Source organism: Papaver somniferum, chromosome 4 (assembly GCF_003573695.1).
Source record: "Papaver somniferum cultivar HN1 chromosome 4, ASM357369v1, whole genome shotgun sequence".
NCBI classification, from domain to species: Eukaryota; Viridiplantae; Streptophyta; class Magnoliopsida; order Ranunculales; family Papaveraceae; genus Papaver; species Papaver somniferum.
Genome location: NC_039361.1, coordinates 60911019 through 60983107, shown reverse-complemented (window position 1 = coordinate 60983107; position 72089 = coordinate 60911019). Strand labels below are relative to the sequence as shown.

The window sequence follows — 72089 nt, the reverse complement described above, 5'->3', positions numbered from 1 at the left end:
TTTCTGTAACCTTCATACATATAATGAAAAACCCAAACCCGTAGACAGAGATCTGAGTGATGAATCATATAAGTTAATCGTTTCATCTATATTCATGCATTTACACTTTATATGTTCAATTCGATACTTATGGTGTATCATGTTCGTACATTTTATATTTCATCCACTATTTATCTTATTGTATGAGCCAAGAACAATGATTGTAGTTGATGAGACGAGGAAGAGTAATAGAACTCTGAGTCAAGGATTCGACATAACCTATCCATTCCCCTCAGACGCAGCTTATTTATTGTATTGTCATGAGTCTGCGCGCATTATTTGTGAATACTCAGATGACACCAGATCTTTGTGTTCACAATCTGGCGCTAGAAACAGGGATCTTCATCCCGGTAAAAGATTTATCTTCTCCTGTGGCTTGTTTCAGGCTTCGTTTTCTGAAAATAACGATGTATGGAACACTACGGTTTTTTCCGTTCATGATTTCAAAAACCAAAATTTTTAACAGATCTTTGAAAAAACTTCGAACAGATCTGCGGTCATCTACACAGATGGACGCCTTAAGTATTTTCAAGATTTTACACCTTTGAGGACTCAAACGCTAATAGATATCACGTGGGGCCCATTGTCTTCGTGATTTTTTCTCTCTCTTTTAGGAAAATATTAAAAGATGGAGAGAAGCAAAGATGTCGGGAAGGTTAAAGCTCCTTCAAAAGAGATGCCAAGGACAAACCCAGTGGTAACTAGGAGTAAGCAGAGAGGTGAAAAGCTAAAGGCAGCGGATAGGGCGCAGGATAATGCAGAAAGCATGGCCCCCATCAATGCCAACATCATCGCAGCAAACGCAGTAAATGCCGCGGCAGCCAAAGCAGGAGCTTCAAGAGCTGGCGGATCCAAAGTTGGAGCTCCCAGAGTAACCAATGCTCAACTACAGGAACATCAGGAAGTCGTGGCAGAGTCAGGAATACAACAACCCCTCTATGGGATGCCCTTAACCAACGAACAGAACATACCCTTCCAGCCAAGCAACCGCTTCTAATAGCAGGCCAACCCTCACAACAACCGTCGAGGTCCCAAGGTGCACAGTTAGACCCACCATAACCAGTAATACAGATCGTGGATGAGCAACAAACCATAGCCGTTGATGAGCAATTGCGGGCAGGAACACCAAATCAAGGGTCAAATCATTCCGCTCAGATGATGGCCGAGATGACAGAATTAAGGAAGAACCAGAAGGCATACGCAGATGTTGTGGCGATATTAGCACAAGAGAACCAAACACTAAAGGAAAAAATCATTCATAGCGCAGAGGTAGAAAACCAACGCGACGAAGCCAACTCCAAGGCTGTAGCACTTAATCAAGATAGAAGAATGGTGATCGCAAACAACCCACTTCCATTGAATCGAAGAGGAGCAAGGAGCAGTCAAAGATCAGACCCTGATTACAATCCCGAGAACTCGGACTACTACGACGGTACCACCTTACCACGAGCAAAATCTACCATTCATGAGGAACACCAGATCGCAATGGAAAGTCTGCGTGCTGAGATGCTGGCAGAAATCAAGGAGCTAAATACTAGGCAGGGAGGCGGAAGGCTAGAGCAAGTGATGAAGGAAGCAAACACTACCCCGCTGACACCACACTTGGATAGGTCTTCCATACCGCAGAAGTGTTCGGTTCCTGCTTTCGATTTTTATGACGGATCAACTGATCCTGCGGCTCATCTTCGATATTATAATCGAATGATGGCCCGTTGGGATAACGAAGACTCCATACTGTGCAGATACTTCCCATCAAGTTTAAAAGGGTCCGCGTTGTCATGGTTTGATAACTTCATCAAACTCCATCGACTCCTACGACCAACTCACAGAAAAATTTCTAGCAACATACATGTACAACAAGGTTGTCAATACCGGCATGGACAAACTATTCTCGCTGGAGATGAAATACAAAGAGACCATCAGAGAATATACTAATAGATGGCACAAGATTTGCCAAGCTATTGGCAACGTAGATCCCGTGGTTAGTATCAACTGCTACAAATGGGGGATGGACAGGATGAGTCCTTTATTTGTCGAGATCCACGGAACCATCCCTACCACCGAAGGAGATCTCCGGATAATCATAGAAAAGCATGCAAGGTTAGAAGAAATTCAGCGTGAAAATCCCAGAGCTCATACTCAACGTCCCACACGCACAAATTCCGTGGATCAAGCCAGCGGGTCCAAAAGAGGAATCACAGAAGAACGTCCCAACGAAGAAAGGAAAGAACGAAGGGATGATAGACGAAGAGGTGATCGAAAATTTGAAGATCAAATCTATACCAAGCTGAATACCAGTTATTCGCGCATCCTGAGAGAGATCAAAGGGAGGGAGAACTTCGATTGGCCATGGTCCAAGGGAAAGCAGCCTCCTAGATCAGAAAAATCCAAGGAATACTGTGAATACCACTGTTTCAACGGTCATCAAACAGAAAAGTGCAAAAATCTCAAGATAATGATTCAAAAACTAATCGACGCAGGAGACCTGAAGCAATATATACAGAAGATTGATAACGAAGATAGAACCAAGAGAGGCAAGCAGGTTCAATTACCAGAAGGCAACCGCACCCTCAACACGATTTCATGTTCAGAGATTCAAGGACCATCCCTAACCGCCCAGATTGGGAAGAGATTGAGAAAACAATTCGAAGATTATTGTGAGCTTTATAAGATCGATGGGAAAGAGGTAAACGAGCACGAACAATGGATGGACGCGCCCATGACTTTCGATGCAGACGATGTGGAAGAAGACATGGAAGACCATAATGATCCTCTAGTCCTCACACTCCCAATAGCAGGGTGCAATGTCAAGAAAATTCTCATCGATGGAGGAAGCTCAGTCAACGTCCTGTTCTATGACACGTTCAAACGTATGGAACTCAACGACGAGCAACTGCTGTCATCTTACTACACCATCTACGGATTCAACGGCGCAGCTACAAAGCCCCTAGGGGACATTGTCTTACAAGTAGACGCAGGGCCCATGAAAGTGGACACTCGATTCGTCGTCGTAGATGCACCTTCACCTTACAACGCCATCATCATGAAGAAGATGGGTTCACAAGCTCAAAGGAGTAGCGGCAACCTACCATCAATATCTCAGATTCCCAACACCCCAGGGAGTCATGGAAATTAAAGGAGACCAAGTAACTGCGCGGGAATGTCAGACCTTACAGAATCAGATCAATAATGAGCGGGAAGAAAAGCACCAGTCCCGAAGAGCCAAAAATAAGGAGATAACCATAGATACATATCTGGAAGAAATCTCCGGAAAAAGCCTTCTGAACGTAAGCACCACTGGCAGCGCAGAAGCAAGCACCTCCGCGACAAAAAGAAGACGGAGAGCCCACCAAATAGCAATCAAAGAATGTTCCTCTCTTGGGGGAACCAAAACCCACGTTTACACCTGTCGAAGCAGCTAAAGAAGTCAACATAGGTACTGAGGGAAACCCGAAGATTATCAGAATAGGCACCTTGATGGATGAAGAAAGAGAAGCCGCGCTAATCAAACTTCTAAAGGAATACGCGGACATCTTTGCTTGGAAATTGGGGGACATGCCGGGAATTGACCCAAAGTTAGTTCATCACGAACTTCGAATAAAACCAGGTACCCCCCCCCTTTTAGGCAGAAGGTGCGCAAAGTAGCTCCAGAATACCATCGAGCAGTTGAAGTGGAACTCCGCAAACTACTGGACGCAGGATTCATCAAAGAAGTTAAGTACCCAACATGGATCTCTAACATGGTCATCGTACCGAAGAAAAATGGCGGAGTAAGGATATGCATCGACTTCACCAACCTCAATAAGGCTTGCCCTAAAGATAGCTATCCACTGCCAAGCATTGACCAACTTGTCGAGGCAGTTGAAGGATACGAAGAAATGTCATTCATGGATGGATACTCTGGATACAATCAATTATTCCTAGCAGAAGAAGATCAAACATACAACATTCTATACACCACACGGCCTCTATTGCTATGTAAGAATGCCCTTTGGACTGCGAAACGCAGGGGAAACCTACCAAAGAATGGTGGATGCAATTTTCAAACCATGGATTGGAAGTACGCTGGAAGTATATGTGGATGATATGCTCGTTAAAAGCAAGCTGCGCAAAGATCATCACCAAGACCTAAAAGATATTTTCCAAGCAATGAGAGTGCACAACATGAAGGTAAACCCAGAGAAGTGCACTTTTGGTGTCACTTCCGGAAAGTTCCTCGGATATTTGGTGACGAAGAGGGGCATTGAAGTCGATCCCGCTAAAATTGAAGCCATCGTAAGAATGCCATCCCCAAAGAATTTAAAAGAGGTTCAGAAACTCAATGGTTCGCTGGCTGCGCTGGGGAGGTTCATATCCAGGTCCTCGGATAGATGTAAGCACTTTTTTAACATTCTCAAAAAAGGAAGCAAATTCGAATGGACGGCAGAGTGCGAGGAAGCTTTTCGAAATATCAAAGAATACCTGGCTGAGATCCCTATATTACAAAAACCAGACCCTGATGAAGTGTTGGCACTATACATAGCAGCAACAGAAGATGCAGTCAGCGCAGTATTGGTTAAAACCAACACGAAGATAGAGCAGCCCATCTATTACATCAGCAAGACTGAACGCAGCAGAAAGGAACTACACGAAGATCGAGCAGCTCATCTTGGCATTAGTATGGGCAACCCTGAAACTCAGAACTTACTTTTTGACTCACTACGTCCGCGTCCCATGCAAAGCTCCGCTAGAAGCAGTCCTTAAAAACGCAGGAAAAGTAGGCAGAATTGCAAAATGGAATACTCACCTAGATCAATTCAATATCATCCATGAGCTACAACACTCTCAGAAGTCACAAGTATTAGCAGATTTCCTAGCAGACTTACCATTGGATAACTGCGAAGAAGTCATCATCGAAGGACGAAAGGCAGCAGGACTACCAGAAATGGACGAAGGTAAAGACCCTATAGACATCTTGGAACCAAAAAATCCTAGGCAATGGGAAGTCTTCGTAGATGGGTCGAAAAATAAAGAAGGGGCGGGGATAGGCATCGTAATCACCCCAACAGGAGACAGGATCATACATGCTTTCAGGTTAGAATTCAAGGGGCATACCAACAACATAGTTGAATATGAAGCAGTGGTGCATGCCCTTCAGTTGATAATAGAAATGGGCATAACTGACGTGCGTCTGACAAGCGATTCACAGCTGGTCATCCGACAAATAGGGTTGCAATATAATGTTTATGACAGAACATTGTCAGCATACATGGAATTGGTGCAAACACTGGCATCACAAATCCCAAACATCAAATTCCGACACCTGGCAAGGAAGGAACTCAGGCACGCGGATGCCCTGGCCTACATATCATCGATGCTCAGAAACGAGGACGTCAAAGCAATCAAAGTAACCAGGATTTACGAGCCTTCAATTGATATTCAAGAACTCTGCGCTGCACAGCAGAGGAACCACGCAGAAGAAGATATTGCAGATGATGACGTGGGAGAATTCATCGCGGATGATTTCCAAGAAGACGACATCATGGCTAAGGCAGATCAAGATGAAGACTTCAGCAAAGAAGAAGATTGGAGATCTGAGATTCATCTTTTCCTAAAAGAAAGAATACTACCCTCGGATCTAAAGCAAGCCAGAAAAATACAGTCAAAGGCAGGAAGATATGATCTGAGAAAAGAAATTTTGTACAAAAAATCTTTTCTCGGACCATTATTACGTTGCCTATCCAGATCCGAAGGACATTTGATTTGTTGACATACATACACCGCGGCGACGCAGGCAATCACAGCGGAATGAGATCCCTAGCAGATAAGGCGAAAACTCAAGGATATTACTGGCCAACAATGATACGAGACGCTGCAAGAATGTCACGAAGATGCGAAGAATGCCAGCGTTTCGCCAAAAAAATCCACGCACCCGCAACAATGTTGAACCCAGTAGACAGCCCTTGGCCATTCTCAAAATGGGGCATAGACATCGTGGGTCCCCTAATCGAAGGATCAGGGAAGAGAAGATTTTTGATAGTGGCCACGGACTATTTCAGCAAATGGGTAGAGGCTAAAGCCCTGGCAAGGATCCGAGACGCAGATGTCTTCACATTCATTTTTCAAAACATCATTTGCAGGTTTGGCATACCAGCTGAGATTGTATCTGACAATGGCAAGCAATTCCAGGGAAAAAACATCGACTTACTCTTCGATACTTTCAAAATTCGAAAGAACAAGTCAACACCAATTTACCCTCAAAGCAATGGTCAGGCAGAAGCCACAAACAAAACCCTCGCACTCATCCTCAAAAAGCAGTTGGACGAATACAAGAAGCGTTGGTGTGAGCAACTACACAACGTTTTGTGGGCTTATAGGACAACTCGAAGATCAGCCACGGGAGAATCCCCATTCTTACTCACCTATGGAGCCGAAGCTATTATCCCAACAGAAATAATCATGCCAACTACGAAGACTGAAGCATGGGAGAAGAACCTCACAGCGGACATGATGTTGGAAAGGTTGGATGATCTAGAAGAGAGGAGGGAGGCAGCACTACAAAAAATGGAAAACTATCAAAGGAAACTAGCAAGGGAGTATAATAAGAGGGTTAAGCTTAGAAATTTCGTAGAAGGGCAGTATGTGCTGAGGACCATTCCCCAATACCAACGAGAAAAGAAGTGGGGAAAATTAGCACCAACATGGGGGGGACCCTTCGTCATACATGATGTTGCAGGAAATGGGTCTTATTATCTGCGCAACCTAAAAGGGGAGATCCTCAAACACCCATGGAATGCAAAATATCTCAAGCCATACTACCCGTAGAGGGCAACGCAGACCTGCATCTGCGTGAAGAGCGCCAGAAGAAGAAAACGACGCTTGCGATCGACATGTTTCTATCTCTGAGAGAGGAATAGCAAACCTCAACCTATCAATCAAGCAAACTTTTGGCAAAAAATAGTCACAATACATGGAGCAACATAGTAACAAGACGACTGCGTGTAAATATAACACCTCACGAGAACCCTACACCTGTAAATACAGCCTCCGCGTCAATACTTCATCCTCCTGTTTTTACTATTTACTACCTCAGAGGTTCCATCAATGGAATTCTTCTAAATGTAACTCAACAAACTGAATAGACACTTTAACCTCTTTCACCCGTGGACGTAGACACTCTGCTGTCGAACCACGTAAACACTGGTGTTAATTGTTGTTCTATTTTACTTGGGGAAAGTAGTCACCTACAATCTCTCGGGACTCCCCTATCAGCGTCTATAAGTGTAGGACCATGGGGAAGGCATCCAGCAGAAAGAGATACCCAACCAATCTTATGGCAGCGGGTTGACGGAATGAACGTACATTCCAAACAACTCATATCCTAGAACGCTGCCCCGACCCCCACCGTCTGGGAATCCTCTGGCCCAGGATTAGCCAGCGGGGTCAGGTCTCAAGACGTTCACGAAGATACACATATCTTCGGGTTCGCACTCAAACACTTCGCTATGCCTGATTACATTCAGTTATATTCCAAATTAACCACAACAATATTTAAAAAAAAATGATCAATTCATTAAAAGTTGATTACAGGCTTGGCAATGATACGCGGAAACAAGAAAATACAAAAGAAATCTCACGAAGCCTCATAATCAACAAAGATCAACTCTCTACAAAAATCTACTTGGATGGTTCAACCCCACCAGCAGGTTTAGCAATATTCCCCTTCTGTGTTGAAGGTACGCTCCCACCCGAGGACGGCCCTGAAGAACCAGATGTAGGGGGCGGGGGTTTCTCACGGCGCGGATAGCTCTTGATAAGGCCATGCTCGGTCTTAAGATCATACTCGATGCTATCCAGAATTTTGTTAGTCTCTTCCACTAGTTGACACCGAGCCTTGTACGCAATAACAGTATTCATCATCTCATCCTTTGACAACAACGAGGAAAGGTGACTCACTTCCTTCGAAGCGGCTTGGGCAGCCTCGTCCCTTGTTGTAGCTAAACCTTTGTGATAATTAATCTGGCTTTCCTGATGCACTAATTGAGATTGAGCCTCCGTAATCTCTTCATTTGCAGTGTGAAGCTGTCCTTGGATCTCTGCAAGGAAAATAAAAATGCAGATGGTTAGGTCCAGGAAATTACAGAATCACACTCGATAATATAAGCATATACCTTCGACTCTCGCCGAAGCTATTTCATATTCGTTAACAACAGCATCACGGACTTCATCAAGAAAATCATACTCATCTGACAACTTCTTATAATCCGCTTGAAGAGTTGAAAGGGCATACTGACTCACATCTAATTCTACCTGTTTCATTGAATCCAAGTGACGAAGATGGTTGACCTCATTGTTTAAACCCTCCAGACCCTTGTTGAGCCGATACATATTTACTTCAATATTTCTCTCAGACTCAGCTTTGCGTACCACATCAGCCCTAGACGCAGCTAAAGCTTTGCTAAGAGCACCAGCCTCAGCCCTAACGTCATCTCTCTCCCTAGCAAGACGCTGAATGTAATCTTTAACATCAGAAGAGTGAGAAGAACGAGCTTGACGCAATTCTTCTTCCAAGAGATTGATTTTAGCTTCCAATGATGAGACCTGTTCTCGGGATTCATGAAGATTATCACGCGTCCACAACAACGTTCCATTAAACAAACGACGATCATTGTTATATTTGTTCTGCATATCAATCATTTGGACTCGTCTGACCTGCCACTCCTCTGCCAGAGTATTATGTTCATCGGCACGAGCATTCCACTTATCAGCCTCGCTCTTTATCTTCTCTACCAACTCTGCGATGCGAGATTTCTGACGCTGCCGCTCTTTCTGAAGCCATACTAACTCAGGAACTCCACCCACTGAAGATAGGGTGGGGGAGGGAGACTCAGACAGAACACTAATTACAGTAAAGGACAACAGCAAGGAAGAGAACAGATAATCAAACCTGTAACAGCCGAAGAATTCTTCTTGGCCTCCTCCAACTCACTATGAGACATAGCAAGATCCAAGCGAAGCTTCTCCTCCTCCTTGCCTTGTTGCTCCTTAGCCTTGAGGAGACTCTTCAACTCACATATCTCCCTATCCCTATCAGCAATGACAGTCTCAGCCGCAGTAATCTCCTCTTCCCGAAGACGAAACTTAGCCTCCAACTTAAGGGATTTGGCCTTAAAAAACTAGTACAAAATGTGATTGCAATGGTCACTCCTCATCATTTGCGAATCAGAAGATTAGAACACCCTGACTCTAAAAATTGCTAAAAATTGATACAAGGCAAAATGATAAGAGAACTCACCTCTAACATCCGTTGTTGGGGAAATCCATACTGATACCCACCAGCCAACGCCATCATATCAGCAATAGTCGAGGGAGCATCGACTACTAGAGCAGCCTCCAAGGCCCGAAGATTCTTATCCCACGGTTCTGCAACCTGGTCCTCGGGAGACAATTGCATCATCTTACGGGTATAGGCATCAGATTTCTTCTCACCCTCCACCACAGGAGCTGGATTGGGTACGAACATCAAGTTCTTCTTTTTAAACCAAGCTAAGATGGCATCATCACCCTCAAGGATCAGTGACTGAGGAAAATCATCTCCAGAAGGCCCAACCGAGGCCTTACCCATGTCCGTGAATTTAACACCCGAAGAGTTCGAGGATACTCCCGTATCCAAATCTGGAAGGTCTCTAGCACCGCTCCCTTCTGGAACATCACTAGCATCCACGACTCCCTTTCCCTTTCCATTCGCCTTGCTAGAGTTACCAAGCACATCCCAATCATCGTTTGGGGAAAACAGGTTGTACTCAGAAGCCAGGCCCAGGGCAGCGTTTATGTCAAAAGTATCCTCCGCAGAATAAATCCGACCAAAGGAAAACTCCTGAGACATAGCAGGAATTTCACCACAAACACCCTCATCACCAAGGCCAGTGTTATCATCACCAGCATCACTGCAACCCGCAGGATTAGCTTCGGCACCAGCATCATGACAACCTGCGGGATTAATTTCACCACCAATACCGCTGCCACCAGCGGTAGTATTCCCTTCAACAAATTTTTCATCATCATGACCTGGAGGGGATGTATCAGTACGCTCTTCCATATCAGACATATCTTCATCCTCTCCAAGCTCAGTCACAGGACTATTAACTTCTTCATAAACCTCCGCCTCCTCGATTGTTGCGGTGGTGGACTGCTTGGGATTTATCCTCCTCTTCTCCGTCGCCTAAAAAGACAAGGCACAAGAATAAAAATCCCTGACTTTGAAAAGAATTAAAACTGCCTCAACTAAAGGACAAGGCATATGGAAATCTTACCTTGACAACCGCAGCATTCTTCGCCTGAAGATCAGCATCGGAACTCTCTTCGTCATCTCCATAAACAACATCGAGGGCATATTGGAAATTCATGCCCGCAAAATTCAAATGCCAAGGACGAAAATTCCCATAACGAGCAGGAGGAGCCGCACGTATATGGATATCTGTGGTAGGACGCCATCCTTGCGGACCTGGAACCCACCCCCAAGCCCAGGGACCAACAACCTCAATAACAGTTGCGTGCCATTCATAGTCATGATCACGCTTGATCTGCTCACGAGTAGGAAACACCAGTTTGTTAGTAGAATTATCTGTACCCGGGACGTACTTCACCTTAGCACCACTTACTTCACTCAGAAGGCGGATCTCACCACAAGGAGCGGCAATATTCCGAAGACTCACACTCCACGGTTTACGATTCCTACTGTTAACAGTCACCGAAAGACTTGTTAAAATTCTCAGGTGTATACCACTCCCTTTCCTCAGGATTGGGAACATAAAGAGTCATCATTGTCTCTCTTTTGCTCCGAACATAACACTCCCTCATTGCACGAATATAATTCCCATGAAGTTGGGAAATAGAGCGACAGTGTGTGTTCTTCGAAGAACCCTCTCGACCAGCCAGCACATCATAATAAAAAGAATCCCCAGACTTGTACAAAGGCAACATAAGACCCGCTTCAAAAGCCCCCACCGTGGTCAGCAGATGAAATTCATCAAACTTATATGTCGATATCATCTCATAAGTAGTATCATCATCAGCAGCGTAAAAACGAACATCGAACAGCTGAAGACCATGCTTTTCCTTGAAAACCTCCAGATCAATATGTTTGAAGGTCACTTTCTTCTCCCCAACAGCGACGCTACGTATTTCCTGAGAAATATCTTCCTCCTCCACGGGATCAGGCGCAGAACCCTTCGAAGGGTTTATCTCGGAAGCTTTCCTCTTAGGATGAACCTTAGATACATCAGTCTTCGAAACCACTTCTTTAGAAGACCTCCCCTTGGGTTGAGACACTGGAGGGGGAGGTAGAGGATGTTGATGAGACGCGGAAGGAGGCGCCACTGACCGAAGAGGTAAGACATTCCGCGTTCTCTTAGGATCATCACGCAGATTAACTAAGGGACGGAGAAACAGCATACCGGGAGCCAGGAGCCTCTTTTGGCCGGTCCCCCTTCTGTGTATTCCCTCTATGCGACTCACCCCTCTTAGAAGATAAGTTCATCTGACCAGAAGAAGACGAAACCCTATGAACGCGGGCATCACCTTGGGAAGATTTAGACGAACCTCCACCAGGCGGAGAAACATCAGGATCCCTACGCGGAGGAGATCTACGCGGACTAGGCGGTGGAGTTTGATAAGAAACCCGCGGACAGTCAGCCATGTCTGCGTAGTACACAAACAAGTTTCAGATTTCCGCGAAGATAAAACAGAAATCAAAAAACCCAATTTCATCCAGTTCTTCATAATCATGAACCAGATGGAATATAAGAACAAACCCTAAATAAAAGGGGAAATAACAAATAGGGGCAAGCATATACGAAGGAAGAAATCATTACTGTTTGTAATAACGAACAGGGGCAATCATACACACACTTATATATATGTTCTTCATCACAAACACATATAGCAACATTTCATCAAAAGATAATCAAGACACAGTAAAACCACCTACCTATAAACAAAAAATTAAGCATAAAGCCTCGACGAACAATAGCAACAGCAGAAAACCTCGACGAACAGCAGCAGCAGAAAACCTCGACGAACAACAGTAGCAACAGCAGCAGAAAACTTTGAGGAGCAACAGTAGCAGCAGCAGCAGTTAATAACAAGGATACAAAAGCAGAGAACAAAGAATGAAAATTCCGAGGAAAGAGAAGGAATGAAATTTATGATTAGAGAATTTTCACATTCCTTCTCATATATATATACAAAGAGAAATAAAAACCTCCCCACTACCCAAGAAGAAGTTATTACAAATAGTGGGGAACGTTCCCTAAAATCTAGGAAATAGTAAAGAGAAGATGAAGAGAGTAACACGTTTTTTCTTCCCACTTCGACTAACCGCCCAGTAGGAGGAAAAGGGGAAAATTGTAGGTACACATTTCATCTTCCGCCACGTTCCCACAAAGACACACGTGGAGGACATGCGGGTAAGGGCATCAAGATATGATATCACGCGTGGACAGCCAAGAGTCACTTTATCCTATCCCTAGAAAGATCTAAGATCTACGGATGGGGATAGTCAGACTGACGCAGACAAGATAGGGGCAGAGGACAACTGTCTACCGCGGACAGACATCTCAACTACCCGCATTAAATACCCTCAAACAGCATACGTGTCAGTCAGCCTGTATTGGAAGCGCAGATAATACTGCGTATCCAGATAGAACACGCAGATGCAGCCGAGAACACGAAGACTTCTGCGTGAGTGGCACAATACACAAGAGGATAAGGTTATAAAGGGCTTCAGAAGTGGACCCCACGTAACCTCCCTATAAATACCCCTCTCTCCCAAGTGAAGAGGGAGGACGAAAAACATTGAGAGGAGAATAGGAGAGAGACAAAGAGATAGAGAAAGTGTAAGTGAAGTTCCTCCTGCTACGCAGGCTTATATTGGTCTCAAAGTCATTCGACTATTTCTGTAACCTTCATACATATAATGAAAAACCCAAACCCGTAGACAGAGATCTGAGTGATGAATCATATAAGTTAATCATTTCATCTATATTCATGCATTTACACTTTATATGTTCAATTCGATACTTATGGTGTATCATGTTCGTACATTTTATATTTCATCCACTATTTATCTTATTGTATGAGCCAAGAACAATGATTGTAGTTGATGAGACGAGGAAGAGTATTAGAACTCTGAGTCAAGGATTCAATATAACCTATCCATTCCCCTCAGGCGCATCTTATTTACTGTATTGTCATGAGTCTGCGCGCATTATCTTTGAATACTCAGATGACACCAGATCTTTGTGTTCACAAGAACAGTGCATTGCCGCATTGTCAAAGCCTAATTTACCAAATTTTCTGTTTAAAAATCATGGAGTTAAGACTGATGGTGATGGATATAGTTATCTCCAGCAATAACCAGATCTGATCGTTTGACAATTGACATATTGAAGTTGATTTCAAAAATAATGACACAAATTTTCAAACTGCTAATAATTAAGAATCCTGATTTTGGGCATACCTAAATCTTTCCAGGCATACAAAAAAATAGTCCCATCTTGGATGTCCTTATAAGGGGTACCATATGGGTAGTTCACTTACCTGTATACCCTTAATACAAAAATCTAAAATCAGTTTTCTAAAAAATCAAAATCAGTTTCCCTTAACATTTCTTCTTCCTCCTCCTCTAGCCGAACTCTTCCTCCTCCTGCGAAAAAAGAATTCATCATAGTGATTAATTGTCGATTCGTAAAATTTGATCGTCGATTAAACTCAACCACATAATGACTCGTACAAAGAAAAGAAGGGACTAGGCAAACCAAATTGTCTTCTAATCCATCAATTGAAGATGAAGGTGTAGAAACTGAAAATCAACCACCAATTGAACCAGAAATTGAACCAATTGCATCCCCAACTCCGGAAATGAGGATAAGAAAGTAAGTTTTACAAATCCAATCTTCTATTTGCTGTTTTTCATCGATTAAATGACGGTTACAGTGTTGGGTTCGGCTCAAAATTGAGTTGTGTTTTTAGCCGAACTGTTCTTCACAAAAGCTTCCTGTAAGTGTATATGAACAATTCGGCATGAAATTTCAAGCCGAACCTAGTCACAGATAGAGATGCATAGGGGTTCGGCGTATTCGATAATCATAATATGTGCCGAACCTAGCACATTTACAAGGTTCGGCTATTACGATATTCTCAATATGTGCCGAACCAATAACAATATTTTAACCCAAAAAATAACAAATTGATGTTCGGCTCATACGATTTTCGAAATATAAGCCGAACCAGTAATTATTTTTTTTTCCGCGCTATTCAGGATGTTGTTCGGCTCATAGATGTGAGTCGAACCTCAACTTTTTTCGCCGAACCATGATCCAAAATATCATCTAAACAACCTTTATAATTCTGAAAATTATCTTAATCACTAAACAAAATATTTAATCACTAATCAATATTACTAACACTAATACGTAAAGGGCATTTTTGCCATTAAAAAAAATTGGGTTAAGGGACAATCTGATTTTGCTATTTCACAACCATTTTTTGTCTTTATGCAGTATGCATGGTAAGATTTGAGTATGTCCAAAATCAGGGTTCATAATTAAAGTCAAGCCCACAATGCCCAAAGTTTTATCTTTTATTGGCGAATTTTATTTCGGGTATAAAGTCTCATACCATCCTCATCATTTTTCCTCATCAACCATTTCAAAACCATGGCTAAAGACACCACAAGATTTGTACTCCATTTTCTAATACTCCTAGCTATAGCCTCGACATCAATCAAATCTCAGGTACTTAAATGATCCCTCTGTACAACTTTTTGTTCCTTTTATTTTCTTTAAAGAAATATGTTTGTATACTCATTATTAAACATGGTGATTACAGGCTACTGAACAGTGCGACTATGAAATGATAGCGAACACTGGCATAACCAGAGGACCATCTGCTTACAAACTCCGCGTAATACTATCACCTATCGGCGGCGGAGCCAACCTCAATACCACTAATTTGGTTAAGAATTGGGGCGCTATGGGTCGAGGGCACACGTATTTTCTACCCAACTCATCGGATAAATTTACAACCAAGTCGCCTTGTATGGAGGATAATTTCTGTTGGATTGGGATCAAAGGGAAGAAAGGAGAATTAAATCCTCACTGGTATATAGAAACCATCACTGTTAGCACAAAAGGTCCGGGTGTTATCAACCGTATGAAAACATTTCAATTTCTTGAAGAGATTGTAACCGTTTATCCCGATGCTAGTCATGGAGAATGTCCAAAACTTTGTAATTAAGTATCTGTCATATAACGATACTACGTACGGTGATTCTAGATAAGAACCACAATAAAAACCATCCTTCATGCGTACACCAATTTCTGTATGTGTACATGAATTACTGAATAACAATGAAAATGGAAAAAAGATTATATATGAAACTGAAACCGACTTAGGACATGATTTGAGTCTGAATTTATGAAGTTGAGCGGTGAGCCGTCGGCAAAAGCTTTAGGTAAAATCTGAGTCTGAATTTTTATATCGGCCTCCCACCAGAAAGCGGCCATCTAGATAAAATATGTGAAATCAACAGCCTTCAGAATGTTTGGAGATGCCTAGCTAATAGTCTTTTTGTTGTATATGCTTTAGAAAAAAACAAAAAAAAAAATTACCAATGTTGTTCAGAACTACACCACTCTTAGTAGCAGTAGAAGGGTCTTCTACCTTTCCTTTGGTTGGATGGCTAATTGGACACTTGAGATCCTTGAAATCCATACAAGGATGGATTCCAGAGAGTGGCATCTTAATTTCAAGTAAGATAAAGCGGTAAAACTTGTAATTTGAAACCCTTTAGAGTATATTCTATTGGTAGTCTCTTTCATATGAAAGACTGCTCGAGTGAAGCCACTATGAGTAAATAAGAGATAGACACTACATGGAAGAAAGTCTCCCGTTTATAAAAAAATAAATCGAAGTAGACGTGGGATAGTCCCCGTCCAAAAAAAATCAAAAATACTACTTTGACGGGATAGTCCCCGTCCAAACAACAAAAAAAATTACTACTTTGACGAGGATAGTCCCCTGTCCAAAAAATAAAAAGCAAAAAAAAAATACCTATTGTCCCCCATCTACTTCAAAAAGTTGTAAATTTTTTTGACGGGGGACAGTCCCCCGTCTAGTGTTACATTCCCAACCACTCGTTCATCTGAACGAGTTCTGGGGAAAAGTGGGGCAAAGACTACCCATAGCATCCTCTAATCTGCTCAAATTGGTAGTCCACATTTGAAAGAGTGACACTATCTTTGCTCTTAGTACCACAATGCTTGTTGAAGCATGAAATGATAGATGTACCGACTAGTAATCCCGACAGAAACAAGCAGTGGGGCCCACTTTGCCCATACAGATCTCAATGCTGAGAATGCTTCCCTCTTGTCTGTTAGATGTGCAGTCAGAATTGTTTTCGGGAGTCCGCTCGGCAAGTCTAGCAATTCCCTGTTGAAACACCGAACTTTTTATGAAGCAAGATGAATCAAAAATATAGACAAAAAAAGAAAAGAAAAAACAAAACAAAATGAAAACGAAAACAAAGCTAAAAAACTTGTAGGTGTCGATGTCCGAATAGGAATGCTATGCAACAATTGATATTTACGGCTTACCATGTGGATTCAATTTAGAAGTATTACCGGAGTAGGAAACTATTATATAATTCTAATGCGGGAAACTCTCTATTTGCTATGTCGATTCCTATTATTATTTTTTATTGCTTCTTTTTTATAACTAAGGTACTATCATTTTTTTCATTTTAGCCTTATAATATGCAAAATCGTAAAAATGATAGTAACTTTTTTTTCCAGAAATAAAAGGACTTATTTTTTGATAAAAATTTCAAATTCTTTTTTTTATCTGTCAAAACAATGAAAACTGATTCACTCTGATCTAAGGAGTGCTATGGCAGCTATGTTGAGCATCATTCTTTTTATATGTACTACTTAGCATATTTCCCCGTGTAATTGTGTGGATGGTGTAGGTTTGGCCTTTTAGCCCTCCATGTTATGGTTGCTTTTTTCTTGTTCTTGCTGTTGCAAGTTTGGTTGTTTGAAGTTTATCTTTTTAGCCCACCGCTTGTTTCACTTAGGTGTTTCTTCCTTCGTTCTCATTTTCTTTTTTAAAAAAACACTGATTTATTTATCAATTCAAAAACCACGAGCCCTCAAATACTGATACGATTTTCTTTAAAATCATCTCACACCTACGGAGAAAAAAATCTAAAATATATTTTACTGAGCTTATTAGGTATTTGAAGACATAACTTTCATCTAAAATATAACTCTGGCTTGTCCCATCCAAACCCATCCCTGTGGGTACTCGCCTTTATGCAGTAGGATTTAATCCGTATAAATGGGGATGGATTAGGGTATGGGTAATACCCGAAATTTCAGTTTCGGGGATGGGATGGTATTTAAATCTCCGCCTACACCCGCCCCGTAGCTTTCATATTTTAGGATTTAGCTTTTTATCTAGCAATTTGTCTCCTATTTATGTAGTGTTTTTTTATTGTTCATCGATCGTTCCAATAAATAAAGTACTTCTCAAAACCTTTATATTGATTAGTGATCGTCGATTTTTAATAGTTAATCCTATTTTGAATATGGCGATGTATGTTGTTTTTCTTGATTGTGTAATAGTGTTAGGATAAGATATTTTTGTCACTTAGCCGAGTTATTCTTTTATTTATTGAATTATTGATCGTTCTTGTTCATTCATCACTTTCATTTTTTTAACTGATAACCGATCAAACACATTATCTATAAGTTAATAGAAAAAAGTTGAAGTAGATGATGAGACGGTTAACGTGGTGGACAATGTTTATGAGGAATTAAGAAGTAAGAAAGACTACTAATAGTAATATATATAACAATTATTTTCTTTGCTCATCTTATAGAGAAATTCTAAAGTTAAGATTTTCAAATCCATTGTTTTTAGGTTATTATTGTCGCTTACATTATCTATTAATTTCATTATGGGTAACCCATAAAAAATATGCCCCGTACGGGTATTCCCCATACCCTACCTGTCCCAAGTAATGTGGGTAATGGGGAGGGTACGTGTATTTTTTTTATGAACGGGGCAGTGATTGGGATTGACATACCCGCTCCATACCCGCCCCATGACCATCCCTACTCTCGCTGATCATTTAATTTCATGACTTTAAAATGACTGGGCTAAATTGGGGCCTACTCCACTTAATTTGGCCTATCAAATTTTCCTTCCCACTCCACCAAATTGCTATGGGCTACCAAACTTCTCAAAAATCCTAATTTACCCCCACATTAATTCCTAAAACAATCTCATATAAATACTAATCTTTCCATTTTCAGTAAACCCAAAATCATAAAAAACCTAAACATAAAAAAATTTCTATTTTCATCGTAACCTTTCCAAATTCTCAAAACCCTAATCAATTTTTTTTTCATCCTCTTCTCCAAGATCTTCGATCCAACCATGAAAAAGGTAAATCTCCATCAACTCATTCTATGATTCGCATTTCTTCATTGATTTAAATGTTTAAATCTTCGATTTTCGTCCATCAAAATCTCTGATTACACCCAGAATCGGTATATGTAGACATATCGAATAAATCGATTCTGGGTTTTGTTCTTTGGCCATGAAGAACATGCAGAGTAATCAGTTTATATGATGATTAACATCAACTGATTCTAGTTTTAAAAAAGAAATATGAAAATACATCACCAGAATCGGTTTATAAGTGTTTTATAATAATCCGATTCTGGATTCAATTTTTTTTTTAAACTATGCGATCCCATAATCAGGTTTTATGTGCTTGTTAATTTACCGATTAAGATTGTCTCTTCAGATTCCGTTCCACAATCGGTATTTATATATGTACAACATAAACCGATTGTTTGTGTTTGACATTCCTGTGTGTTTTGTTGTTGAGAATCGGATTACATATGTTTAGTTATGTACCGATTGTTAAATTGATTTTTTTTATGTAGATATGGACTTCGGACACCTAGCGTTTTACACTCGAGAGCTTACTTTGGAGGATATTCTTATGGAACCACAACGAGTGCCAGAAAGAAGCCTCTATAAGTTTGCTTATGGGGGGAGACCCGTCTTGAACAAGACCTCGCATTGATTGACAAGCTTGCACTGGAGGAGCTTCATGAAGTCATGAGGTTCATTAGGATGAGGAGAAACATGATTTCAGCTGAGAGGGATCGACATGGATTTTTGGAAGGTATGTGGGAAGAAATGACTGAAGCTCAAGCCATGGCTGAAGCAGAAGATGCTGCTGCTGCTGCTGAAAATGCTCCTGCTAATGCTGCTGGTGCTGAAAATGCTCCTGGTGTTGCTGCTCCTGATTCTGGTGCTCCATGATTTTAGTTTAAGTTTTTAAGACTTTGGTTGTTTAAGTTTTAAGACTTGATTGTTTAAGTTTATTAAGACTTGGTTGTTTAAGTTTTTGGTTTTTAAAACTTTAGACTTCAGATGGTTAAGGTTTATATTTTGGATGATGATGGTGTTGAACTTAATGCAATTCAAGATTTAATTATAATTATGTGTATCAAACAATTTTATGCATGCTCAAAAATTCTGTTGCCAAAACACATGCCCACAATAGGTCTACTCGATATGTCCACATAATCCGATTGTTGAGGTCCATCAGAAAATCGGTTTATGTGTGGGGTAAATATAATACGATTCTTCATGCCTTAGAAATGCTGTTTTTCCTTTATGTTTTTCAAGCCACAATCGGATCATATATGCATCTAAATAATCTGATTAATGTCTGTGAAAATTCAAATTTTTTACATGTTTGTAATCGGTTTATGTTGGTCACAAGAAAGATCAATTCCTGGTGGCTCAAAAACATAATCAGATTTTACAGACCTTCGAGAAGACCGATTATTTCAAATTATTTCACTTTTTCCAAAAAAATAGTCGTTATGGAATTTGTCTATATATAGAGACCTCATCCTTGGACCCCATTTGGCCCAAAATTGCTCATTTTATTCCCTCTCACTCCATATACTCCACAACTACTCATTTCATACTTCCACAATGGCATCATTTGATTCAAACGAAGATTTGGCAATCACCAAAAGCTTGGTACGCGGAAACTCGAGTTAGAAGGCAGTCCTCTGTAAGGGTAGATGCTGAAACCTTTTGGAAAAAGGTGCATAACAAATATAGGCAAGAGTTTAAGAATCCTAATGGAAGAAGTGTTCAACAAGTGCATGATAGGAACCTGGTCATCGAAAATTCGATACTTTCTTTTTTAGCTATCCAAAAACGGTTTTTGAACGCTACCCACTTTAGCTGCTCCATTGAATAATTTGTAAGTATTCTTGTGGTTTATTTTACGTGATCCATGTTGTTTGATCTTCCTACTAAACGCCACTAACAAAGTAAGTTTTTTTTGTGTTTTTGTAGCATGAAGTCGTGAAAGCGCGCTATTTGGAGGAAAAGGGGGAAGCATTCGCATTCGATGCAAGCTATCAATTCATGGTATCCAAAATCCCGGAGTATTCCCCGGACTTCATGTCGAGTGAATGGGACTCGGATTTCTCCCACAAAGATTGATGGTTTTAGAAGATTTTTGTGTAGGTTTTGTGGGTAGATCTCTGTGTAAACCCTCACGAGACTATAACTCGTCCTCTAGGGTCTCCTAGGGGTTTAAAGGCTTGATTGCATGTGCTAAATGCATCCTACAATAATGAAATGAATGAAAAAAATTCTTATGAAAGACAATAATCGGTTTATATATGTCAAGTAAAACACCGATTTGTATAATCGGATTATACATATGCCAAATTCAACCGTTGTTAAAGTTCTTTGTTAATTTTGGAACATCAATCCAGAATCGGTTTACAAGTGCATTAACGTAAACCGATTCTGGGTATTGTTTACGAAAAAAATCAAAAAATTTAAGTTGTTTGATGCTTTGAAGAACTCTTTAACATTAGTTGATCTAACATCTAAAACATAATTAACATCTAATACGATTAATTAGTGCTAATTAAACAAGAATAAATTAGGTACTTAAGTAATGTCGGATAAGGAGTGGCAGCGACCTATCACCAGTCCTTAGATTTCCGACACCCGAAGGGGTAATGGAAATAAAGGGAGATCAGCTCACCGCTCGGGAATGCCAGGCTCTACAAAATCAACTCAATAATGAACAAGATGAGCAACGGAAATCCCGAAGTGCCCGAAACAAAGAGGCTGCGAAGGAGAAGGCAATTGATCTTTATCTCGAAGAAATTTATGGAAGGAGTCTGACAAAGGAGAGCATTTTTCTAAACGTTGATGCAAGTACTTCTACAGCAAAGGAGGCTGAAGAGCCTACCAAATAGCAATTAAAGAATGTCCCTCTCCTAGGGGAACCAAGCCTACGTTCACACTCGTAGAACCCGTGAAGGAGATCAATATAGGAATCGAAGAAAATCTGAAGATGATCAAGATAGGGACCTTAATGGAAAAAGAAAGAGAGATATCCCTGATCAAGTTGCTCAAGGAATACGCAGATATCTTTGCGTGGAAATTAGGAGACATTCCAGGGATTGATCCGAGGATAATTCGGCACGAGCTTCATATAAAGTCAGGCACCCCGCCCTTCAGGCAGAAGGTACGAAAAGTAGCACCAGAGTATCACAAAGCTATTGAGAAGGAACTCTGCAAGCTGTTAGAAGCAGGATTCATCTATGAAGTCAAATATTCAACTTGGATCTCGAATTGGTCATAGTGCCAAAAAATAATGGAGGAGTCAGAATATGCATCGACTTCACCAACCTCAATAAAGCATATCCGAAGGATAGTTACCCACTCCCAAGCATTGATCAATTGGTAGAGGCTGTCGAAGAATACGAAGAGTTATCGTTCATGGATGGATATTCTGGTTACAACCAAGTGGCATTGGCAGAAGAAGATCAACAACATACAACATTCTACACCCCGCACGGACTCTATTGTTACACAAGGATACCCTTCAGACTTCGAAATGCAGGGGCAACATACCAGAGGATGGTTGATACTGTCTTCAAACCATGGATTGGGAACACCTTAGAAGTCTACGTTGACGATATTATCGTCAAAATCAAGTTAAGCAAAGATCACCATCAAACCCTGAGGGACATCTTCGAAGCAATGAGGAAGCACAACATGAAAGTGAACCCAGAAAAATGCACGTTCGGCGTCACCTCAGGGAAATTACTTGGGTATCTAGTAACAAAGAGGGGCATCGAAGTATATCCTCCGAAGATCCAATCCATCGTACAAATGTCGTCCCCGAAGAACTTGAAAGAAGTTCAGAAGCTCAACGGATCCTTAGCAGCTCTGGGAAGATTCATCGCCAGGTCATCGGACAAATGCAAACATTTCTTCAACATCCTCAAAAAAGGGATCCAGTTTGAATGGACCGCTGAATGCGAAGAAGCTTTTCAAAAAATCAAGGAATATCTAGCCACAATCCCAATCCTACAAAAGCCCGATCCCGACGAAGTACTGGCCCTTTACATAGCGGCAAACGAAGATGCAGTCAGCGCAGTATTGGTCAAGACGAATACAAAGATAGATCAACCTATTTATTACGTCCGCAAAACTCTCAACATGGCAGAAAGAAACTATACGAAGATCGAGCAGCTCATCTTGGCGCTAGTGTGGGCTACCCAAAAGCTAAGGACTTATTTTTTGACTCACTATGTTCGGGTTCCATGCAAAGCACCGTTGGAAGCGGTTCTCAAGAGCGCTGGGAAAGTAGGAAGGATAGCAAAGTGGAACACTCACCTTGATCAGTTCAACATTATCCATGAAATACAACACTCTCAAAAATCACAAGTCTTGGCGGATTTCCTCGCAGACCTACCCCTGGACAACGATAAGGAAGTAAGGGGCATACCGGAAATAGACGAAGGAAAAGACCCAGTTGACATCCTCGAGCCCTCAGACCAAAGGCGATGGGAGGTTTTTGTTGATGGATCGAAGAATAGGGAAGGTGCAGGCATAGGCACCGTAATCACCACCCCTACCGGAGAAAGGATCGTGCACGCATTAAGGTTGGAATTCAGAGGGAACACCAATAACATCGTCGAATATGAAGCTGTAGTGCACCCTCTCCGTTTATAATAGAAATGGGAATAACCGATGTACGCCTTACAAGTGATTCACAACTGGTTATACGACAAATATGGCTATAATATAATGTCTACGACGAGACTCTTTCAGCATACATGGCCTTGGTACAGACTCTGGCATCCCAAATACCAATATTAAATTTTGGCATTTATGCAGAAAAGAACTTAGGCATGCCGATGCTTTAGCTTATATATCATCCATGCTGAAAGATGAAAGCATTCAGGCAACCAAGATAACAAGAGCATACGATCCCTCGGTCTTCCCTCAGGAATCCTTCGCTAAAAATCGTGAAGAAGACGTAAGGGAGGATATCGCTGACGATGTTGTAGGGGAAGAAATCGCTGATGACTTTCTGATGAGATTTTTGAAGTGTTGTAGTAATAAAGATTCGAACTCTAAGATTTGTGAAGATTAAATTTAAAGATTTAATGAAAATAATCAATATAAATAAAAGCGAGAGTTACTGAGACTAGGATTCCACCAAATATTCAAATTCATGCGATCCACCTATTTATTCTAAACCATTATAGCTCATTCAATAAGAATTTTGACTCTATTTCTTTGCCTAAGGTAGATCCTTAAAATATTAATTGTAAATCTTAAGCATGGCATATCAAAAAAATTAATCCTTAGCATAAACCATCAAACGAAATGACAATTAATTAAGAAAAATCTTTTTCTAATTTTAATTTAATGCAAATAGTAATATAAATAATTAAATGAATTTACCACATGACAAATTTTGGTTTCCTCCGTCGTCCCAGAGAAAGGTTTAGCTCCACATAGTGAAAAACACGCTCAAAATATATTTTATATAGCTCAAATGGTATTTAAAATGAAGAAAATGAGAATAATAACATAAACCAGGAATTTGCAACGCTTAACAGGCGTTACAAACTCACCGTTACAATTTGCAAAGCAGCTGTTACAGAAACTATATTAGGAAACTGTCGTAGAAAAACTGTCACTAAGCCTTGAACTGTGACAGTTGTAAAACGACAGACTCGTAGCGTCGTCTGTGTTCTTCGTCTTCTACCTATCTGCAGCAGCAGAGAAGTTTTTGCAACTTCTCCTCTTCAGCTCTGTAACCTCTCCCAACTCTCGATACCTTTCTCTGACATCCCATCATCTTATTTATACTCGACAGCCTCCAAATCTCCTCGTTTAATGCAGAATATTCTCTCTTTAATTCGTTATTCTCCACTGTCATCACACGAAGAAAACTTCCCTTTTTCTTCTCTGTTTTTGATTCTCACGCATATTTTGCAGCTTAGCACACTCCAGATTATTGAAAACATGTCTCAGAATAGGTGGGACACGCTGTAAACACGCCAGATAGAGTTAACTCTCGAGTATTTTTCTCCGTGAATATTCTCTCCCTGTTTTGGATTAAACACCAATCATCTAGCCATGTATGGTCGATTCTAAGGACCTTACCAGTCCTGTTTAACTCCATAAAGTCCAATCTAACTAAATCCAACGATTAAATCTCCCAAAATTCTCTCAAATTCCAAACTGAACTTTCCGGAAGGGAATAAACCCGAGAATGATATTTTCTCCAAATCCGTGATTCCAGCCAACTATGATCGAAACAAAGACCCAAACCAGACTTGTTAAGCTTAATCACGTCTTCCCAATAAATTCCAGCCATTTAGTCTCATTGAATCATGTCAAATATCCAACCACAGTTCTGCCAGTTTCAAACACATTTTTTCCCGCCAATTTATGTTATTCAAATGAAGAAGAAGGTCATCCCTTATCCAACAGTTGGGGTGTGAATATCATCTGGGTGCCCCTTAGTAATTGAGTTTCCCCTTATCCAAAATTGGGGTTCGAATATCATGTGTCCTCCGGGTACAAAAACCACTTTTCGAGCAACTTTCTCCATAAGAGCTTATTTCACAAAAACACCTACAAACAAGTTTATTAGTGATAAAATGATTCCCAACTAATGTATTTATGGGTGAAAATGCATCGCACTTTTGTGCTCATCAAATTCCCCCACACTTACATTTTGCTAGTCCTCGAGCAAAACAGAAAACTGACCCGCTACACAGCTGATCATAAAATAAGAGAGAGAGAAGACCCGCTACAGAGCTGGTCATAACCGTAACAATCAAAAAAAAATTATTTTTTTATTTTATATTTTTCATTTTTTTTTTAATTTTTTTTTTAGACCCGCTACACAGCTGGTCATAACATGCAAGAAAAAGGAACAGACCCGCTACACAGCTGGTCATGATTTGTAAGGAATTTCCTGAAAAATAAAGTAAAAAGTTAACCTCTCCTCCACACTTAAACATTACATTGTCCTCAATGTAATTGAGTCATCCAACGCAAATATTAAGATGGGAAATGCAAAAAGTAAACGAAAATATAAAAATAAAAAAAATAATAATAAAAATAAACACCTACTGTAATATACAAAAAGGATCCCCATAAACTAACAACCTGAAAATTTGGGGATCAACCCAAAATACAATATTTACAAATGACATCTTCACACTTATGTTATCAGGATGTGGAGACACTGAAACTATCAAAAACAAAGACTTACCTCCAAACCAAGTTTTACAACACAAGGAAGTGTGTAAAGAACATAATATGGGGATATTATTGGGTCTGGGAAATTTTCAATTGGCTCATGCACGATATCAGGAATAGGCAAGTCCTTTGGGTACTTAGATGCAAAGTAATCCTACAACACTTTAGAAGCACACAATTTTAACCCTAAATTAGGCAACTTTTGGAAGTCTAGGGGTCTAGAAACAACCTCTAAGTTGGGTGAATTATCTTTTGGGATGGATTCATCTATGGAATTAGGCAAATCATCCACACAATCATCCACAGGGTCATCTATATGTTTTGTTTGGAACAGAGAGTCACTACAAGATTCATCATCATCAGCATATAATCTTTGACATTCAAGAACTCTCAATCTTTGTTCCAAACTAGGCAGTGTGTGTTTGTAATACTTCTCATATATTTTTAAAGGTGATTCTTCACTTACCACATGTGGAGTAGAAACTCCATACTGATGCCTACACTTATATTCAACAAGCGTCATCTCAGATGAGGTTTCCTGATAACTTGACTTTCTACGCTTATATTCCGCCATCGTTATATTAGGTGACATCTCCTCGGAAGAAGTCATCATCCTCAAAAGTCCCTGAAAAGAAATACAAAAGAAACGCATAAAAAGGAAAAAAGAAAATCTAAAATGAAATGAAAATACTTTACAAAATAAAAATAAACCTAAAAACAAATCCGCGTCGGCGGTGCCAAAATGATGATATTTTTTGAAGTGTTTGTAGTAATAAAGATTCGAACTCTAAGATTTGTGAAGATTAAATTTAAAGATTTAATGAAAATAATAAATATAAACAAAAGCGAGAGTCACTGAGACTAGGATTCCACCAAATATTCAAATTCATGCGATTCACCTATTTATTATAAACCATTATAGCTCATTCAATAAGAGTTTTGACTTTATTTCTTTGCCTAAGGTAGATTCTTAAAATATTAATTGTAAATCTTAAGCATGGCATATCAAAAGAATTAATCCTTAGCATAAACCATCAAACGAAATGACAATTAATTAAGAAAATTCTTTTTCTAATTTTAATTTAATGCGAATAGTCATATAAATAATTAAATGAATTTACCACATGACGAATTTTGGTTTCCTCCGTCGTCCCAGAGAAAGGTTTAGCTCCACATAGTGAAAAACACGCTCAAAATATATTTTATATAGCCCAAATGGTGTTTACAATGAAGAAAAGGAGAATAATAACATAAACCAGGAATTTGCAACGCTTAACAGGCGTTACAAACTCACTGTTACAATTTGCAAAGCAGCTATTACAGAAACTATATTAGGAAACTGTCGTAGAAAAACTGTCACTAAGCCTTGAACTGTGACAGTTGTAAAAGGACAGACCCGCAGCGTCGTTTGTGTTCTTCGTCTTCTACCTCTCTGCAGCAGCAGCAGAGAAGTTTCTGCAACTTCTCCTCTTCAGTTCTGTAGCCTCTCCCAATTCTCGATACCTTTCTCTGACATCCCATCATCTTATTTATACTCGACAGCCTCCAAATCTCCTCGTTTAATGAAGAATATTCTCTCTTTAATTCGTTATTCTCCACTGTCATCACACGAAGAAAACTTCCCTTTTTCTTTTCTGTTTTTTATTCTCACGCATATTTTGCAGCTTAGCACACTCCAGATTATTGAAAACATGTCTCAGAAGAGGTGGGACACGCTGTAAACACGCCAGATAGAGTTAACTCTCGAGTATTTTTCTCCGTGAATATTCTCTCTCTGTTTTGGATTAACACCAATCATCTATCCATGTCTGGTCAATTCTAAGGACCTTACCAGTCCTGTTTAACTCCATAAAGCCCAATCCAACTAAATCCAACGATTAAATCTCCCAAAATTCTCTCAAATTCCAAACTGAACTTTCCGGTAGGGAATAAACCCGAGAATGATATTTTCTCCAAATCCGTGATTTCAGCCAACTATGATCGAAACAAAGACCCAAACCAGACCTGTTAAGCTTAATCACGTCTTCCCAATCAATTCCAGCCATTTAGTCTCACTGAATCATGTCGAAAATCCAACCACAGTTCTGCCAGTTTCAAACACATTTTTTCCCGCCAATTTGTGTTATTCAAATAAAGAAGAAGGTCGGCCCTTATCCAACAGTTGGGGTGTGAATATCATCTTGGTGCCCCTTAGTAATTGAGTTGCCCCTTATCCAAAATTGGGGTTCGAATAGCATGTGTCTTCCGGGGTACAAAAACCACTGTTCGAGCAACTTTCTCCATAGAGCTTATTTCACAAAAACACCTACAAACAAGTTTATTAGTGATAAAATGAGTCCCAGCTAATGTATTTATGGGTGAAAATGCGTCGCACTTTCGTGCTCATCACTTTCACGAAGATGATATCATGACAAGAGCTAACGAGGACAAAGACTTCAAAAACGAAGAAGATTGTAGAACCGAAGTTCATCTCTTCCTTAAAGAAGGAACGCTACCTACAGACCTGAAGCAGGCTAGAAAAGTGCAGTCAAAGGAGGGAAGGTATGACCTCAGGGACGGAATTTTATACAAGAAGTCTTTCCTCGGACCATTTTTACGCTGCCTATCAAGAGAATAAGGACACCGAGTTTTGAAGGACATACACTATGGGGATGCAGGTAACCACAGTGGTATGAGATCCTTAGCAGACAAGGAAAAAATGCAGGGGTATTACTGGCCAACAATGATACGTGATGTTGCGATAATGTCGAGGAGATGTGAGGAATGCCAACGCTTTGCCAAAAGAATCCATGCACCGGCAACAAAGCTGAATTCGGTGGATAGCCCATGGCCTTTCTTGAAGTGGGGCATAGACATCGTTGGACCCCTGATCGAAGAATCGGGGAAAAGACGATTCTTGATAGTAGCCACAGATTATTTTAGTAATTGGGTAGAAGCCAAGGCCCTAGCAAGAATCCGCGACTCGGATGTATTCACGTTCATATTCCAAAACTATTTGCAGGTTTGGCTCCCAGCTGAAATTATCTCCGACATGGCAAGCAGCTGCAAGGGAAGAATATTGACATGCTCTTCAATACCTTCAATATCAGGAAGAACAAATCAACCCCCATATATCCTCAAAGCAACGGCCAAGCAGAAGCCACGAACAAGACCCTTGCCCTTATTCTCAAGAAGCAGTTGGACGAACACAAGGGAGGATGGTGTGAGCAATTACACAACGTGTTGTGGGCATACCGAACAACCCTAATGTCCTCCACAGGAGAATCTCCGTTCCTCCTCACCTATGGAGCCGAAGCCGTCATCTTAACAGAAATCATCATGCCAACCTCGAAGACCGAAGCATAAGATAAGAACCTTACAACGGATATGATGCTAGAAAGGCTCGATGATTTGGAAGAAATATGGGAAACAATGCTACAAAGGATGGAGAATTACTAACGAAGACTGGCGAGGGAATACAACAAGAAGGTTAGGTTTAGAAACTTTATAGAAGGACAATATGTGTTGAGAACTATACCCAAATACCAGCGAGAGAAGAAGTGGGGAAAGCTAGCACCAACATGGGGAGGACCTTTTGTTATACATGATATTGCAGGAAATGGATCCTACTACCTGCGTAACCTAAAAGGAGAAGTCCTCAGACACCAGTGGAATGTGAAGTATCTCAAGCCATACTATCCATAAAAGCAACGCAGTTCTGCATCTGCGTGAAGAGCACCAGAAGAAGAAGACAGCGTACCCTCTTGACATGTTTCTATCTCTGGACGAGGAATAGTAGACCTCAACTCATCAATCGAACGAGATTTTTGAATTCTATTGGGGAAAGTAATTATTTACAATCTCTCGGGACTCCCCTATCAGCGTCTATAAGTGTAGGACCATGGGGAAGGCTTCCAACAGAAAGAGATACCCAACCAACTAATAAGACAGAGTCTCAGCGGGATGAATGCATGTAAATACTCTAATAACGCATTACATATCCGGGAACGCTGCATCAACCCCCACCTTTCGGTGATCCTCTGGCCAAGGATTAGCCAGCGGGGTGACAGGTCCAAAGTCAATAACGAAGGTGCATACCTTCGTTACTGCCAACAAACACTTTTTATTATCTACTTAATTTTAAATATATATTTACTCGCTACCTAAAAATCAAATAAACTAATGATGCAGGTAAAGCGGAGTTGTACATATCCAAATAAACGATGATCTATTCCATAAAAGTTGATTACAAGTTCGGAGAAATAAGCAAGAAAAGCAAGATACAACAAAAAATGTCCCGGAGCCAAGTAATCAACAAAGATCAACTTTCTATGACATTTGCATAAATCTATATCTCCTAGGAAGACTCCACGTGATCAGCAGGATTCTTCGGTTGAGACGAAGGAACACTTCCTCCCGAAGAAGGATCAGAGGTATAGGCCATCGTCTCGGGTATAGGGCGACGAGGATATTTCTTGGTAATACAATGGTCCCTCAGAAGGCCTTGCTCAATCTTGGTCAACGTCTTGTTGATATCCTCGGCAAGCTGACTACGAGCCTTATGAGCAATCACAGTGGCCTTGAGCTTAGACTTCGACAACGAAAACTTCAGCTTAGATACCTCCTTAACCGCCTCCTTTGCGTCTTCGTCCCGAGATCCAGCCAGCCCTTCATAATACCTAGCCTGACCCTGCTGGTGTACTAGGTCAGATTGAGACTTTTCAAGCCTTTCATTTGCAAGGCTAAGCTGTCCCTCGAGCTCTGAAAAAGAAAACACAAATACGTGAGAAGATCAAAGTAAAGGAAGTGCTCACTACCATACAAATATATACCTTCGACACATCGTCGAGGAAATCATACTCGTCGAAAATTTTCTTATAATCCAATTGAAGAGTCGTGAGAGCAAACTGACACTCATCCAACTCTACCTGCTTCATGGAATCTAAATGTCGAAGGTGGAGCACTTCGTTATTCATCTCTTCTATCCCTTTATTAAGCTTGTACATATTAATCTCAAGACTTTTCTCGGAATCCACTAAACGAGCGACATCGGCCCGAGAAGCCGCTAAAGCATTGTTGAGTGCATAAGCCTCAGCTCTGGCTTCGTCCCTCTCCCGAACAAAACGCTATATGTAATCCTGAACCTCAGGGTCAAGAGATGAACGAGCTTGACGCAGATCCTCTTCTAAGTTCCCTATCTTGGTTTCTGGACGAGAAATACTCTCACGAGCTTCGTCTAGACCTTTTAGGGTCCTCTCTAGGGTCTCGTTGAACTATTGGCGATCGGCATTATAACGATTTTGCATGTCAACCGCCAGCTGTTGTTGCTGTCGATAATGAGCCATAAATTTATTATGCTCATCTGCCCGAGCGTTCCACTTGTCAGCCTATTTTTTGATTTTCTCCACTAATTCCTTAATTCGAGAAGCTTGGCGAGTCCTCTCATTCCGAAGCCATGCCAACTCTCGGATATCAACCACTGAAGATAGGGCTGGAGACTCAGACAACACATTAAGAAGATATAAAAGGAATATGAAGGGAAGAAAAGAAATAAAGACAAACCTTTAGAAGACGAAGCATCTTTACGGGCTTTCTCCAACTATTATGAACTAATGCAAGCTCAAAACGAAGCTTCTCCTTCTCGGATCCGAGATGATCCTCCCCCTTCAGACGGTTCTTCAATTCCAATATCTCCTTGTCCCTAGCAGCAATAAGCACTTCAGCAGCGTTCAACTCTTCTTCCCTATGACGAAGCTTTGCGTCAAGCTTGAGGGCCTTCGCCTTGAAGAATTGGTACAGAGTATTGTTGCAATGTTCACTTCTCATTATCTGCGATAATCATGAACAACCCATAGATATTAATAAAAAGGTACGTCAGCAATAAAAGATGGAACCTACAATAACTTACTTCAAGAACACGTTGTTGGGGATAACTGTACTGGTACCCATCAGCGGTAACCATCATTTCAGCAACAGAAGAAGGGAGATCGACCAATAAGATGGTATAGGTATCTCCCAAATTCTTCTCCCAACTTTCGGCAACGTCATCAGGAGACGACAACATCAGACTTTTCTTCATCAGCCAATCTAGTATAGCATCATCACCATCCTGCATCAGAGCTCTATCAAAACCCTCCGAAAGTGAACCAGCGGAAGTTCCAATATCAGTCGCGTCCTCTTGACCAATGTAACACCTCTTGGCCCCGGCCTCCTCGTTAACACGAGTCTCATCGCCCTCTTGACCAGCTTACTTTTCGCCACCGGTCCTAGTAGCCTCTTCATCATCGGTCCCAATAGCCTCTTCATCACCGGTACCAGCTGCCTTTTCGCCGCCAGCCTCAGTTCCTACCGCACCAGCGGTTTTCTCACCTTCATCCCCAAGAACATCCCATTCATCATTCGGAGAAACCAAAAAAAACTCCTCAGATAGTTCCATGGAAGCGTTAATATCCATCAGACCATCAGCGGAGTGAATCTTACCAAAAGAAAATTCTGCGGGGGGGTTTGTTGGATGAGGCTCAGCATCCCCATTCCCCTGGTCTTGCGCCGATCTAATAGGGGGATCGTTCATCGGAATGTCAGACATAACTCTCTCTTCGTGGCTACCACCATCGTTGCTTGCATCCTTCTCATGATTAGGAGGGGAAGTATCTATTCGTTCCTCATCATCGGTAACCTCCTCTTCGTCCTCAACATCTTCATCATTCATGGGGCTGTTAACCTCATCCTGAAATTCTGCCTCCTCTGCAGGGGCAGTAGAAGACTGAACCGCGCCAATCTTCTTTTTCTTCTTTGCCTAAGGATATAACACTCAACGCATCAAAACGACGACTATTTACCTTAAACTAAGAAGAAAAGGGGCAACATAAGGGACCATACCTTGGCAGTGGCTTTACCCTTCGGAGGAAGGTTAGCATCGGAGTTTTCGTCTTCATCAGCAACATCAAAGGCATAATCGAAACTCATGCCATCGAAGTTCAACCGCCAGGGGCAGAAGTCACCATAGCGAGCTGGAGCACTATCACGAGGTTGACTACCAGCGGTAGGACGCCAGCCCCGCGGACCAGGTACACAGCCGTAAGCCCAAGGACCGACAACTTCAATAACGGTGGCATGCCACTCATAGTCATGATCACGCTTGAGCTTTTCACAACTAGGAAAGAGTTTATGCTGAGAAGTTCCTTCGGTACCAGGAACGTAGGCGAAGCTTTGAATCACTCACCTCACTTAAGAGACGAACTTCACCACGAGAAGCAGGAATTGAATGAATACCTACACTCCAAGGCTTTCGGTTCCTACCGTTGATATAATCCCCAAAAGAGGCATTAAATTTTGCAGGAGTATACAAGTCTCTCTCGGCGGGATCGGGAGTATAGTAGGTCATCGTCGTTTCACCATGACTACGAAGATAACACTCCCTCAAGGTCCAAAGATAGTTCCCACTTAGCTGCACCACTGAACGACAATGATTATTGTGAGTGGAACCTTCGCGATCGTCCAGAACGTCATAATAGAAAGAATCACCCGACATGTACAAGGGTAGCATCAAACCCGCCTCGAAGGCTCCCATAGTAGTCAGCAAATGAAATTCATCATACTTATAATTCACGATCATATCATAGGTAAGATCATCATCTGGCGGAAAGAACTTAACATCAAAAGCTTCGAGGCCATGCTTCTTCTTGAACGCTTCGAGATCCACATGCTTGAAAGTGACTTTCTTCTTCCCCACCGAAATGTTTCGTATCACCGGAACAACATCACAGTCAACGGGCTCATTCAACAATGGCTTTTTCGCTTTTGGAGGACTTAAATCAGAGCCTTTCCTTTTAATCGGTGGATTCCTCGGAGGGCCCGCTAGGGGCATTGTAGATTTTGAAGAAGACTCTTTAACCAAAGAAATGGATTGCGAAGCTCTAGGTCTCGACTGCATCGACGCCTGAGGCGGTATGGACTGAAGAGGACAAACATTTAATGGTTCAGTGCGCTGGGGAAAAGGTTGTTGCACACCCTTAGGATTAGCACGCTGAGAAGAGGGGTTAGCCACTGGACGGTTAACCGCATACCGAGACCCTTTCGGTGGATCTCCTTTCTTCGTAGTAGATACCCTTGGACCCGAAGATGATGGAAATTTCTGGGCTCGTGGATCTGGCTGCGAAGACCTTGGCGGACCACCTCTTGGCGGAGAAATATCAGGACTTCTATGTGGAGATATGTAGGGGCTCGATGGCGGAGTCTGATAAGGAATCCGATGGCGATCTGCCATATCTGCGAAGGGGCACTGAAACAAGGTAAAGGTTAAAACAAAGAAGTTAACAGATCAAAAGATTAGGGTTTGACAACTTTCGCAGTTCATCAGAAACATCGACAGGGGCACAGAGACAAACAGACTTACAAAGACGAGAAACCCTAATTCAGTCATAAATACTAAAAATAAGCTTCGATGACTAGCAGATAAGTCTTAAGTTTTTGCGAAAAAGAATAGGGGAAAGTATATATACTTTTGTATATTTTGTTCTTTATCGCAAAAACCTAGATACAGCAGCAGAAAAAAATGAATATCAACTAAAATCTAGAACAAGATGATGAACACCATACCTGGAGGTTGAGCGTTTTAGACGATCAAAGGTGAACAAGGTCGAAACTATTGGAGAACAGTAACGACGGCTTAACTCATAGAATATTGTCAGAGTTGGTCGAAGTTGTAAAGAGAATCAGGAGCAGCAGCAGCAGCAGTTAAGAACTAAAGAACAAAGAAGAACTATAAAAAAGAATGAAGAGTCAGGAAGAATAAACCGACAAGGAGTGAAGAAGGATAAAATTTATTATGTTAGCAACTTCTCTCATATTTATAGCAAGAATAACCGCCCATGAATCAAGTGGAAGTTAATGCCAATAGTGGGAAACGTGCGCCAAGGATAAGGAGAAGTTAATAAGGAGAGATGAATGTGGAGACGGTTTTTTCTCCAAACTTTGACCAGCTTCAAGCTTAGAGAAAAGGGGAAAATTATATACACATGATTCATCTTCCTCCACGTGTTGAAGGAAGTACATGTTGAATACATGCAGCAGTAGGTCATCAAGATACGATGCCACATCTCAACACTCAGGAAACCTCTATCGCCTATATCTGTTCATCTTCACGATGATCCAATGGCTCAGGATTAGGGAGCACTGAAGGAACAAGCCACTACGAAGTACTGAAGAGCACCCAAAGAGCTGCTTTATCTCATGTCAAGGCAGACCCAAGACCAACGGTGGAGATTAACTCCACTGACGAAGATGTGACAGGGGCATCAGACATCTGTCTGACGCGTACGGACCATCCCAACCACCAGCATTAAATATCATAGGCATGGGGTACGTGTCAATCAATCTGTGGATGAGAAAAAAGTGACCCATCGTCATCTGGCATAGCCGCTGGGGGCATCGGTTCAGAACGAGGATATCAACGGCATCGGTACAAAGAACAGGAAGATAAGGTTGCAACTATCTCTGACAGTGGGCCCCATGTATCAACCCTATAAATACCCCTCTCCACTAATAGAGATGGGGTCAAGGAATTCTTAGTAAACATAGGAGAGAGAGAAATAGGAAGAGTAAGTATGAGCTCCATTTCCCCTTTTAGCTTCGTATGTTAGACAGAGTCATTCGACTATCTTTGTAATTCTCAGATACATAGTGAAACACCAACCTCCGTGGACGTAGGCCTTAGTGCTGAACCAGGTAAATCGTTGTCTCATTTATATTTCAGCAGTTTACTCATTTTACTGCTTTTATTATTATACTCAGTGATATATGCTTCGTAGATATGAAATGGCACGGAGTCACAATGACGAGTCCGAAGACTAGACAATGACGAGTCCGAAGACTCTAAGTCGATGAGTCATCGTACTTGCATCATTTCATATCTGATTTATTCACCTTAACGTTTTTATCCACAAATGCGATATTGTTTGTGTACACGTGGACCTCATCGTGATTTATGTGTTCACAAAACCGATGAAAGGTGGGACTGAAATTGTTGTTGCTCCCATCAATTTTTGGTGATCAATGGAGAGAATTAGAAGGTGAAGGAGGAGTGGGTTTTTGGAAATGGGTTTATACTAAAACTTGAACTAGTGAAGGTTTTGGTTGGATATCTATCTGATGGTAAACTAACTAAAGCTTATTAACCAAGTTTTTTGTTTTTCACATGTATTGATGCTTTCAGGTCTGTTTTTATACAATCTGCGAGTGCACTACAAACTCCATGAAAATAGTTGTTTTAATTATCAAAATCAGTAATTGCATAAACATGAATGTGAGAAGATGACAATTTTGATAAGGATGATGAGACAATCATAAACCAAATGGAGTTTGATGAATATTTAAGATTTTGATTGAATGGTTATGATTGTTAAGTGTTATAGAGTCATGGTATGATTATTAAACTTGGGTTCTTAACAGCACTCAAATTTGCAGGTGATTGTAGATATGGAATGGGAAAAATACTGTCTGTACATCCACAAACTCACATTTTCATCACCAGCAGAAGCACAATAGGTGTTCGACAAAAGTGCTGAGTGAGCAGAACATCCTCATTCAAGGTCAAATTGCAACCGTTTGATTAGTCTATTTGTAATCGTAAAATTAAGCACAAGTTTTTCTTAAAATCACGTGCTAACGGTGTTAACAAACTGTTAAGTAATTAATTTTATTTATAATTTTAATTATTTACTAAGTAATAACATGTTAAGTCAACTGTTTGATTTGACAGTCTTTGACTGGTCAAGGTACCAACCCTTAATATTTAAAATATTGGGTACCAAATCTAGGTGTTGGACATTTGCTGGGTACCAAATGTTAAATACCCTTTAATAAATCCACCTTTCTATTTTCTTTTCCTCATTTAGAATAACTTGACATTTATATAATATTGCTCTTCCTTTTGCGAGTGTAGTTGAAGAGCAATATTATATAAATGGTATATACATCAAACAATCTCCTTCCATGATCATATTAGTTACTCCTTTGTCTTTGACCCATTATACCACCCGTGGCAAAGTTAGAACTTCTGCTTCTTTAGCTGAGGGTGTTTTAAAGTTCTTGCATTCATCTTCAAAACATCGAACAACAACGGACAGTACCCATAGTTATGATGCATGTTTTTCATTTTACCACCCAACGTATATTGAAGTAATTGTATAACCTTGTTATTTTTGAATGACAAAACTATGATAAGAATAAAACAAGAGAATGTGGTGTGCTTAAAAAGATAAGAAGATAGTAAAGTTAGAGGCTTTTGGAGTGCGCGTCCGAAATAATTTGCTAAATCTAAAGAACTATAACTTTTCTTTTAAGTTCTAATTTACAGTAAGTCTGTAAGACAATAAGAATCTATATTCGTAGAAAATAAGCTAAGAATAGATATTTTCTAAAGCTTTCAAAGCTGAACCATTTATAGTTCGAAAATAAATTCTCCATCTGGGACACATCATAATATGTGACGCTCGTGGTCGTTCATGTAGTGGGAATTAGACATAATGGGGTAAACATTTTCTTACATAAAAACTCCATTTAGAGCAATAATGTAATCCAGGGGATCCTTTTTACATTCAAGAAATCCCAGGGGATCCTTTTTTCATTCAATCCTTGGTCCTCCAAGATTAATCTTCTTACTCAAGAAGATGTGATTAAAAGAAATGCTCGTTGGGTTGAAGTGAGGGACGTCCCGTTTTCTCTATGGAACGATAGAACATTTGAATCCATTGGAAATAAATGTGGAGGTCTAATTGCAGCTTCTAAATACACAAGATGTATCTCGAAACCACCGCTAATTTCTCTGCAAATTGGGCAAAAATCTGAGTTGACTCAGTTTTGATTTTTTTCTTCTTTCTTAATCCTTTTTTAATTTCCTTGTTTCATGATTTAATCCTATGAGTTTATATTTCTGATTCTTCTTTATGTGTTAATGTTGAGTAATTTTTACTTTCAAATCCATTAATTCTAATTTAAAAAGTTTTTTTCTCTTTTTTCAAAAATGTATAACTAATTATCTTTCAATCTTCTTTGTGATTGCAGTTTTGGTATCCTTAAAATGGTGTTTACCGTGTCTTTAAATGTGATTCAGGCATTTGCAGTAGTTGTTCTGAAGCTTTTTGAAGCTCTTGTGTTACTTCAGTTTTCCATTTTTGATTTCCTGGAAACTTTTCTCTGCCGATTCACTTGGGCAACTTTGATAATAATACTACGGTGATATCATAGATGGACCATATCTTGAACTGCACCATGGTTTGGCTCGGGCATCATGCCATATCTCAATATATACCCTAGTCCCTGACCAACAACTCAAATGAGCGACAAAAATCTACCAACCCTATGTCCGGAATAGCGCCTGAGACATAACTCATTATCAGTTCATCTAATTCCATTGATTTGAGCTGCAGAAAACTTCAGCAACAACAACGAATGAATCAATCAATTCTTCTGTGAAACTTCGATGTAACCCTAGATTTAAGTTTAATCAATCTTTCGTAGAAGTATTGACACTGATTCATAATCTTGGAATTTCAAATCTGGTTTATGTTCATCCAAGGTATTTCTCATTCATTCATTTGGGGGTTTCTTGGAGATTCGGCTGCAGAAAACTTCATCAACAACAATGAATCAGTCGATTCTTCTATGAAACATCGATTTAAGCCTAGATTTTATTTTAATTGATATCTAATAGAAGTATTGATAGTGGTTCATAATTTTGGAAATGAAAATCTTGGTCATCTTCATCTAAGGTATTTCCCATTCATTCATTTGGGGGTTTAATGATTTTACAAATTTGAGGTTACACACTCTTGATTTTGAATGGTACAATTTCTGATGGTGGTTATGAAGTATGAACATCTCTATGTTTCAGATTTTAGGTTTATTTTTATGTTGTTGTGAATTGTATCCTTTTTTGAGAATCTTTTGGTGATTATGAACATCTCAATTGCATGTTTTATGCCTCCACCAAGTGGTTTTATATGTCAGTTGACAGATGATCTTAGACTCAGGCATAGTATTTGGTTGCAGGATGTTAGCATTGGTGAATAAATCTTGTATTCTATTTTGAGAATCAGCATCTCAGGAATTTTTGTGATTTGTATTCATTGTCAGATTGTAGAATTAGGTGTGTGGGTTGTATATGGTAAGTAGGGTTTATGACGCAACCAATACAAGATAATTTTTGTTAGTTATGTATTTACAGAAGATATAAACATATAAAGATCAAACATATAAAGATGTTCGTAATTTGTCCCTTCGCCAGATTGTAGATTAAGACTAGGTGTACATATGCCTCTCCATCAAGTGAATTAGACTGGATAGAGAATCAAAGATGCAATTTCAAACATGTTGCAATTTCAAATATGCAGGGCAACTATTAAGAAACACTAAAGTGAATTTTTTTCAGTATACATTTGTTTTCATTACATTTTAGTCTTGTACATGTTCCAGTTCTTTGTATTGTAGTTTTAGTTTCTAGATTACAACCTGCATCTCCAACAATATCGACACACAATCATCAGACAATATAAATAATCTGACTTCATAATATTGCATTTCATAAAGTTACAACCTTTCTGTTCATTCAGTGTTGAGCAACATTTAGCAGCAACACTATCATGTTCATATCCAGTTACACACAAAAAAATCCAAGAACCAAAAACAAAAAGGAAAAAGCAAAATAAATACAACTTTCCCCTGTATCATCTCCTGCATTTTCAGTATCCATTGCCACAACCAAAAAAGAAAACATGATTCAGTGACTTACCATTTTCCCTTCGATAAGGCTTACTCGTTATACCCGATTACTCGGAATCGGAATCATCAGGTTCCGATTTCTCAGAGCATTCTTCCTCCTCATCATACTCTTCCTCTTCATCAGACCCCACTTCCTCTTCATCTTCATCTGACTTCGCTTCGGAATCGGTCTTTTAAGCCAAAATTTCATCATTAACCCCAAGAATCTCATCTTCGAAAATCCTCAAGTGACTCTTCTAGGTCAGATTCGTCTGAATCTATAGTGGAGATATCACTGACATTATGAACAACAAAAACTGGCTCTTCATCTTCGGTAGCACTTGCATCACTATCGCGCGACCCATATTCTTTTTCCTCTGCCGCCTTGATCTCCGCCATCTCCGTCAACCTTCTTCTTTTCTCTTGCACTGCATAGCACTTTTCCTTCTCTTCTTCATCTTTGAAGGGATCACAGAGACGCTTCTTTGGAAAAATCTCTACCGGTTTCTCTGGTACTTTATTTTCCGCAGCATGAATTTCTTTCCGAAGAGGATCGAGTTCAATATCACTCAACAAGTCACTTACTCCCTTTTGTACTTTCTGGAGATCATCCTTGGTAATCTTCCCAAGCATCTGCATAGTGGCGGATAACCTTTCTTGTCTTTCCCTCTCTTCCCACTCTTTCAATTGTTGGTCTTCATTCATGGGGGCTTTACCCTTTCGTCTGCATCGATCATCATCACCAGCCATTTTGATTGATTTGATTTAGAGAAAAATTCAGAAAACAGTTATCTCCATCTACAAGTTTTCTCTCTGAAATTATTTGCTCTCTGACCCTTTGGATTCCCCCTTATAAACTAGTCTAACCTAAAAGACATAACAGTTCGTAACAGACATAAACTCTAAATTCTTGCAAGGTCACACCTATTCCATAGAGAAAGCTTTAATCGGGAATATCACCTGACAATAATAACCGCTTATAAAAGGTAATTTTCTAATTCTTATTCACTGGAAAATTTTCTTTCACCATCGCCGGATCCATCCAATCTGATATTTGACATCAAAAACCGCACATGGACGAGAAAACTGGCTCTGTATATGGTAATCTTGCAATCTGAGTTCCATAATAGGTTGCAGATTTTCCAATCTGATATTTGATATCAAAAACCTCACCTGGACGAGAACATTGGGTATGTATACGGTAATCTTGCAAGCTGAGTTCCATAATAGGTTACAGAATCATCCAATCTGATATTTGACATCAAAAACCTCACCTGGATGAGAACATTGGGTTTGTTTATGGTAATCTTGTAAGCTGAGTTCCATAATAGGTTGCAAAATCATCGAATCTGATATTTGACATCAAAAACCTCACCTGGACGAGAACATTGGGTCTGTATATGGTAATCTTGCAAGCTGAGTTCCATAATAGGTTGCAGAATCCACTCAGGATCCATCCAATCTGATATTTAACATCAAAAACCTCACATGGACAAGAAAATTGGGTCTGGACATGGTAATCTTGCAAGCTGAGTTCCATAATAGGTTGCAGAATCCACTCAGGATGCATCCAATCTGATATTTGATATCAAAAACCTCACCTGGACGAGAACATTGGGTCTGTATTTGGTAATCTTGCAAGTTGAGTTCCACAATAGGTTGCAGAATCATCCAATCTAATATTTGACATCAAAAACCTCACATGGACGAGAACATTGTGTCTATATATGGTAATCTTGCAAGCTGAGTTCCATAATAGGTTGCAGAATCATCCAATCTGATATTTTACATCAAAAACCTCACCTGGACGAGAACATTGGGTCTGTATATGGTAATCTTGCAAGCTGAGTTCCATAACAGGTTGCAGAATCCACTCAGAATCCATCCAATATGATATTTGACATCAAAAACCTCACATGGACGAGAACATTGGGTCTGTATATGGTAATCTTGCAACCTGAGTTCCATAATAGGTTGCAGAATCCACTCAGGATCCATCCAATCTGATATTTGAAATCAAAAACCTCACCTGGACGAGAACATTGAGTCTGTATATGGTAATCTTGCAAGCTGACTGTGCCTCGTTTTGCTTCCGATTATGTGTTTGACCACAAATTTGACCAACTTGACCACATATTTGACCAACTTGACTACATATTTGACCAATTTGACCACAAATTTGACCAACTTTACCTCGATCCGGACGCCTTGGACTTAGACATTTTGAGAGAAAAAGAAAATCTCTCCTAAATTATTGTACTCTTCTCTCTTGTACGAAAGTTTTGGCTCTCAAATTTCATTTCCCTCTCACGTTCCCAATCTAATAACTCTTTTTGATATCCATTCCCTCACAAATTTGAAACCCTATCTGATTTCCATCTCAAATTTCATTTCCCTCCGTTGACTCAATAATTGCAGCTCTCCTCCTATTTTATTAAAAGAGTGAGACGAAGAACTCAGACCTTTTCCCCATTTTTCACAGTATCTCATTCAATCTTAAGGTGTTTTCTTTGCGCCTTTTAGCTATGAATAGATTTATCAAAATTGTTTATTTTCTCCTTTAGGGTTTCAATTTTTTTAATAGATCTGTATGAAGATCACTGGTATATTTTAGATTTGAACTTTTCTCTCTAAAATTAGGCTTTTCTTGGTTGTAATCTAGATTTTAACAAGATATTTTTGATTTATTTATTTATTTATTTTTTTGTTGTTGTTGTTGTTTACTGCTTAACATCTATAATGTCTACTGCTTAGTATCCATGTGTAATGTATTTCAATAGATTTCTGCTTTACATTTAAGGTTTACTGATTTTTAGTGGTTTGCATTATCTTTCAATAGTTTGTTCATATGCTGATGTTTACTGCTTTACATTATGTTTTCTCTTGGATGTTGTAATCTCTTTCTATAGATTAGAACCCAAATAAGGTTTACTCAACTGTAATCTCATTCATCAGATTGCTGCTCTAGATTTATGGTTGTTTGGTTGTAATCTATTTCCCTCTTGTTTTGTATGCGGTTTGTTGTTACGTTTCCTATATGAACAATATTGGTCCTGCAAATCTGTTTAAGCGTTTGAATAAATTCATTATTAGACAAAATCAACCTTTTCAAGATGAATTTATCCCAGACCTTAAAGAGCCTTGCAGGATTAGTATACACCTACATCTATATGAGTTGTATCCTTCGTCTAGAATTTTAACCATTCCCATGAGCGCGATGCTGCTGCCGGTTTCCTATATGGACATTATTGGTCCCGCGAATCTGTTTAAGCGTTTGAATAAATTCATTATTAGAAAAAATCAACTTTGCAAAAATGAATTTATTCCAGCCCTTAGAGAGCCTTGCAGGATTAATATACACCTACATTGATATGAGTTGTATCCTTCGTCTAGGATTCTAGCCATTCCCATGAGAGCGATGCTGCTGCCGGTTTTATTTTTAATCGCAGGTTTGTTTTGTCATCTATTATGATCTATTCAATAATGAAGTTTCTATAAATGATTTGATTCCAAGTTGTTGAACATGAATTGCACGATTGGCATACAACCACAAAAACACTAGAAATCCATTTTTATGCCTAAAGATACAACACCCAGCACAGAGTTTTCGGAGACAAAACATACATATTACTTGTCTTTTTTTTTTGAAGACTTTGTGCATGTGGGTTGTATCTTTTGGCACAAATCATGATCCCCTCATACAGAGGGATGCATTAAACTAGACAAGTAACCTCATTAATTCCATTTGGAGAGTGAACATGAGGCTGCTAAAGGTTTCCTTAGGGTTTGTTTTTTACCTATTATGATCTCTTCAAGTATGTTTTTAACATAATTCCTGATAAAAGATGCAACTTATCACCATACAGTTTCCGGAGTGGAGATGTATTAGTTGTTAGGTTTGCAGTAAATGAAGGAGATCAATGCAACAAACCTGCCAACTGACTCATCTCCACTCTAATTTCATTGGTGGGTAAACTCATATAATAATTAGTTTCTCTTGGTTGTAGGATAGGTATACAACAACAAAATAGCAAGATATTCATTTTTATGCCAGAATAAACAACTCACCACAGAGAGTTTTCGTAGAGAAAACATATTACTGTATATCTTAATTTTCCATAAACTTTGTGTAGGTGTGTTGATTATTTTGGCACAAATCAAGCTTACCTTATTTGGATCGATGCCGCAAACCTGACAAGTAACCTCTTTAATTCCAGTTGGTGAATGAACTCTTAACACATTAGAGTTTCTTGCATTACTTATCATTATCATTGCAACCTGAAGCTTTGTAAGTGTGGCAAATGTATTTTTTCCACCACTTACGTAGCCTTGCAGCACCAATGTACACCAAGATAAGAGATGTTGTAGTTTTGAGGTACCTAGAAATGTGCTTGCATAGCCGTTATATAAGACATTGTTGATGCGAAGGTACAAGTTTCCTTTTCTATCTCAGGTTTGTTTAGTTACCTATTATGATCTCTTCAAATATATGTTTTACATGACTCAGGCCAAAAGGTGCAACTTACCACCATAGATTTTTCAGAGTGGATATGTATTAGTCGTTAGGTTTGCTATAAATGAAGGAGATCGATGCAGCTAACCTGACAACTAATACTTTTTCCTCTCTAATTTCATTGGTGACTAAACTCTTATGATAATTAGTTTCCTTGTCATTATTTTATCATGACTGAAATACTCACTTACTACCATTCTCTTTTTGTTTTCCGAGGACTCATTGACCGGAAGAATTGAAGTTGGAGATGTGTTAGTGTCGCAGTACCATCTGAAGTGAAGAAAAAGATAAGAGACTGTTGTCTGTTCCTGCAAGGCTATTCAAGAGCTGGAATAAATGAAGTTGATTCAAATGATTTTATTCCGAGCTCTTGAACAGGTCTTGTAGGATAAGCATACAATAACGAAAGAACAAGATATTCATTTTTATGCCAGAACAAACAACTCACCACAATGAGTTTTCGTAGAGAAAACATATTACTGTATATCTTACTTTTCCATAAACCCGATGTAGGTGAGTTGTTTATGTTGGCACAAATCAAGCTCACCTTATTGTGATCGATGCCGCAAACCTGAAAAGTAACCTCTTTAATTCCAGTTGGTGAGTAAACTCTTAACACATTAGAGTTTCTTGCATTACATATCATTATTATGGTCTATTTCACTTGATGAAAATTTGGTTGCAGGTTAGGTATACAACAACAAAAGATCAAGATGTTCATTTTTATGGCAGAAGAAACAACTCACTACATCAAGTATTTGTAGAGACATATTACTTGTTAATTTTCCGAATACTCGATGCATATGCGTTGTTTCTCTTGGCACAAATAATGCTTACCTGATGGAGATTGATGATGCATCAAGCCTGACAAGCAACCTACTTAATTCCAGTTGGTGAGTAAACTCTCAACGCACTAAAGTTATGTGCATTACTTATCATTATTATGGTCTCCTCTAAATGAAAGATTTGGTTGATTCATACTACCATTCTCTTTGGTTTTCGAAGGATTCACTGATGCAAACACCTGAAGCTGGACAAATGATGAACAAGTGAGACCGTGTTGTCCTTGCAAAGTTGTACAAGCGAGGGATTAACTTGTAACCAAGATCAAGATTCTTGAATTAAGTTTATCCTTGCCCTTGTATTGCGTTGCAGTACATTGATAGAGAAATATAATTAGAACTGTTGATGTGAAATAATACCTGGACACGTGGACAAGTTAGAATATATGAGACAGTGTTGGTCCTGCGAAGCTGTGGAAGTAGGACAACTTAGAAGTAACACATTCTCGTCTCTAATTCATATGGTGAGTAAACTCTTACTACCACTCTCTCAGACTTTTTCATATGAACCGTGTATCTGAACTGGCAGTTACAATTTTGTCAAATAAATATAAACTTTTGATACTTCGGCTGTCAATGTTCAAATTATTATGATTGAATGGTATTAAACAATGAATATGTACCAAATCCAGAATGACAGTGCACATGTAACTGAATGATTCTTTGTCTCTCCTGCGAACATTGTTCCTAATTTGATTGTCACTAATTTTATTGTTTGCAGAAGTATCACATCCATAATGATCATGTAAAATGAAATACCCAAATACTGAATGAATCTTTCTCTCCTATAAGATCTGTTTCTAATTTTGGTTTCTGTTTCATTTATTGTTTTGTCAGGATACTGGAATTGGTGGCAAAAGCTGGTTAAGGCTACTATGATGTCAATGGACGACTTATTTTGGTGGATGAACAACTTTTTTTAGCCAAGGTATATATGATGCAGAACAAAACTTGCTTATATTTAGAATATGCTGAAAAACACAACCCTTGTCATTTGATTATAACCATATAAGGAACCATGTATATTTTTAGGCTTAAGTGGTTCTTCCAATGTAAAGATGATACTCATATATACTTTACGTATGTGAATGATTGAAGAGTATGTATTCCAGAATAGTTGAATGAATGAATTCCTTATGATGCTAGAATGAGAATGTATGTATTATGGAATGAGTTTGAATTACAGAATAACTGAATGAATGAATTCTTTGTGCTGCTAGAATGAGAATGTACTGTGGAATGAGATTGAATTATGGGTTTTAGATTCAGTATTGCAGGTTTAGAAATGAATTGCAATGCAACTTCAGAAACTAATTATATTTCAGCTTCAGAAATGGATTGATTGCATTGCATTGCAAGGTCAAGTTATGGGAGTTTATTTATAACAGTAAAAAATGTTATTATTTTTTTTTGAAAAACTATTTTCTTTTACCAACGTCGAATCAACGTTATAAAGTCTGTTAGTAATTAGCAAACCTGGCAAAATCATTACTGTTACAATGAATTTTCAACTTCTAAAGCCGTTAGTCTATATGTTACAAGCGATAGACATGTGTCAGACGGTAAACATTACAGTCAGCTGTTATGAATTGAATCGCTACAGCAAGCTGTTATAACCAAAATGTTACAATTAATCATCAACGTTTGAAGACGTTACTTTAAACGTTAGAAACGACTGACACGTGTCGTACGGAAGCCGTTACACTGAGATATCATGCTTGTGAATCGTTACAATAACTGTTAAATCCAATCTGTTACAATCAACTAAACAACGATTAGAACCGTTGTTGTAGCTGTTACAAGGAAAGACATGTGGCAATAAGTCAACCGTTACACACAAAGTCGTCGTTACAGTATTTGTTACATCGAACTTTTACAGGCTAACCGTTACGATCTTCACAATAACGGCTATCCGTTACAACAAAATGACATCAGATAAATCTTGTGCTGACTAGATAACCGTTGGTGTATTTATTCCAACGAGTGAAACTGTTATTTAATAAATTTTTATTGTAACGAAATGAATCGTTGATAAGATATTGTAACACTAATAATAACAACATATTTCCAACATTTTTTTGACGTTACAATATATAGATACTAATAATTTTTCAACGTTACAAATTCTCTGATTTCGTGTAGTGTAAACCGTCATAGGAATTGTTCCATAGAGTGAGCATTTGTTTCCATAGATTAGAAAAGTATAATTGAACAAGAATCCAAATGAAAGAAATTACCACATACCTTTGTTGATGAAGTCATTGTTGATGTCTTCTTGTAGTCTTCAAACTTCATCCGTCAAGGATAGCTTCAATTCTACTTCTTAGACTTAATCTAGTCCGAAACTATCTTTAGTATACTAAATCAAGAATGCATTTTGGAAACTAAAATTGACAACTAACTTGACATACCAATGCTAATGGGTTCAACCGAGCAATGCTCTAACAAAATTAATGTTCCCAACTACAAGAACATCGTCGCTTCAATCAGAAATGAATAATCAACTAATATTGCAAAAGCTGAAAGAGCTAAATACAAAAAGATAAAGAGCACTATAATTTAGCTTTAAGAGTACCAAAAGGTTAACAAAGAATCAGAAAGCATTTAATCAAAGAGAATTTCAACCTGGAGATATGGCACTGAGAGAGATACTACCCAGCGGCCAAGAAAGTAAATTTGGAAAGCTAGATGCAATCTAGGAAAGACCCCGATACCATATTAAAAAAATCAGGAAAATGATCCTACATATTAAAAAAAAATGCTTGGAGAGGAATGCAACTATCTTTACAACATAATCCACATCAAAAAACAATATTCTTAAAGTACTTGAAGAAGAACTTAAAGCTTAAAGCTGAAACATGATTAACAAACTCGCATGAAACAAAATAATAGCTATCAAAACCCACTTATTACTATTTATGTATTATATCTTGTCCCTTTTATCTTGTAACAGTTAGTTATAAGCTAAATATTCTTGTATTATGAAAGACATATAATCTGTAATCTTTAAAAAAGATGATAAGCTTTCAGTCAGTGGGAAAACGTATTTTGTCTTTTAATCGCGCAGTCATAAAAATCTTGGATAACCCATTGTAGCTAAAAATGCAAAGCAATTTTTTGGATCATATATATCAAGTGAGACCAATCTCTCCCAGCCTAGTAATCTTAGTTCTGTTGAGCCTTAGGTTGGAGTCCAAGTCCAAGAAGGTTAGTAGCCCATTCAGCTGGTCTAATTGCAAAAGTAGACCAGATACAATGTGTTTAATGAGTAAGATGAATATTGATGCAAAGTAGATCAGGTGCACATCCAAACTTGAAGATAAGAATGAACCTGACTATTTACTAGTCCATACTCATGATCAAACCATAATTATCCTAAAAAGAGGGATGGGCATGTTCAATAACCTGTCTCGGCAAATTAATATTATCTTGGAAAATAATATTAATTAATTTATCCTCGAAATTGGGATGAACCTGGTCATCAATCATACCAAGTACATCAATTTCAAGATCATCAATATTTTCACATCCGGCATGTGTGTTATAAATATCGCCAGTTTCAAGATCAAATGGTATGTCCCCAAGAGTTTGAACATGCCACTCTTCATCTTCTACAATAACATTCTTAATACTCGGGAACCTGGGAAACCGATGAGAGAAGAAAGCGAGGAAATTGAAACAATTGTTTGTTCTCTATCTTTAGAGATATAAAATTTTATATTTTATAACATTTTTAACATAAGAGTATGCATGAGAAGAAATTTTAAAATTACCTCTATTCTTATTATTTTTGAAATGCAAATTATGAAAGTATTAATTTTTTAGGGACGAAAGGACATAATTTCTTATATTAACGATGTATCCAAAATCTTAAAATACTTTTTGTATGTTAATTGGGAAGCAGTGAAGAATTTTCTCAAAAAGGCCTCATGGTTTACAATATTATGTGTGGCTGTGAAAAAAAGAGTACTGACCATCTTCTACTTCATTGTAGACTGACTTGAGAAGCTTGGTTTTCCTTACCTTCCTAGTTTGGGGCCTAGCCATTTTATTTGGGGCCTGCTACTACGAGACAAAAATAGATATTTAGAAGTAAAATGGAAAACCTTTCATCCAACTATTTTACTTAATGGCTAATTTATCCTTGACTAATTAGTGTTAATTCAGGTGATGAATTGATGTTTAATCATGTTAACCTAGAAATTAAATAATCTTTCATCCTCATCAAAAAATGTGAAAAAAATATATTTTTTTAAAAAAGATCTCCCCAAAATCGGTATACTTTCATGCACTAGCTTGTAAAACGATTATAGGAATCAGTTTATAAGACTTAGAGCATAGACTGATCGTAAAATTTAAGAGTTTTTCTGTGATTTTTTTCGCTTGAATTGGTTTACATAAATACCCAGTAAACCGATTGTAAATCTGGGAATTTCTTCGACTGCTTTTCTCATAACTTCTTCGTCCGATGTCGGAATGATCTCATATTTTTTTTTTACATTTAACTCGTATTTTCATGTTCTATAATATAAAGATAAAAATTTCATGGGTTGTGCTGATATATGCATTAGCGTAAACCGATTGTGGTTGATGTTCATCACATAACCCAGAATCAGTTTAGTAGGTGTACCATATCTTCAGATTCTGGAGAGCATCAACAATAATCGGTTTATTTTAATGTCCATATCAACCAATTCCACTCGAGTTTCAGAAAAAATTTATGAGAAATTTCAAAGAATCATTGATGAATCTCTCTCAAAAGGAACGGATTAAAGGTATTTAATTCAATCACTCGAATTGTTTATCGCCGAGAAATATTGTTTGAAAACCCAAAAATAATGGAGAATTGAATTGTTGTTTTTGATTAGGTTTTAGTTTTTGATTATCATGGAAATTGAAGAAAAAAATTTGGCTTCGACTAAAGATTGTTAGTAGAAATGATTAAGGTTTTGTATTTGTTTTAGATAAAATTATTAAGGTTTACGTAAAGGATAATTTAGTAATTTAACACATTTTAGACACCCCTTATCCTTGTCTATTGGGTAGATGAAGAAATCAATGTGCCGCAAATAAACACACAAGGCTCCAAACTAGGAAGGTTTTTTTAACAACTAAAGAAAAATGCTCATATATATATATTTTCTAAAACCATGTATGCCCTTGCTTTAATTGGAATTAGCTTAGTTTTCAACTTTCCATTGATGGGAAAAACAACTTGGCAATTCGTCCATCAGCTATGTTAAGAGTATCTTAAAATGAACAAAATAAGTGCTACTTTGAAGAGGATTATATCTACAAAACTGATCAAATATGGGTTTATATGCTCGAATTTTGGTCCTTGGTTGGATGAACATCTGATATATTCTTTTTTCAAATACAATATAATCCCTATAAAATAATCGTGTTGGGGCCGGTAAAATTCATTAATTTATCACGATATTAAATTATCGATAAAATAATAATTATTAATTTATATATTAATCTATTAAATGTTGTATAATTCTAGTCATCAAACACTACATCAAAGATTTAACCTTTATGACCAGGGAATATAAGAGTTCTCAACTTATATTATCGGTGTCGATCCTATCATAGTCTTTTGAAGGGTTAAGAAGCACGAAAACCAAATCCGAGAAGGTTAATATTTTAATGCGAAGAACCTTGTTGTTTCAGGTTGGAAAATAGATGTTGGATCAATGAATTACACCGCGTCAGATAATTGAAGTAAAATGTTAGATAATAAAGGGTGTTGGAGCATTACTCGGTCGAACTCAAAAGTATTACTATCTCAAGCTTGTTGTCAAATTTAGTTGTCAAAACTATATCTTGATTTCTAGTTTACAATTAGTTAAGTCTCGGTCTAGGATAGAGGTAGTTGATAAACGAACCAGTCACCATTTTCATTCTAATGTTTAAAGGCGAACATTAACCAAAGCTTTTGGAGAATTTCATCGACAAAAGGTAAGTGAAAACCGAACCACTTATTTCTCAAGTTATATACACTTTTCTATCCTTGAGACATTTGTCGCATAACTAATTAGACTAGCTTACATAGACAAGAATTTCGAGTCGAGAATTAATTATTTAGTTTATGAATTTTTAGAAATATAATGATTAAGCTTAATGAATTTTTTCATACTTTATCTATTTCGATGGAGAACAATTTGTTGTTCGAAACCAAATCATGATTCAAGTTTGTCATTCGCAAATAACCTGTAACAGTGATATCATTGATGTTATTCTGGAATGTTTCGAATTGATTTAGAGAAATATAGAACTACTATATTCAGAATAAAATATAGTGTTATCAGTCTTACGAACTGAGAAAACTATTATATGTATAAATCCGTATTACATGTACTCGTACATGTAGCGGAGTAGATATATATCGACTTACAGATTTGTATGATACGCATATTTGTATGCACAATATATTTGTTTCGTGATCCGAATAGGAATGCATGTCCGTATGAAATCCATTTTGGAACTATGGTAAGAGAACCGGGTTTAAGTACTCAAACCGGTATGCGAACCAATACAATATTATGTTCCTGAACCAGTATGCAAACTGAAAAATTTCTATGAACTCCGCAACCGGTAAAGTCTTAAGGTTTCCAAACCGGTTTGCAAACTGAATAGTTCCATCAACTCCAAAACTCAGTTTTGCACCTAAGCTTGCAAACCGGTACTGAACTGAAAAGTTATGTCAACTCCGGAACTCGGCTTTGCTCATAAGTTGCAAACCGGTACGTGTACCATGACTCAGACGATTCATGAACGACTCATGTATTTGTACTTTGTGCATTTACAAACTATGCCGATTGTGTTAAATTTAGCGAATTACTAATTTATCATGGTGTCCTCGACTCTTAGATCGTGAAAATTTATTAATTTATCATGATTATTACTTTTAAACGGGTTAATTTATAGGGGCTATATTGAATCTTGTTTAATTGGGATGCTTGGTTAGATTAAATTTTTACATGTTATTCTTCCTAAGCTTATTTAAGCTATGTCCTTTCTTGTTTTGTACATTTGTAAATTCATCTCTATCTAATATAATTCTGTCTCAATTAAAGAAAAGAACATGTTTGGCGACCGGAAATAAAAATATTTCCAAAATAGCTTTATGAAATCAAAAACCAAAAATAAAATGTTTCACAAAAGAAAAAAGATACTTCCATTTCTCGAAACCGTTTTGTATGTATATTTTTTTTATATAATAAAATAGAGAGAGTGCTCAAAAGAGCAACAAACTCACAAAACAAAAGGTGGTCATCTGGGTTAAGATTAGCATCATGATACCCCTCCACTGTCTGATATATAGTTAATATTACAATTTTTCTCATCAGCCAGAACTTGAAATGACTGTAGAGTATCAGAAAACTGTTGTAGATTGGGACCTTTCTAATTTAAGTTTTGAAGTAAATTTAATTGAATGAAGATTTTTGCTAATATAGTAGCATATAAGTTTTCATGAGGATCTAGCTTGATAGTTTGCCTAAAACAAAATCAATAGCTTCAAATTTCCACCATGAGTCACGGTGAAACTTGCTTGAAATCTTTCTTGTACTTCCATTTGATATCCTTCTTTGATGGCCTTTAGAGTTTCTTAATATTCTGCAGCAAAATCAATTTTGGATTTCTGCATTTCCTTGCCTCATTCCAAAGTTAGATCAGCTCCTCTGCATGTTTTATCTGCTCTGATGAGTCAAACTGTAGGGTCCTTGTAGTTTCTTGCTCCCACACATTGACTTGAGAAGGACAAAGCAATAAAGGCAAATTAGTATATGGTTGAAAATCACCATTAGCCATGTTAGTATCAACTTCTAAAATACTCATGTTAACAGTGATTCCAAACTTTTCCATGTGATCCGTTGTCAGCCTAACAATTCTTGCATGCTGATTATTGTTGGTATCCTAATAGTACATATCGTTCAGAATACGCCTAAGATTGTGGATAACTCTATTAAAAGAGCATAAATGCTGAGTTTTTTTCAGAGCAGTACTGTCATCTAAAGGAGTAATTATCCTGAAAACCAGATCACATCTGGCTTTCCAGATGAACCAGCAAATAGTTTCATAAGTAGCATTCCAGCTGGTATTATGAGTATCATTATGTAACCAGCTATTAATCCACTCATGAAAGGAACATAAAGCACTGAAGAGTCGATGAGAGTTCCCAAATAATCTTTCCCAAACTTTGGAAGAAGCAGGGCAAGCTAAGAGAACATGAGTAATATCTTCTTTAGCATTCTTGCAATGATTGCAGATATGATCAATATAATTCAGGATGCTAGCAGACTTAGCATTGGTAGGAAGAATGCAATGAGCGCATTTCCAAATGAAAATATGGATGGATAGAGAAGTATCAAAATTCCAAAATTTTCCCCAAGGAGCATTGAGAACATCATTGGCATACTTATCAGTAATCTGCTTATCATATAGAGATTTTACAGAGAAGACCCCTTTATGACATAATCTCCAGCTGAGAGTGTCTTCTGTGTTGGTGTTGTGCTGAGTAAGAAGGATATGGTTTTGAACATCCTGAGTGAACTAGGGAGCCAATAGATCTAAGTCCCAATCCCCAGTGGTATTGAAAAGTTGATAAACAATAGTAAGGTTAGAGGGACAGTTATGAGATTTTGGAATGATATTAGGATGACCATCAATCTATCTGTCCTCCCAAATATGAATTTGGTTACCTTTCCCAATTTTCCAGATGTAGTACTTTTGGATATTGGCCATGCCTTCAAGGATACCTTTCCAAATCCAATAATCAGTAGACTTTGGTTTGGTATCCATCCTTATGACCTCTTGGTTTGGGAAGTGAGAAGCCTTCATAGTACATCTCTAGAGGGATTGAGGTTCAGTGATTAATATCTCCAGGATATTTTAGTGATCATGGAAATATTGAAGAACTCCTTCATATTCTTGAAACCCAAGCCTCCAAGATCTTCGGGTTTATTAACAACATCTCAGGTTATGTAACAGAGACTTTTAGGTTTATCTGGTTCTTTATTCTAGAAAAAATCTCTCTGGATGGCATTTATCTCTTTGCAAGTGGCCTTAGGTAGCTTGAATCAGTTCATTTGATAGATACTGCAAGTGGAAGTAACAATTTGAATCATAGTGACTTTTCTAGCTGTTGACATGGTGGCTTTCCATCCAGCAAGCCTGGATTTTAATTTCTCAACACATGGTTTGGAGGGTTGCACTTTTATTTTATTGCTTAAGAGAGGAGATCCCAAGTATTTATCCTTGATGTTGATCCTTTGGACTTTCATGGTGTGGCTTATACTATCAGCAAAATTAGGAGAAATGTTTTTATTGAAGAAAATACCAGATTTAGCAAAATTTATCATTTGCCTAGGAGATTGACAGAAGTCTTGGAAAATCTTGATAAGATTGTTGCATTCCTCCATGTTAGCTTTGCGAAATATCATACAATCATCAGCAAATAGGAGATGGCTAATGGCAGGAGCATCAAAACACTGTCTAATTCCATGAATTAGGCTTTGGGATTCAGCATAAATAAGATATCTTGAGAGAGCCTCCGTGCAGAATATGAACAGATATGGAGAAAGAGGGTTTCCTTTTCCGAGCCCTCTTGAAGGCTTGAAGAACTTCCCAGGAGAACCATTAACCAAAACAACAAGATTAGTGGTAGATATACATTGCAGAATAAGGTTACACCATTGTGTACTAACCCCATTTGAGCCATGATTTGGATGAGGAAGTCCTAATTGACTCTATCAAAAAGCTTTAGCCATGTCAATCTTGATGCCCATAGTTCAAGCAGCTCATTTTTTTCCTTTCCTGGTATTCATGTGGTGGATAAGCTCATGAGCAATGGCTATGTTATCAGATATTTGTCTGCCATGAATAAAAACAGATTGAAAAGGGTAAATTAGTTTAGGAAGAAGAGGTTTTATCCTTTGAGCAAGAAGTTTGGATATAATTTTGTAAGTTGTGTTGCATAGAGATATGGGTCTGAAGTGAGAAGGGGTGATTGGGTTGTCAATTTTAGGAATGAGGGATATGAAAGTTGAGTTCATTTCTCCTAAAAGAAAGTTGAGTTCATTTCTTTTAGGAGAAATCCAAAATTGAATTTTTTTTTTGAACCATAGTAGTAATATATTCTCCAACAATCTCCCAGTTGGATTGAAAGAAGTTAGGTGTAAAACCATTAGAACCAGGTACTTTGTCTCCAGCCATACTAAAGAGAATAGATTTGATTTCAGCAGCATCATGAATTCTGAGGAGATTATTGTTCTCAGTGTTGGTGATGGTAGTAGGTATGAGGTTGATAATGAATTGGTTTATGGTGATAGGTTCAGCAGTGGACATATGAGCAACATGGTAGGTGAAGCACTGGGCAATTTCCTTGCTATTGTGGAGCCAGATACCGTCTTCTTTTTGAATGAAGAAAATTTTGGTTCTTCTATATCTTTTCTTAGCTGAGTCATGAAAGAACTTGGTATTTCTATCCCCTAGCTTGATTAATTGATATCTACTTTTAGTTTTCCATAATCTTTCTTGTACATTCTGCCAGTGTTCCACAGCTTTCTTAGCCTCCCTGATATCATTTCCTCTGTTGATATTAAACTGATTTTTGGTAACCCGATCAAGGTGTTGGAGACTTTTTTCAAGGCTTGTTTTAATGTTACCGATCTACTTAAGTTGAAACAAACTTTTGACTTACCGATCTACTTAAGTTGAAAAACTAAATATATCCAAACACCATTTTATTATGCGTTTGGATACACAGCCAAAAATAACTTTTGATTTCTGGAAATCAAAAACCAAGAACTTAATTTGAATGTAAAATTTAAGAACGATTTCTAGAAAGTAAAACTTCAGAACGACTTCTAAAAACAAAAATAACCGACTTTTTATGAACAAAATAACTTTGCTTATGATTTTTGCTTCTAATATTCAAACATCCTATTAGTCTTTTCTTAACCCAATCCAGCCAGCCGGCAACGTGAACCCAAGGTCAAAGAACCAAGATAAAGAGTCAAACATGAATCACTAATGACGACTACGGCCGTTAGATTATTCCATGGCTCAGTTTTCGTAAATCTCGAAGAGGATTTTGGTGCTATTCTGAAGTCTGAAGTCTGCACTCTCTCTTTTACAGTGAATTCATTCAATCTTTTGTGGCGAGAGTAAAATAGAGTGAAGGAGTAATGGGGGAAAATCGAAACCAAAACGAAGATGAACAGAGAATAAAGAGAGTGTTAGCTGAATCATATGATTATGATAATGATTCAAGATGGGCAGATTATTGGTCTAACATTCTTATTCCTCCTCAATTGGCTTCTCGTTTAGATGTTATTAATCACTATAAACGCAAGTTCTATCAACGTTATTTTGTAAGTATAACCTAAACCCTAACCCCAAAACACCCAAATATTCTTTTCTTTTTTTTTTGATTCGTTGATATTGTTTATTTTTGACCAGGACCCTGATCTTGTTGTCGAGGCAATGCCTTCAGTTTCAACTCAGTCATCGGCATCATCATCAAGACCACCTGTTCAACCAGTGACAGAACAAGTGCGCCAAAGGGGCTCTGGTAGTAGTAGTACAGGTACATTTAACAATTGGGCAAATAGGATACCCCTCCTTCCTAGGTCTTGTTTTATGCTTGCTACTAGATTCATTGTTTGATGCTGATAAGAACCCTAAAATTTATTCTAGGGGGGAGTAATAGAACATCAGCAACTCCAACTGCAAACCGAGCTTTAAACCGCTGGGATACACAGACATTGCAGTTTTCAATGAATACTTGGGTACTATATATTCTTGTCTATGTTTCACAGTAGTGTTTTAAGTGTTGATAGTGTATATCTCTGTTGGTGGTTGGTTACCTTGTTTATTTATTTTCAAGTAAATGTATTTGCCTGCAGGTACTTATTGTGGCTTTGGTAGCTACTCTTCCTGTTATACCTGAAAATCTTTCACAAAAGGCGCATAGGTTATCCTTTACGGGTTGTTTAGTAACCTCCATATATACTATATACGCGGTCTATGGGGTAATTCTTACCACACGCCATTTATATCCGCTTTGGAATGTTGTGCTACTGCTTTTTGAATGTGTTAATCTTCTTATCCCTGGGAATTTTTTTCTGTCTTCAGAAACCTAGGGCATGGACTCTGCAGGCTGGTCAAGTGTGGTTTCAGTCAGTAATTCAAACTAAATATTTTATGACCTTTGTGCACTGCCTCATCTTTATCAGGACCCGTGTGCATTACAAATGTGAGTTTCACTTGAACTCTGATATCATTTGATCTTGAGAATGTACTGGCTCTTTTCGGGATTACGAAACGATGTCTTCTTATGTTTGCTGTTTTTAGTATATTTTCGTTGCCTTCTGCATTATGCTTTCCATTTTTTGACATGTTCTCAGCCGTAATGATTTCTCTCATTTAATATAGTTTGTTCCTTAGGTGAATGAGCTTTAAGTTATAAGCTTCACAATATTGGACTAGTATCTTTGTTGATCTATCCTTTTTGCCATCTGCTGATCTTGATCTTTAATGCAGTTGCCTTAATACCTGTGATTTGCCGCTCTCTTGAACTCGTGGCGAAGTTCCTAAGACGCAATTTTGGGCAGTCTATGTTTTACAGGTAAAGTAGTTACAAGCAGAAACCTGGATTGAATGATTTTTAATCCTGTAGTATGTTGTGTGGTAATCAAACTCAATAATCAACATGCTAATTGGTTTAGTTTGGCAAGGGAGAGGCATGGTTTTGAAACACATCTACAGTAGCCAGTAGGATCCTTTTTCTTTCTTTTGCTAATGATTTAAAATACAAAATTTAGAAACGGGTTTGCATTCATGTACAGGAAATACTTGGATGAACCTTGCACATGGGTGGAGTCGAACACAAATATCCTCAACATACTGACTTCACAGGCCGAAATTGGACTTGGATTCCTCTTAATTCTTTCACTACTCTCGTCAGTTGTTGTTTTGTTTTCACTTCTTTCTTTTTGTCTAATGTTTTGTTCGTTTCCTTTCTACACAATTAAACACACTTGAAAATTTAAGTTTTGTTGTTGCAGGTGGCAACGCAACATAACTCAATCGTTTGTGTACTGGCAGGTAATTCGTGGCTCTCCTTACTGCCTTTAAACATGACTACATCCATCTTTTAGGCAATATTAATTGCTCAACCACTTGGAGGGTCATGCAGTTGAGCATGGTCCATCAAAACTTAGCTCCAAAAATACTTCACAATATCTTTTCCCTAGTCGTTCACTGTATTACTATCTACCTATTTAAATTTTCCATTTTATTTGTCTATGGCAGTTATTGAAGCTCGTGTATCACACTCCTGTAACCGGTACCTATCACCAGAATGTATGGGCTAATATTGGTCGTACTTTGAACCCATTGGTAAACCAATATGCCCCTTTCATGGCTTCCCCAATATCTGCTGCTAAGAGATGGTGGTTCAGGTGAAAAGAGATACGCGAATAAAGAAGAATAAAGTATTACATCAAAAGACGATGGGATCATTTGATTAGAACATATGTCAAACAACCTTGAACTGTTATCATTGTTCTTATTTCTTTGATGAGCCAATTTTGGCCATGAAATCCTTGTGAAACAGTAACAATTTTTATGGATAATGAAGGATTTACAGGGTCAAATCTTGTTATAGTAATTACTACTGAACTCTCCATTTTTCTTTTATTGTTTTTCTTTCTTGCAATCAGTCTACGGAAACAGAAAGAAGGTTAGAACCGAAATGCAAAAGAAAAGAGAGAAAAAAAAGATGTTTTGACATTGCGCTATCGCTGTAAGCCTGTAACTTCTACATGTTTTCGTTTTTACTATCAATCTCTGAGTGGAACACTACTGTATTACATTTTAGTTATAATACAAAAATGTACATTGAGAATAATACTACCAAAGAGAAAAACTACAAATGGAAAAAAAATCTATGCCCTCGACCAACAAAGAATTAAAATTTACAAAAGTTGGGGGCATTTCTCCTTCAGTGTTCGCCAATAAACACTATTTTCAGACATGGAATGAGCAATTCCTTTCTGAAACTGCTGGTGTTATAAGATAAAAATCAAACACTATATTGACTGATCGATTACCTCCAGTGACAAGAATGCTCTTTAAAATAATTCCGCAGACTATCTTTTAACTGATTCTGCGCGTGCTGTGAGACCTACAGTATGTGGACGGATGGATCTTTGCCGAATTATTTGACAATATTCGTGATCATCTGCTTTCCCTTCTGCTCTTATCCACTGAATCATCTGATGATATCTAGGGAAAAACCGCATTCTCATAGCTGAGAAAGCAAAGTATGGAATGAGTGTTGCCGGTACAACAAAAAGAGTGATAAGCCAGTAAGAAACAGCAGGTGCACAAGCCTCAACAAAAACTTGGTAGGCGGTTGTCGACCATCTTATAGGAAGGGCGCCATACACCAACAAGAATAGATACCACACAACGATACTACCCCAGATAACTATATGTTGTAGAAGTGTGAAATAGCTGATTGAGAGCGCCATCTGACAGTTTACAACCCAAACAACACAAGTGTATAAGGTTAGTCCAAGAATATCAGACCCAACTGTCTCGCCACTCTTTCGGAAAGCCTGGTGCTCTAATGCAGTTGAGCAGAAGAAAAAGATTATTGTAGCACTACAGATACCATTGCACATCCAACCGAGTATCCTGGACCAGCTGAACAGGACATTCTGCACACCTTCTTGGTACAGTAGGGGGAACTGACGCAGGAAAAGAAACTCATCATCAGAAAAATAAGATGAAAGTGTGTTGTCAATTGGACATAATTGGGATTCCCATATGAGGGGCAAGGGAAGTTCCCATTCAGGGGGCACTGTACTTACCTTGAGGCATAACCTTGCGGACACGTCTTGGTCAAATATGCCAAGAGCAAGAGCAGGTAATGATGTGAAGAAAACATTATAGAATGACATAAACCAGTCGTTATAGGCAGGTGTGGCAGAGAATGATGCATACACCTCGTAGAACAACAGAGTGACACCGAATGTAACATTCTTGTAAAAGAAGTAGCATATCTGCAACACAGATAGGAAATTACTGACTAACTATACGAACAAAACCAGAACCACATCAGTCTTAAATGTGCATTATGGGAAGTCTCAAAACAACTGATAAAGACTCACCATTGCTGATATTCTTCTGTAACACCAATGGCCATGTACAAGTAGCAGATGCTCCAAAAATCGGAACTGAGCAATTGCAACATCACTTGACATGACTGCCTGAAATGGTCAAGTAATCAACAGAATGAGAGTTCCTGAGCAGTAACACTTGTGATTTCAACAGAAATTTAAATAAATCTGTTTTATGCTTCCTTATTACCTGCATTCCTTCAACTCCGCTAATTCCGACCCCAATATCTGCTTCTTGAAGCATACCCACATCGTTGGCCCCGTCTCCAATTGCTAATGTTGTTTTACCTGTTCCAGCTTTAACCAGACGTGTTACCTACATGGTTATTTTAATCACCTTTAGTCTAAAGTATACCTTGAACACATTTCTTAACAAAAGCACCAATAATATGAACTCACAAGTGCTTTCTGTTTAGGTGATGAGCGGCAACAAATAACGGATGCACAGCCAACTGCAAGGAATAGAAAGTTGTGCTTCAAATTGTCTTCAAGGGCATACGCGAGTGACTTCCCATCAATGATCAACGCAAATGCATCTGAGCTTCCGTCTGAAGAAGTTAACTGTGCCTTCCCTTCATCTATTTGATAAAGTATGCTTGCCCTTGATACCTTTAAGATTGATGAAACAAAGCTAATCATGTTCATTGCATAATATAATCAAGTGTTAAATTGACTAAAACTTAGATCCTGATGGACACAGTGATAAAAAAAGAAGAAAGTAAAGTGGCAAATACTACTGTACGTGTCCCCACGTTCTTTCCTTTCTTAATTTTTACGGTTTGATACGAAAACGTAGACATAGAAGACTAAAAGCAAAGGAACTAATGTTTACATTTGCAATTGCAATTTTGTCCTCCGTTTTCTCAGCTGCTATAACATCAGATGACTCCAAGGTGATAATAATTTGTTTCATTCCTTGCCTAAGCAAACTGCATGCATACCCAATATTGATGGCAGTCTCCATCTTATCCCCAGTCAAAACCCATATCTTTATTCCAGCCTGTGCGAGTTTGTCTATGCATTCTGGTACCTATAGAACACAATTTAAAAAGAAATTCATATTCTAAACCCATAAATTATGCCTAAAAAGTTAATTAACCACAACAAAGCTCTTTAAGATTCATCACCCACCCCGGACTGGAGTTTATCTTCAACAGCAGTGGCACCAAGAAGAATTAAATCTTTCTCCACTTTCTCTGTTGCTTCTTCGATCATTGAATCACGCTCAGTACTCACTGAATTCTTGGCATTGGTAAATTCTTTATTGAACTCCTGGTATTCTTGCTCATGCAATTCACGATATGCAAGTACCAAGGTTCTTAAACCTGCATCAGCGTACACATTGATTTGATGCTTAGTCTGCTCTTCAAATTCTGTCCCATCTTTTGAAAGTCTTTCAAACATGACACTGTTGCAAGAGAAATTATGAAGAGTTACAAATTAGAAACAGTAAATTATTGGTGGAAATGAACATAAGAGTCTTATGCAATTTACAAACCTGTCAGCACCTTTACAAAGAAGTAGTGGCTTTCCTTCCTCGTTTCGTACAATGACAGACATTCTCTTTCTTGAGCTATTAAACTCTAATATATTCAGAAGCTCGTAGGACCTTCAAAAAGGAAGACATTTACATTTTCCGCATCAGCATGCTTGCAAGAACGTGTAATTAAGTATCTTCTTTCAAAAATAGAACTAAAGAACTTATATACTGCACTACTGCTGTTGGTAGAAAGAAGTGATAGAAACTGACCTGTCAATTTTAGTGCCAGAGATAGGATCTAATTCATGCAACAAGATGCTTGTTTGACTTCTCCTGTAAAATTCGAAACCAAATTCTCTTGCTGCAATAACAAATGCGGCCTCATCTGGTGACTCAGCTTCATATGATATCTTTCCTGACTCTTCATTTACATCAGGTATTGCTGTATGACAGATAGCCAATAAGCGAAGAAATTTCTGAATGATAGCCGAGTTAGGTTCATTGACCCAATTCCCATTCATAATTCTGTCGTCCTGGAAATTAAATCCTTTAATCAATGGTCTAGTATCTCCGTGATTTGGAATATGATTCCCACCATTTACAGCTTCCTGAGCCTGCACTGGCCCATTTTTCCTAGCCATAACCCTTTCAACCTCGGTAACTCCTCGTCCATATGGTATCCCACCCACTGAAAACTTCAAAAATTCCATAGAGTTGCATGTAAGTGTTCCCGTCTTATCGGAGAGTATAGTGTTAACTTGGCCAAGTTCCTCGTTTAAATTTGAAGTACGAGCACGCGCAGGCTTGTCAGTTTCTTCATAGTACATTTGCTGATCTTGGTTAATAAATTGACTCTGCAGAATTTTGACGAGTTCTATGGTTACATACAAGGAGATAGGGATTAGGTAGCTGTATAACATAATTGCTGTAAGAAAATGCAATATTGCTGCAACAGCTGATCTTTTGGGATCAAAGTAAACTGCAGAGTTGTCCGGTTTGAGATACCATCTTCTGATCCTGCCACTTTCTAAGTCCTTCCCAGTTTCTATACCAAAAAGAATTGACCCAACTAGTGATATCATAAACAGAGCGAAAAACATCAAGTAGATTATGAGATCCATTTTCTTCTCCACTCTGCTTCTCTTTGATGGCGGGTCCATCGAATTTTGAATTACTTTTGTATCATGGCCAGTAAAGATAACAGCACCATAGATGTAGTCCGTATTACGAAGTTTTGAATCCCTAAGCAGAAGCTGTTGAGGAGTAAGAGAGTAAGGTCGCTCTTCAAGATCCATAGTGCCAACAAAAGAGTACAAGTTTGCATTTGGGTCTTCACATTTAATGCACGCTTTGAAATTTCGGAAGCTAGGATCCTCCAGTAAGCCTGAGGTTATTTCCAATGCTTGCTTCAGTTTTAAATTAGTCTCTCCATCAAGGTTCATGGTCTCAACATAGCAGATTGCTTCTTCATAACTTGAAGAAAGTAAGAGAAGATCAGCCGGAAAGAAGTTATCTTTCTCCACTTTTACTATATCTCCAACTCTCAGATTTTTCCATTCGGTATCATAAAAAGCACCATCTTCACCACTAAACACTTTTACCTTACGACTATTCACCTCAATATCCTGAAAACATCACACATCATACTAATCGTGAATTGCGCTAACAGCTACGAACAAACATGAATATTCATGTCAACAACTTCAATCTGATGAAGAGTTTGAGTAGTTCCGTTCACCCAAAACTCAAGGTAAGGTTTGACAATGGAATTATCTTTTAGAATCAGGATTAAGGGAGTGTAATCAAATACGTTATTCAAGTTGCGCGCTAGAAACAATGAGCCAAGCACCAAAATAGCACACAAAAATGGGCAAAGCAAAGGAAAACTAAGAATCTAAGGTTATGTTTCCATATTTTCCATTGGCAATATTAAGGTTATAATTTGACAAATTGGTTGGGATAAATAACATACCTGTTCTCTTCTCCTCCAATCTTCGGCAGCTTCTTTAAGCACGGTTGCACCAATCATGACAATAAGCGGTAGAATTGCGCTACCAGCCGAGTAAGCAGCAAGAGGTGTGAAGGCCATAATGCCAATAATCAAGAAGTATACATTGACAAGTCTAGTAAATTGCTCAAACAAAAACTTCGGAAAAAAAGTTGCAACATCATATTTTGTAGTTCTAACGTAATTATTCCCATAATTAAGAATTAAAGCTTCTGGATTATCTGGATCATTACAGTAAACAACTCTTGAAAACCCCGGTCCACCAACTTGTGATTGATCATCGTTCTTCACTAATGGTCTTCGACATGCTAGAAATGGTCTGAAATGCAGCTTCTTCCTTCTACCACCATGACTCATTTCTCTCTTCAAAACACTAACACTACTGAAATCAAATAAATTTCAAGAATTGAAATTCATTACATAATTCATCCAAACCCTCTCAAAAGATCAAAAAAATGACAGAAGGGAGACAACCCAGAGATAAGGTTTTCCCCCAATTAAAGAAACCCTAATCAAAACAACTTCTCAATTTGAAGTAATAAGAACAAACAGATTAAGACAAACCACTACGTATCAAAAGTTCCAACCTTTTTTATTTTTTCCTTATATCAATTCATTTCAATTCCTCTGTATAAACTGAAAAAAAAAATCTCCGCCAAAATTACTATTCATATTCAAAACTCTTGAAATTCCCAAGAATTAACAATCTTGATATAAACAAGAAAACCCAGAAAGCAAAGAAGAAGAAATTACTCTGAATTGTTGTTTTTTTCTCTGTTGATGAAATTGACAATGAAAAAAATTGATGTTTAATTCTTTCACCACCCTACGATAACTAGGGTTTCGATTCTTCTTATTAACTCTACACATTCTCTCAATACTCTTCTGGATGAACAACAAGGCTTTTCCAAAAACTCAGTCAAAATTAAGAAAAAAAAAACGGAATGTATCTAGGAAAAGTCAATGATGGATATTTTTGTTTTATAACAATCTTGGAATGTAATAACGAATCACGCGGGATTTTTAAACTTGAGAGTAACAGATTTGTTTTCTTGATTAATCTGACTTATAATAGTGTATGCGTGTCTATAATTGAAGCCCCTGTCATTAACAGAGACCTGTAGAAAAAGAAAAAAAAAAATGAACAGCTAATTTTTTTCATTTTATTTTCTGATAATATTAATGGAAAATGGTCGGAGAATTTTAGGTTAGCAAGGTAGGTTGATGGCGGGGGAATGTGTCAGATTGCTGTCGAGTGTTAAACGGTTTTCAACTAACATTACCTACCTGAATACTAATACTAGTAGTTTGTTGACTTTGATTTTCCAAAATTGTGAATATTTTTTGAGTTTTTTGTATTTATTTCTCACCTATTATTCAGTGTATCATTTCTTGATTCGGTAATAATTCTAACTAAGAAGTAGTCAGTCTGTCCTTAGAACATTAACTTGGGAATTTCCTGATTAGGAGGGACCTAACTTTGATGATGGTGAGATATTATGATGGTAAAGGGCCGCAAGAGATATGGAGGAATAATCCCTGGAATGTTCAATAATATGCGGATCAAGTGTCAGGATTCTCTTCCGCAGCTGGAATGGAATTTTCCAACCCTATATAAACTTAAAAGACAAATAGGAGCATTTATTCATTTGCTTGAAAGGCCCGTGTATAACATGGTTCTTCATAGTCAGACTTCAGAGTTTACAGCAATCAAATTGAAGTGATTCAGCATTACTACTAAAATCTGTCCTTCTTCTGGGTTTATTTTCTTTGGTTTTCAGATTATGACTTTCTGAATCCAAACACAAGTAGTTGACGTCAACTTTTGGCCTTGACTGGCGGACTGACCGACTGTTTGAGTTATAGTGGTGGTCCAGAGGAAAAAAAAAAGAAGATCATTGTGTTATGCTCACATGGATAGATTAGACAAGTTCCTACAATTCAATACAAGTAAAGCAATTTTGAAGAAGACATGCACTTTTGTATATGCTAATAGCTAAAAGGTAAGAGGTCTGGATGGTTAGTTCAGTTGTTACTTAGCTCATTCTTCACTTGTTCCAAACACATGGACATGATTGAAGAAGCGTTGCACCCAGGGTATGAAGGATGTACACGTATATGTTGTCGTCGAAGCTGGTATGCCTCTTGATGTTGGTTTAAAGACCTGGAATAAACTATGCCAAAATAAAGCTACCTAACCTATTTACTCACTACATAGACAGGGATATGCATCTTAAATTAGTGCAGCACTAGTGCTGATGATATAAACATGATTGGCTTAATGACTATTATTGAAATATCTCATACTAATCATAGACTACTAACTCGCATACTAACTAACAAAAAATAAATATAAATAATGTTGCTGACCTTAACTTGATTTAGTAACCACCAGCTCCACCAATTTGAGCATCACTTTTACTGGATTTGTCTCGGAACAGACGCACGTATGAAAACCTTAATGAAGGCTGGCGTACACTTTACAGAATCCTTTCTTCACTATAGGGTTGTTTGGTAACCGTTGGATTATCATCCCATAATCCAGAAAGGCAGATCACAGTCGGTTTAATTTATGTTCGGGTACTATTAGAAAAAACGATTATTTGAAATAGTATTGAAATAATTAGAAGTTTCTTAAACAAAAAAAAAAGTTGTTTTTAAAACTTATCATAATCTGTTTTTATTAAATTAGATTTTCTTCTTCGTATTTTCTTTAAACTATCGGAGAGCAATGAGAAATAAAATGATAGATAAACAACATTGGCCGATTGAAAGAAAAAAAAAACTTAGGTCATAAACAATATCCACTCCTCTATAAATTCATCTTTAAGATAATAAATTATTTTGAAAAAAAAATGTTTATTAAAAGTTACTACAAAAACAATTATATCAAAATTCTTTTTCTTTTTATGATTATCCATAAACATAACTTAATAATCATAAATTCAACAAACAAATAATATGCAAAATAATCTATTGTGGTAGCAGAAGTTTTGAAAACAAAAGCTCAAAAGTATTTTTAGTTGTCCTTTATTTTTTTTAATATAAAAAGAAATATATTGAACAAGATAGAGTCATATCCATATCAGTTTTCACTTGTAAAATGACGCATGAGAGAGGGTTTTTATTCCACTCATTTGTAAGTTTCTCATTCCTAGCTAACTTAGACAAGATATCATCAACATGTTATGAATAGACAAGGAGATAAAACTATAAAGGAAGAAGCAAAGAGAATTCTTATTAAGTGTAGAATTCGAGAGTTTAAACTTCAATTCATAAGAATTTGGTACAGTTAGAAAATTATAAAAATAAAACTATTCAGCTTGAACAACAAAAAATGATTAATCAAGTCTGACACGAGTTTTCCTACGGGCCTTACAAGGAGCTCTAGGAACTTCGGATAGATGTTCGAACATCGAGTTACATTTACATATCTTCAATGATTATATTGGCATGTTTGGGGTGATGAAATAAATAACCGATTAGTCCTTTGTATTGCAGGAATTATTTTTTATACTGCAGGCATTATTCTTTTCCTTTGCTTTTATAAAAGTATTAAGAAAGACTCATTGCAACCATTGGAGACGATGAAATTAGTACTATTTTCCGTGAACATACCGTAACAATATAATAGAGAAGTCAAGGTTGTAAATATCGACCTGCCTTTCGGAGAAACATTTGATTCTCTCCATTCTGAAATCTTAGCTTCCATTTTATCCACTAAGACAGAGAATGGTACTTTCTTTTTTCTGCTAATAAAGAGAGGCAATCCAAGGTAATTTTTGAGATCCATTTATTGTACTTTTCTTGAAAAATAGAAGAATCAAGATTATTGCTGAAATATGTTGAAGACTTGTTAAAGTTAATAACCTTCCCATAACAAGAATCAAACTCATTCATAACCTGCAAGATATTCCTTGTTCGAGTTAAATTAGATTTACAATGTAGTAGGGTAAAACTGATTCTGCTGAAAATGGTAAATTGGGTGTGTCACCGAGAAATGAATCTAAACCCTAAACAAATGTACTGCACAGGAGTACTTTAGATTCGAGAGATCAATCTGTACAATTCTGGCCTAAACCAAGAAATGGTCGTTCCACTCCTGCTTCAGTCACAGAATGAAGGAGAAGTGTTTATCTTAGGGAGGGAAGCAAAGAAGGTGTTGAGATCAGAATGATGAACTATGAAAGCGTGTTTTTTTATGATTTGTATCAGAATATAGAACCCGCTTGCAGAATGTAAGTTATAAGTTCTTGGTGTTTTCTGGATACTTGTGTTAATGAACTCTTGTCGGTTGATATAGATTGAAAATTTATTTATACAAGTCATAGCCGAACACACCCTGATCTCGTAGGAAGTGGAAGTAGTTGAGTAATGGAGAAGTGGGGATCGTGTAAAATGATGAAACCACGTCCTTGCTATGAGGGGAAGACTGGTCGGTTTTAAACGTACTAATTCTCTATTGCCATTAACTGTCCGCCTTTCCTGACACTTTCTCATTATGGGGGTGTTGTACGCCGCACGCTGTAAACCGCCAGAGCAATACCCTGATGAACATCCCCCAGTTTGTGACATGTTTGATGTCTCGAGTATTTTATAGAAAATATGTAGCAAGTTACATGAGGAATGGAACAAGTCCTACATGGTAGTTGCTGAGTGAGTCTTGCTTGCAAGACTTAAATATTTCGACCAATCACGCGCAAGCTAGGGGCGAGCAGTCATATGTGACAAGTCAAGTCGTGAGACTTGCCGCAAAAAATAGCATACAGTGCTTTTAGGTTAAATAATTAAGTTATTTGTGAAATACATATTTATAAAGTATCGTTTGCAATCGATGTTTGTAAAGCATCGCTTTTAAGCAAGCAGCTCAAAATAATCGATGCAAATGAAGCATCATTGTGTAGAGCCTGTCTTGGTTGGTCGTGAAATTCACGGTCTTAAAAGGAGCGCGATCGTCCATCTTTGAGAAACTGCCAGAAGATATCCGTGTTGGTTAGAGATGAGGTGGTCGATCCTCATAGGATATGGATGGCCGACAGCCATATGACATCTCATTGGTCGGCCCAAGTTAGATCCAAGCCGGTTAAATCAGCTAGCCAAGTTGGATGGTTGAGATGATTTGTGGAAGTTTTTGATTGCCGCTAAATTTATTTAAGACATTTGTAAGTTGCGTGACTAGCCTACTTTGGCCAATGATTTGGATCGCAGCAGGGTAGGCTAGAAGTGATGGGATTGGTCAAAGCTAAGACGGGTCGCCGGTGAACATAACGGCTCCTCATTGGTTGACCTAAATTAGATCTAAGCCGAAAAATTCGGCTGGACAAGTTGGATGGACGTGATTGATTTAAGACTTCCATGGGTTGTCTTGACCTAATTAAGACCTTTTTCGGGCCGCTTGATTAGCTTACTTTGGCTAGCAATTCTGGATGCTGGCTGCGGGATAGGATAGTTCTGATTGGCTGAAATAACAGAGGGTCGGTTAGTGAGAATCACAGAGCTTGTTTGGCGCGCCAAGAGGAGGCCAAGCTTGCTAAATTGGCCGGCTAAGTTGTGCGGTCGTGATTAGTTTGCGACTGATCTGGATGGCCAGCTAAGGAATTTAAGTATGTCGACCAGATACTTCCACCTTTAATTAAAAGTATAGGCTGCGTCTTTGGAGCAATTTCATTGGATAGTGAAAAAGAGAGGCCGACAGACAACAACATGGGGTATGGAGGGCCAGTGATAGGCGGCGCAAGCTAAGGCAAACCGGTCGGCCAAGTGACGCGGTCGCGACCCTTTGGATATTGCCTTCACTTGTCGCAGTTTCCCCTTTATTTCTAGTTTTCTAACTTTTAGTAGGATTATGCTATTACTAGGTCCATGATGGATCAATTTCCTAGTTTGCCTAGGTTTAGTCTCGACCAATAGGGATCGAGATATTGCACAGACGACAAAAAAACCCAATCTTTGTAAATTGATAAAATTAGGTTAGAAAAATTGAATTTTGCGAGCTAGCAGAAACTTAATTAATTTTGGTGAATTTTGCGCGTTGATACAAAATTACTAACTTTTTTCTCAGAGAGCAGCGCAGCTTGCGTGCCTCTGATTGAGTAGTTTCATGCAAATCTTAATCCTGACACTTCAGGAAACTCATGCTGCTGATAAGCTGAGAACGAACATTAGTTGTCATATCATGTCAATATTAAGAGTTCAGCTGGGAATAACATAGTGAAAATACTCAGAAAGCCATGAATTAGTGAATAATGCAGGTGGGAGATTAATAAAATTTACAAATACATGGGATTTTTTCAACCAATATTATTCTAAATAAATTTTTTATATAAGTATACTGAATTGCTCAATAAATATGTAAGTAAAGAGGCATAGGCACTCATCACTTTTAAATGGATTTATTTCTTTGCAGAACGATAACACATTAAATATAGAGTTTTACGATTTTATCCCTGAACAAAAAACCACCATCAACAACAGAATAACAGGAAATCATCTGCAAAAAAACAAATGATTGATTTTAGAAGTAGTTCTAGCTATCTTGATGCCAATTAGATTTTTGGTTTCTTCACAGTGAGCCAGTTGTCTTGACAAGCCTTTCATGAAATTATAAAAAGGTAGGAGATAGAGAATATCCCTGCCTAATTCCTTTTGAAGGTTTAAATGTCTTGCATGGAGAGCCATTTAATATTACTTAAACTTTAGTTGTGTTGGAGCATTGCTCGGTCAAACTCATAAGTTTTTGTATTTGTCAAATTTAGTTGATCAAAACTACATTTTGATTTATAGTCCACTAAGGTTAGTCTCGGAATTGGAACATGGTAGGGTAGTTGAGTATATATCATAATTCATCAATCGACCTTTAATATTGAAGACTGAAAAACAACAGAGACGTATACAGAAACTTCATCAACAAAGTTATGTGAAGACTGACTGTCCTATTTACTCATATTATATACCATTACATCTACTGAAATATGTCGTATGACTTTAGTATTATGATGAATACTGCAAAGAAGAAATCTCAAGTACAGGCTCTTACTTGGTAAAAATGGAATTTCAAATTCAATAAAGAACTAATCGCTTAATATGTTAACAAAAATTTATTGTTTGACATATCTGAAAAGGATACCACGTACAACACTAAGATTTTCGTTCGGCAATCTGTATGGTTTACTCTTTCTCTCCCAAAATAAAATGTATAGACTAAAGATACGTGTTCCTAATTTTTTAGAAGATTTCTTGGACGATATCAAAAATCAATTTTCAAGATCAATCTAGTCGTATCCGAATTAAGAGGATCCGAATTCTAACAAGTATGAAACTTGCAATCGATCTTCAATAAATGAACTCAACAAGAACGAGTCTTGTTTTTTATCTCACATAATAAGGACTTAAACTATCTAGATTGACTACGTACTGCTTGTGTTATTCCTATTATAAAGATAAAATATATAATGCGGAAACGGGAAAACACAAGACACAAAGAAGTTTTATTAACGACGAAAATTGCACCTGCGGAAAAACCCCGGAACCTCATCCATCTTTGAACACCACACTGTATTAAACCGTTACAGACTTTATCCTACTATCATACTTCAGACTGGAATGTAGTTGGGACCGATTAACCTTCCAGGAAATTCAGCTGCAGTCGTGTTCCATACGTCTCTTGAACCTCACAAGATACTCCGCACTTGATTCCTTCAACTGACTTTCTTTACAGCCTAAATGAGGACTTTGATACCTATCTTCCTCTTATATACAAGCCAATTTGATTTCCCATTTGATATATTTCATTCTAGGTTTGGAAATCCTTTTGTAGTAGACAAAGTCCAGAAAACCTCACGAATCTGAAACACTTATACTCAGTTAGCTAAGAAGCCTAGATTAAAACCACCTCTCAAGAAATCCAAACAAATAAAATAAGAGTTTATATATCTATATTGATAAATTACAAAGTATGATATGATAAGAACTTTGTGATTTCTGTCTATTTTGTTCCTGATCTAAAGTCCATGAACTTCAATAATCAGTAGAATAATATCTGTTAAAGTAATGCTCGGTTGAACCCATAAGTTTTGCTATCTCAAGCATGTCAATGTTAGATGATCAAAATTATACCTTTATTTATAGTATACTAAATTTAAGTCACGGACTAGGATTAGAAGTGTGCATTTGAGTATATCAGACATCACTGAATAACCCTTGAAGATTGAAGATTAGAAGTGTGCAGTTTTTACATTAATATCTTTGTGATCAACTCTCTTTCAATCTCAAATCTCCCCTTCCAGTGATTATCATCCTATTATCTTTAATCTACAAGTCTGTTCTTAGCCATTGCAAACAGGTTATTGAAATTATTATTTGTTAGAGCATTGCTCGGTAGAACTCGCAAGCGTTGCTATCTCAAGCTTGTTTGTCAAGTTTAGTTGCCAAAACTATAAGTCTTGATTTCTAGTCTACTTATAGCTAAGTCTCAGATTAGGATAAAAAGTGTAGTTGAGCATTAGACTTCAAGGCATTCATCGATTGAAGACGAAGAGATACTAAGGGGAGCTTGTGGAACTTCATCAACAAAAGGTATGTGGAGATTTGAACTCAT

The 72089-nt window shown here is 38.1% G+C and overlaps 2 protein-coding genes across 4 annotated transcripts; one reads left to right on the top strand and one right to left on the bottom strand.

Annotated features, from left to right (window-relative positions):
* Nucleotides 1-55846: 55846 nt before the first annotated feature.
* LOC113275671 lies at nt 55847-58489 on the top strand. Its single transcript, XM_026525214.1, has 9 exons — nt 55847-56189; nt 56278-56404; nt 56515-56606; nt 56724-56849; nt 56953-57073; nt 57361-57445; nt 57666-57779; nt 57885-57924; nt 58132-58489. The coding sequence occupies exons 1-9, from the start codon at nt 56004-56006 to the stop codon at nt 58282-58284; spliced, it is 1044 nt and encodes a 347-aa protein (XP_026380999.1). The 5' UTR covers nt 55847-56003; the 3' UTR covers nt 58285-58489.
* Nucleotides 58490-58583: 94 nt separating this feature from the next.
* Nucleotides 58584-64958, bottom strand: LOC113275670 (putative phospholipid-transporting ATPase 9). 3 transcript variants are annotated; one of them, XM_026525212.1, is made up of 11 exons: nt 64864-64958; nt 63458-63875; nt 61756-63110; nt 61504-61614; nt 61137-61413; nt 60838-61035; nt 60405-60614; nt 60196-60321; nt 59997-60095; nt 59697-59888; nt 58584-59573 (listed from the first exon to the last, which is right to left on the bottom strand). In XM_026525212.1, the coding sequence occupies exons 2-11, from the start codon at nt 63848-63850 to the stop codon at nt 58971-58973; spliced, it is 3564 nt and encodes a 1187-aa protein (XP_026380997.1). In that variant the 5' UTR covers nt 63851-63875; nt 64864-64958; the 3' UTR covers nt 58584-58970. The 3 variants fall into 3 exon arrangements, with proteins under 3 accessions (XP_026380997.1, XP_026380996.1, XP_026380998.1); XM_026525213.1 differs by lacking the exon at nt 64864-64958 and having other exon boundaries at nt 59150-59354; nt 59498-59573; nt 63458-64634; XM_026525211.1 differs by lacking the exon at nt 64864-64958 and having other exon boundaries at nt 63458-64633.
* Between the last annotated feature and the right edge of the window lie 7131 nt (nt 64959-72089).

Excerpts from the sequence above, each read along its gene's own strand:
- LOC113275671 (XM_026525214.1), top strand. The coding sequence starts at position 56,004 with ATGGGGGAAAATCGAAACCAAAACGAAGATGAACAGAGAATAAAGAGA. Across the intron at positions 56,190-56,277 it reads AGTTCTATCAACGTTATTTT|GACCCTGATCTTGTTGTCGA; the intron begins GTAAGTATAACC and ends ATTTTTGACCAG. Across the intron at positions 56,607-56,723 it reads AGTTTTCAATGAATACTTGG|GTACTTATTGTGGCTTTGGT; the intron begins GTACTATATATT and ends ATTTGCCTGCAG.
- LOC113275670 (XM_026525212.1), bottom strand. The coding sequence starts at position 63,850 with ATGAGTCATGGTGGTAGAAGGAAGAAGCTGCATTTCAGACCATTTCTA. Across the intron at positions 61,036-61,136 it reads AAGATAAACTCCAGTCCGGG|GTACCAGAATGCATAGACAA; the intron begins GTGGGTGATGAA and ends TGTGTTCTATAG. Across the intron at positions 59,889-59,996 it reads ACAGAAGAATATCAGCAATG|ATATGCTACTTCTTTTACAA; the intron begins GTGAGTCTTTAT and ends TCTGTGTTGCAG.